At 40.4% G+C, this 57,948-nt stretch overlaps 2 protein-coding genes across 2 annotated transcripts; both read right to left on the reverse strand.

The window, feature by feature from the left end:
• Positions 1 to 581: 581 nt before the first annotated feature.
• NEUROG2 (neurogenin 2) lies at positions 582 to 1,349 on the reverse strand. Its single transcript, XM_063136103.1, has one exon. The coding sequence runs from the start codon at positions 1,347 to 1,349 to the stop codon at positions 582 to 584; it is 768 nt and encodes a 255-aa protein (XP_062992173.1).
• Positions 1,350 to 20,156: 18,807 nt separating this feature from the next.
• On the reverse strand, positions 20,157 to 55,840 carry ZGRF1 (zinc finger GRF-type containing 1). Its single transcript, XM_063135731.1, has 25 exons — positions 55,776 to 55,840; positions 55,546 to 55,626; positions 55,379 to 55,435; positions 54,317 to 54,502; positions 51,392 to 53,522; positions 47,846 to 47,925; positions 46,160 to 46,258; positions 43,638 to 43,794; positions 42,604 to 43,271; positions 40,265 to 40,397; positions 38,990 to 39,168; positions 38,407 to 38,594; positions 37,793 to 37,932; positions 36,972 to 37,118; positions 35,848 to 35,959; positions 34,632 to 34,888; positions 31,732 to 31,891; positions 30,274 to 30,351; positions 29,138 to 29,285; positions 27,962 to 28,089; positions 24,910 to 25,033; positions 23,614 to 23,790; positions 23,210 to 23,344; positions 22,211 to 22,472; positions 20,157 to 20,584 (listed from the first exon to the last, which is right to left on the reverse strand). Exons 1-25 carry the CDS (start codon positions 55,794 to 55,796, stop codon positions 20,433 to 20,435), a joined length of 6,000 nt encoding a protein of 1,999 aa, XP_062991801.1. The 5' UTR covers positions 55,797 to 55,840; the 3' UTR covers positions 20,157 to 20,432.
• Positions 55,841 to 57,948: the final 2,108 nt, after the last annotated feature.

Consider the following 57,948-nt stretch of genomic DNA (forward strand, 5'->3'; position numbering starts at 1 on the left):
CACCCCTAATAAATCATAGGGGGACAGATGGCAAAACCGGGAAGGGGGTTAACTAAAAGGTAGGTGTGTGAGAGAAAGAGAGAGAGAGAGAGAGAGAGAGAGAGAGAGAGAGAGAGAGAGGAGACGAAACAAAAGACATCGTGCCTGGCCAATGTGGGAAAGTGCACATCAGAAAGAGGGGAGAGTTTGGTTTGACAGGTGAAATTCCCACAGCCTCCAGGCTGGCAATGGGAAGCAAGCAGATGCCGCCACGCATGGCAAATGTGGAACTGATACTGTTTTGGGGGGCGAGGGGGCAGGCTGTCGGCCCAAAGCATTCCTAGCTCTAGGAGAAGCCGGCGGAGGCGACGACGCAGGGCGCATGTGCCAGTCCGTAAGCCGCCCGCGGCGCGCGCCAGCCGCGTCACACGGACTGGCCGATCTGAGCCGGATTCCTGCCAGCCTGAGCCCGGCGCTGGGAGAGGGCGCATGCGCTCGCTCGCTCCCATCCGCACAGCGGCCCTCCAGCCGGGCGTGTGAGAGCGCTACCGGCTTGCGTTGGTTGGTGTTTGGAAAGGGACGGGATGGGAACCCCTCGAGCGTCAGATCAACTCCCTGGGCAGCACAAAGCGCGGCTTGTCCGGCTGCCAGTAGTCCAGCTCCGAGGCGGAGCTGCCGGGGCTGGAGGGCGACAGAGTACAGCTGTAAGTGGACGAGGTGGCCGAGGGCGCCGGGCTGGTGGTGCAGCTCCAGGAGGAGGCGGGAGACGGGCTGCAGTCGGCGCTTCCCAGCACGGCTTCGGAGAAGGCCGCCGCGGCCCCTCCCACCGCCCCGCCGCCGCCGCCGCCGCAGTGGTCGGCTAAGCGGAGCGTCTCGCTGAGCGCCCAGATGTAGTTGTGGGCGAAGCGCAGCGTCTCGATCTTGGTGAGCTTCGCGTCCTCGGGGAACGTGGGCAGCACCTCGCGCAGGGCGTCCAGCGCCGCGTTCAGGTTGTGCATCCGATTCCGCTCGCGGTTGTTGGCTTTCAGGCGGCGGCTCTTCTTCAGCCGCTGCACCGTCTCCGCCGTCTTGGTGGACCGAGCGCCGTTCCGCGCCCGGCCCGAGCGCCTCTTGCAGTCGTGCCGTCTCAAGCCGAGATGGCGCAGGCGCGCTTGCTCGGCGGCCTCCCCGGAGGCCACATCGCCCGCTTGCCCCGAGGGGGAGACCGGCTGGGACGGCTCGTCGTCCTCGTCGTCCTCCCCCTCGGAGCCGGAGGAGAACTGTGTGAGAGAGGAGGAGGAGGAGGAGGACGAAGAAGCGAGCGAGGAGCGGGCGCCCAGCAACAGCGCTTCCTCCTCCTTCAGTTCCAGACTCTCCGGCTTCACGAACATCCTGTTAATAAGAGGGAGACAAAAGGAAAAAGAGGGGAGCGGTCAGTCACCTCGAGGAAAAGAAACCGGAGATCCCGCGCTCTTGGCCAGGCCAGGTACCCCCTCCGCGCTCGGGAAGCGGGGATGGCAATAAGGGCTGCGTTGCGCCTCCGGCTCGCGTAGGAACCAGCGGATAAAACCAGCGCTGTCAATATCACTATTCGGACTCCACGTGCTCAAAGCCTGACAAACGAGAACAAGTTGGAGCCGCGCCTCACCATTAACCCTTTGTCCTCCGGTCTTTCCTATGGATGTGCCAGTTCAGATCGATAGGATGGATTTGTACATCATCGTAGGCGCAATTCGGACCACATTAGAGGCAGTTAACACCCACCCACCCCCAAAGCACAGACACACACAGAAAGAGGAGTCGTAGTTAGGGCTCCATCTCTTTAAAGTCGATGGCCCAAATCCCATGGCTTTTCACGGGTGCGGCTGGCACGCTCGGGCCAAGTTCCACTGACGTTTAAGTGGGTCGAGGTTCCAACAGCGGACTCGCAAGAGAGCAATCTCTACCCAGCCACCCCTCTTTGAAGAACAGGACCGAAGCGAGTCCTGCTGCTGCTGCCTTTCTGTCTCGAGTTCACTGACAAACCTGCCTTTCCTACACATTCTGCTGCCACCAGTGGAGACAGAGGGAGCCACTGCGGTTGCGCTTAGCTCCTAGCGGGACTTTCGTCTGCAGCTCGAAAAGAAAAGGAGGGAGGGGAGAGAGAGGGGAAGCAGAAGCTCCCCAGCTTCCATCCAGCCAAGCGCGTAGAAGAGAGCGAGAGAGACTCGGGGACTTACTTGGCTCTCCTTTAGAGGCGGTCGGATTTTGGCTTGGCCTTTTTCCCTTTTCCTTTGCCAGGGGATGCGTCCGGCTGGCTGCTGCTTCTCCCTCTTTCCGCACCGCCCCTTGGTGCGAGCAAGCTTTGGTTTGGCCCCGCGCCGTTTCCCCTCCCTGCTGCTGGAGAGGGTCCCACAGTGGCTGAGCGCTGGTGTGGGTCCAGAACCCGTTGCCGACGGGGGTGGGCGGAGGAGTCTGACGAAGGGCTGGGCGGATGGCAGCCGTGCTGGCGACCTGTGCCTATGTGTGTGCGCAAGAGGCAGCGCGGCGGGGCGAGCTGCTGGCACGCGCCCGCCGGACCTTCCAGTTAAAGCGAAGCTGCTTGTGTTTCCGTGGCTGTGCGTCTGGCACACGACTCTCCTTAAAACCCCTTATATACCCCCCGGAAAACAATCAAATCTACCCCCGGGGCCTCCTCGCCTCTTCCCCTCCCCAGGTTTAGTCTTTCTTTTCATTTCATGATCATCACTCATCTCTTTCTTTTTCTCTCTTTTTTGGGGGGCGGGGGCGGAGGGTGCTTGCTTCTCCCCCCCCCCAAAAAGCCACCCACCCACCCCCTCCTCCCTCCTCTCCTTTATCTGATCCCTCGAAAGTGTGTGGCGCAGCCCGGACAGCTCTGGGGTGTGATTGGTGCCTTGCGCTCGGCTGGAGCGTGCCGCTAATTTATTAATGAATGGGGGGTCGCGAGGCGCAGCTGGCCAATCGGAGAGTCCCGCTAGCCACGCGCGCTGGAACCTGCTCCCTTTCAGCAGCTCATTAGGCCTGAGGGCGGCGGTGGCGGCAGCAGAAGCAGCAGCCGCGCTGGAGGGAAAGAAGGCAGGCAGGCAGGCAGAAGAGGGTCCGCCCAGCCTTTCCTGACCCTGCAGGCCCCGAAGGAGCTGGGGCCAGTGGGACGCGCTCTGCGTTGCTCACCTGTAAAGAGACAGGAAGGGACGGGTGGGGCGGAAGAGGGCTCTGGAGGGAGAAAGGGAAAGCCCGGAGGAGACAGAGAAGGAAAGTCCTGGTCGGTGACGCGATATTTTAAACCAAGAGCAGAGTAGAAGATCGGATTTAGGCGGAGTTGTATTTCTGAAATAAGGCAGGCGCTTCTCTTCCGCCCGCCCACCCGCCGCCTTTTAGGGTTGCATTCAAAGTTAGTCCTACATAGAGTAGACTCACTGAAATGAATGGGACTTCGTTGAGCCAAACATCGTATCCTTCATAGTTACATGAGAGAGAAATATAACACATGGGTGGGTCAAGGGGAGTGCCCCCTCATGGGTGGACCTTAGGGCTACTTGAAGGATAGACACTTCCACAAACAAACTACAACTGAATCATAAAGTGGATGTTAAACTAATGCTGCACTCCTACTTGAAATTGAGCTCCCTCAACATCAATAGGACTGACTGCAGAGAATATATGTTTAGGATAGGAGCAATATGAACCGCTTAGAGATAGTTGTTAAATATGTAAGCGGTATATTCCTTATTTTGGGAAAGGATAGCAGAAGAGGGCAGAATCTTTCCCTGAAAACGTCAGGAAAGGCAGTACACAGAAGGACTGCCTTTCCCTGTGGTGTGCACAGATGCAAAACACAACTGAGTATGTGTATCATCATTGAAGCTCTGTGTGAGAAGCAGGAGGCTCTAGACCAAAATCATCTGTTTATTCTACAGGACTTCAATTACCACTACTACCTCTAATGTGCCTTATGCTCACATGTTTTGTTTTAATCTGCTTGAAGTCCCACCATTGCCCCTCTAGCTAGCTCTGGAAAGACAGCTTCCCAAATGCTGCCAATGCAAGATGCAGTATCCCTGGCAGGTAGCTGTCCGGCCTCTGATTAAATACCTCCAGCAAAGAACCCAACACCTCCGGAGGTAGTATATTCTGCTGCTGAATAGCCCATACTGTTAGAAAGTTTTCCCTTAAGTTTAGTCGAAATCTGGTTTCCTGCAACTTCCAACCATTGATCCTAGTACTGCCCTCTGGAACAACATAGAACAACTCTGCTCCATCATTTGCACAAGAGCCTTTCAGAGATGTGAAGACCACTATCTTGTCTTCCCTTCAACAGTTGGAGATGAGCTCATAATCATTTGAAGGGAAGGTGAAATATGTCTGTCTTGGTGTCCTGGAAGCAGTGGCAGCACTAGAAGGGGGGGGGCAAATGCCTCCCCAAACAAGGAGCATGCCTCCCCACTCCCCCCATTGATGGTCTCCTGTCATTACTTGGAGGAAAGACACTTTTCACATATACAAGTGCTTTCATATATTATAATCTCTGTAGCTCTTCTGAAATTCAGATGCAGCTCTTGAGCCAACAAAGGCTGCACATTTTGCAGCCAGTAACATACCCTTCAAGATGCCAACAGACCAGTGGCCATCCACGGAGGGGGAAAAGGAAACATCTGACACACAGGAGAAATAATTAATTTATTATTTATATACAGGGTGCCTAATAGTAAAAAAAAAAAATCATCTAACCACAAATTAATATTTTTCAAAAATTCTGTGGTGTAGGCCTAAAGTAACCTTTTCCCCATTTATTTCAGAAATAATATACTTAGGATGGAAGTTTAATGTGAAATATACCATTACTTTTCTTTCAGAGATATTAACATATGGGATAAATCTCGCCCAGCTAAAAAGATACTTTGCCCCTTTTGTGTCCCCCCCCCCCCATGATTTCTCTTTCTTTCTGGTGCCACCACTGCCTGGTGGGCAGCTAGAGCGGCAAAATAGGCCTGTGCCTGCACATAGGTGCATGTCTACCTATGCTGTGCTTAGGTTCCTATCTACCAGTTCAAACTTAAGTGCAAGGTGGTTCCTTTCACCTGGAAGCTCTTCCCCCATATCTCTGATAAGTGTGGGAAGGGGCTTTTAACGTTGGTTATTCAAAGGGAGAGAAGTGGAGCTCTGTTCCATTACTGAGCACAACAACATAATAAACCCTGGAACTAAGTCCTGACTCCTGCATGTGACTGACTGAGTGAGAGAATGTGTCTGTACAAGGGTAACAGATGCAACTCAGGTCCTCCTTTTGCAAAGGTGCCACAATTTCTCTAGCAAGATTCCTGTGCCTTGAAAGGCTGCATGATCGAGGTTTTATTTTGTGTTATTTATGTGGGTGCGTAAAATTGTATACTTGCATGCATGCCATTATTTTTAAACTAATAAAATCGTTCTTTAATCATTTCCAAGCCCAGTACCTGAGGAGCTCCACCCATTATTTTTATAATAAAATTATGACTTCATGATTGCAATCCACAAATGAAGAGGATTCCACCCCACGCCATTGCTGCATCCAGGTGCTGTGAAAAGTGGCATCAGCCAGCCTTCAATATACGAGAACCCCATGGGGAGTGGAGTGCCCATTCTTGCCACATGCGGAGCATAAGAAAAGTGGCAGTGGCGGCAGTGGTCCTTCAGCAAGATCTGCAGCTATTTGCATGGCTGCGTGGGTTGGGGTGCTTCATTTCCTTAGGCGGAGCTAGCAGCAGCTCTAAATAAGCGGTGGCCACCTCCTCCTCTCTGGGCAGCATCCTGAGTGCAGCCAGGTGGAGCTTAATCGTGGCAAGGCAGTGCCATTCCACAGGCATCTTCTGGGGCAACGAAAAGGGGAGCTGTCCAATTGCCCTCTGCTCCCTTTTTCTGGTCAGGGCTCCTGCAGCTTTAACTGTTGTGATGAAGAGGGAATTTCATTAGGTGCTGCATGCATACAAATGACACCTGCTGAAATTCCCTTTTCTGAACAGCTGTCCTCCTTTTCATATATGAACATCCTAGCTAACATAGAGCAACAAATATGTTCTGTGCAATTCTACTTTTTTTTTAAAAAAAGGCCATAAGAAAAACAAGAAAATCCATAAGAATTTTGGCCAAAACTCCCAAATCCGTATGTTGCAATACTTTTATTAAGCCAGATCAAATATCACAAAGCTTTGCATATTTTGGGGGTGATCTTTATGTTGACCTAATAAAGGAATTACACCATATAGTTTGTGCTCATTTGTATTTGTAAATGTAGGGCCCCCAAGGCGACTTGCAGTTAAAACTTGCAACAATTTTAAAATGTTAAAAATGGTTTTACTTTTAAAATGTAAAGCTGTTGTTTTCTTAGAAATCTCATTGTGTTCAATGGGAATCCCTCCATCAAGGTGTTTAGGATTACAGCATAATCCCATATAAATCTATTCAAAAGTAAGCTCGTGAGACTAATGGGCATTTACTACCAGGTAAGTGGGCATAGGATTGCAAGGTTTGCACTAAATAGTATGCCAGCCTGTGAATGGCTTGTTTATATGTATCTTCTTTCCAAACTACAACCACTATGTCTTGCTAGTGGTACATGTTGATAATAAGAATTCCAGTAACTAAGAAAGGTAGTCCTGGCTTTTGTTTTTGGTTGAAAACCTAAGATTAACCAAAATGGGGAAGTGGTTCTGTTCAGGTACTTCAGCCTTTCCCAGTCTGACACTCTTCAGATGTGTTGGGCTAAAACTCCCAACATCCCCTAGCTGGAGTTGCTGGGATTGTAGTCCAACACATCGAGAGAGCGCCAGGTTAGAGAAGGCTGAAGTATTGATAAGTCAGCATGGTAGGTATGAAAGTGTATTTTATATATCCTCCAACAAAGAACAAAAAGTTCAGCTATTTTTCATAAAGAACATTTATTTATTTATTTATTTATTTTATTACATTTCTATACCGTCCAATAACCGGAGCTCTCTGGGCGGTTCACATAAGAAAAGTCATGCTGAATCAGACCAAGGGTCCAACTAGTCCAGCACTTTGCTCACACAGCGGCCAACCAGCTGCCCACGGCAAACCTACAAGCAGGACATGAGTGGAACAGCATTCTCCCACCCATTTTCTCCAGCAATTGGTGTACATAGACATACTGCCTCTGATACTGGAGGTAACATAGAGCTATCAGAACTTGTAACCATTGATATCCTTATCATCCATGAATATGTCCAACCCTCTTCTAAAGCCATCCAAATTGGTGGCCATCATGACATGCTGTGGAAGTGAGTTCCATAGTGTAACTACGCACTGTGTGTGAAGAAGTACTTTTATCTCCCACCACTCGGCCTCATGGGATGACCCCTTTGGGCTCTAGTATTATAATAGGGTGCATTTTATTATTATGTGCATTAAGAGAGCAAGGATATGAGCAAGAATATCCCACAGACATCCTAATGAAACATTTCTATTTCTTCACATTTGGCAACACTGAAACTCAATGAACTTCTGTTTCGGTAGTCTAAATGTGTGTATTACATTCCCCAGGTGAGCAGATTTCCTATCTGCTAAATCTGCTAGTTTTCTTACCCAAACCCTGAGCTCTGCCAATTGTAGAATGGAGTGGGTGGGTGGGTTTGGTGGTAGTGAAAGAAAAATAAGGGCATACACTTAGAATTAAGTTATAGGGTGCTCCCAGGGTTGCCTAAGCTCAGCCCCAGGAATTTGTTTTAGGACCAGATGTGAGTGTAATCTGTTCACACACAAATCCGCTCCTGGTTCTCCGCTAATCTTTCACAGTTTCAGCAGCCTAATTTAGCGGGAAGCGCTCCCTTTTCTGTTGTTGCTCTGGTTAAAGAACAGGGAGTCAGAAGCTCACCCAGAGACCTAGCAGCAGATCATGAAATCCCTTCTGCTCACCCCCTCCGTTACACCATGTCTTTCCCCAAATGCTAACATCTTTTTAATATTTAAAAATTATTCCAACTTCTAAACACCACATGCTTAAATTAAAACCAAACAAAAGAAAGAGAGAAAAAGAAAGAAACTGTATACTGTACCTAAAAAGCATTGTTATAGGTACTATAAACAAACGAATTTGCAGACGGGGGCAGGGAGACAGCGTATACTTAAAGCTGCAATCCTAAACACATTAACCAGGAAGTCCCACATGACTTACTCTTGAGTAAAAAAAATCAAAAACCTAGCAGTTTTGTATGGGACGTGTGGGTGTGTGTGCGCGGGGGTGGGTGGGATGAAAATAGTTTATTGTACTTAAAGCACATTTGCATTTTCTTTTGCTCTACTAAAGAGAGAGAAATGAAGACAAAACTGTGCTTGCATTCTTTTGCTACCAGCATGTTTAAATTAATACACTTAAGGCTGCAATCCTATACACACATACCTGGACAGTAAGTTAAGGAAATAGATTTAAATCGAAAGAAGCCAGTAGACTTGGGCAGGATCCGGCAAAAGTTAAACGTTTTCGAGTCCCTTTGATTCCTATAGAAGTGCAACCTGATCCTATGGATGTTTACTCGCAAGTCTCACTGGGTTCCACAGGAGTTACTGCTAAGCTTGCTGAGACTGTAGTTTTAAACAAGCGCTTTACTTTCCCCCAATGAACTCAATCGGACTTGAACAGGGTTTTTTTAATTATTATTTATTTAGGCTGCGGTCCATACCCATTTCTTGAGAGTATCCGCCATTTAAGTAGATGGGACTTACTTCTGAATAGACATGTATAGGTTTGCTATGATGACATCCACCGTTTACATTCAAGTCCTTCTACAGTGCAGCCAGATCCACTGACTTCCGAAGACTTTACTCTTAAGGAAGTGCGTCCAGAATTCTGGCTGAAACCCCGTAGTTTTGAGACTGAAGAAGACTAAGTGACACTTACTTGGGAGGAAGTTCCACTGAATTTAGCAGAATTTATTCCTGAGAAAAGAGGATTGGGCTCATTGTTGAACCTCTGTCGTTACCTGAAGGATTGATTGATTAATTTTAGCATTTGTTTACATATTCCTCCTTTTTTTCTCTTGCAAGGAAGCCAATGCGGATTACGTGGCCCCCTTCTCCTCTCCATTTTATCCTCACAACAACCCTGTGAGGAAGGTTAGGCTGTGAGGTAGGTTCAACTCCATGGATGAATGGGGGTTGGAACTCGGATCTCCCAATTCCTAGTTCAAAGCTCTCTCCACTACACCACAGAGGTTTTTCATCTAGAAGTTACCACTGAACCATAAACTGGAGATTAAAATAAGATTGCAATCCTAAAGATGTTAATTTGACAGTTAACTCCATCAAAATCCATAGTACCTATTTCAAAGCAAACATTTCTAGGAAGGCCGATGTTAATATGAAACACAGAGTTGCTTCTTTCAGAAATCTTACCTGTGAGATTAAGCCCCCCCCCCTGCACGTTTCGTCTTGTGCGCCCCGCCCCCCCCCATTTTTATTTTTTTGTCCTTGTGTGCCACTGACAGAGATGCTGATTTAATAGTCCTATGCAGGACACAGAGATCAATCTCAGCATGTCTACTCAGAAATAAGTTCGAAGAAGTAAATTCAAGGAGATTTACTCCCAGGTAAGTGTGTAGGTCCTATCCTTGGTACCCTGGAGCTATCCAAGGTACTAAGGTTAGCTCCTTTAGAGTTTTGACTGGCTCTGATTGAAATCCACAGCGGATTCACCGCCCCTCTGACATCCGAACCACCAACCTCCACTGCGGTTAAGTAAGCTGCTCATTCGGGTATTCTGGTGGCGTCCAAAACAAATAAATAAAAAATAAAATAAGAAATCAGATCGATTTGATTGGGAATAGTAACAGCATGAAAAAGACAGTTGCTGCTGTTAAGTTGTCTTCAAGGACGTTCTTGATGTTGAGTCGCAAACACTTGAAGGATCGCAAGGTAATTCCCGCCCGCCCCCTTTCCTTATTTAAGAGTGTGTTCCCGTAGCCTTTTAGATAGCCGCAAATACAGCCTCGGATGATGCGCTCGGGTTGTATTTCATGCATGGCGCCCACCACGCTCCATCTTGGCACACGTCGTCGCTTATCTTTAAGACGACAAGGTGGGGAACAAGGAAATAAAGAAAGACACCACGAGCTGGCAGCCATCGGGTCAAAATGCCTCGGAGGGGGAAAGAGAAGAGAGAGAGAAACGTGTCTGCGTGCATGTGCGTGCGTGTGTGTGTCTGACTGAGCCAAACAAGAAGCGCCACGCCCACCCCCTTCCTCACCTCCCCCAGACCACCCTCTCCGGCAAAGCGCCCTGAATAGCTGGCCCTGGCGACCTGCCCCAAAGGTCAACAGGCTCGGCCTTTCCGGTCCAGCACCGCGGGAGCCTTGCAAAGCGTGCTGGCCTCGGGATACACGGCTGCAAATGAAGACCGCAGCAGTGGGCAGGGCAAGTGGGAGGGAAGGAGGACCGGCCCCCAGGAGCGCTAATAAGGCCTGCTAATAAGTTTGGAGGGGGGTGGGGCAGTTTCCTCCCTAGTGTTTTTGTTTCAATATGCTCTTTTGTACTTTTGGTGGAGGTCTTATAGCCAGTTAAGGAGGTCCGGGGACGGGGGCTTGGGGAAGGGTGGGGTGTTATTCTAGAGTAAATCATATATTTGTAGGGCTCGGTGTGCCAGGTGAAGAGTTAAAACAGCGCGCAAACTTTCAGGACATGCCAATGTTAAGTGACTATGTGCCACATATAATTGAAATCGCAGGGATTAAAATAGACACAGGCTTCAGCAATCACCCAAAAGAACAGTTTAAAAAAGAAAGCGGCCTTATTTTTGTTCCATTAAACTTTATGGTTAAAAACCATAAGTCTTGCATATGTGTATTGTGCGCACACGCACGTGCCTCTCCGTCCACCATTTTAGCCAATATTTTAACTAATTAATTCTTTGTGTGACTCACATGTGTATGTGTGTGTGTGTGTGTTTGTACGTGCATGTGAGAAAGAGAGAAGGGTATGTATCTGCACATGTCTCCTTTTGACGGCGACCTAAAATTAACAGAACTGTTATCGCCACTTCAGTGGCGTTAGCTGTTAGGTCAACTACGAAATGCCTTTCAAATCCAGAATGCTACAATTATTACAGCATGTTATAGTAAGCGTTTTGATGGATACAATTTAGCAGGCACTGAGGTCAGTCGCAAAAATCCTATGGGCCGCAAAGGATCTGGATTACAAGCCTTCAGTCCAACCCTGAACACGTCTACTCAGAAGTAAACCACACTGAGTCAAACGGGAGTTGCCTTCTTGAGACTATGGCTAGAATCCTAAACAGACTTGGCAATCCTTATAAGCCCCATTGAATTGGATGGGGATTACTTCTGAAAACACATTTCTAGGATTGTGAGAAAGAGCTGTTGAAACCTAGTGGAACTGACTTCAGCGTAGTCTTGGCGAAGATTGCGCTGTACTCCCTGTTTTCTCACTACCTTTCTCTAGCTGTGTGAGCATCACATGGTGCGGGGTGGATGGGTGGGTATATTGTATGATGGAAGGTCTTGGGAGGAGAAACAACCATCACCCAGTGACTGGCTAGTGCCTCCCCACTCTCCAACCCCCCACATGGCCAAAGGCAGGGATTACTAGAAAGATGGTTACTTTTGCCCTCTCATGGACCTGTATATGGGTTTTCTTTTTTGTCCAGCGAGGAGAAGGAGGAGTAAAGAAAAAAAAAAGGGGGGGAATGTCTTATTTTAGTCCCTCCTCCTCCTCCTCAATTTGAAGGCAAATGTGTCCGAAGACAGACGCGGCTGGAGTCTGTGTCTGCCTTTTAACTTTGCCTGAATTCAAGAGGCACTTGTGTGGTCTTCCAAAGGGCGGCCCAGTGAAATGAGGCTGAACTGTTATGCAAAGGGGTGGGCTGGCGGGGAGGCCCGGAAGGCCTGAGAGTCCTGCGCTGCCCAGGAGCCGAGCTGTCCTACAAGGGTCAAACTGTTCAACTGCAGCCCCTTTCGCTTGGCTCAGCCCTCCTTCAGGGGAACAACAAAAGGCCAAAGAAGGCAGGGATCAAGAAATGGGGACGCACAAATGATTTAAAGGAAAGGGCAGGACGCTGGGAGGACGGGGCAGGGAGACCTTTCGAGACGCCTTTGTCATGCTTAAGAAGCCTGAACGCTGGGGTGACCTCAAAGCCCTAAAAGTTTAGGGGAAAGACGAGCAGGCTGTTGCCCGGGCAGGCCGAAACCATGCTCCCACCGCATAAGTTGTGTCAGCTGGACGGGCCTACGAAGTTTCCAGCAGGAGACCGCAGAGGATGCCATGTTTCTTTCTTAGCTCCTCCTGCAGCGGTACTGTCAGGGTAGGGCTTTGGGGCAGAGCTCTAGGGGCCCATTCAACAGAAAGGGCCTTCAACAAAGCAGGGCTGGCTTACCACTTTTTGAAGTGAGTAAAGTAATGAACATTAATATGGAAAGAGGAGGCCCCTGGACACTGCTATGTCCAGTCTAAATTAGCTAACTGCATCAGAGAACCCATGCCTAGATTTTCATAAGGCAGGGGTGGGCAACTTGTGGCCCTCCAGATGTTTTGGCTTACAACTCCATCAGCCCTACCCAACATGACCAAAGGAGCTGTGGCTCTCCAGAAATTTTGGCCAACAAATTGCCCGCCCGGATTTATGCAGATAGCCTGCTCTTATGGACTAGGAAGGAGGATTGACTTTTCCTCCTAGTGGAGCCCTTCTTTAGAGTTCCCCTGAAAAAAGAATCCTGACAAAAAGATGACCCTCCTGGCACACCCTAGTCTGCCCAGCTGCTTCTGGAGTTTCTGAGTCCTATTGCCAATGACCTCTCCCTCCAAAAATAAAGAGGTGCTTCAACTGTGGAATGGCCTGCCGGGAGACATTTGCCAACTTAATAGTCTTTCTGAGTTTAAAAAGGCTATAAAGACTGATCTCTTCTGACAGATCTACCCAAGTTGAATTTCAAGATGCCTGGCTGTTATTTTAATAATGTATGAGTTTTTATATGTTTAAATCAGTTTTATGTATTTTACTGAATTTTATAGTATTTTTGTATTTAATGTTGTTCCCCGCTTCGATCCAAAGGGAGAGGCGGGTAAGAAATAACAATTAATCACACACACCCAAAGCCCAGAAATGCAGGACTCAACACAAACATTGTAAAAATCCTGAAAACACAAGTGGTAATTTTGGAATTGTGGGGCCATTTGTGTGAAGAAGAGTTTTTAATGAGAACAATGCTGCTAATGTTCAATATAAAAAGGGATTTTATTTGAGGGTGTGGGGGACCGGGGAAGGCTACAATCACACACACAGTGAATTCCAAATAAATCCCCCAAAGTCAATCGACCTTACATATTACCTATTTGAGTTGAATCTTGGTTCCAGGGAATACGTAGAATTCATTGCAGAGAGGCTTGTCTGAGAGAGAGCGTCTTGGTATATGAGAGGTTCTCCAGGAGTTAGTAAACTCTTGCTTTTATTGGAATTTGAGTTTAGTAAAATCTTTAGAGAGACTGATTCCTGTTTTGTCCAATTACATAATAGCGTCCATTTCTGATATCAGTGGTCTAGCCAACAAATCAAATTACTTATTGGTTGGACCCACCTTTCTAGCAACTCTAAATTCATATCTCAAAAGACACAGTTGGCTTGAACCAAGCTATTCTTTTTTTAAAAAGCATAAATTTTTGGATGCTTATAGGAGAACAAAAAAGGGTCAGATACGCTTATTCAAATGTCTTCGCATGGCGCCAACTTATCAGATGCTCTAAGGTGCCCATGTTGCCCATCAGAATTTAGGGTTTTTTTTCAGACTTGCACACTATAGGAATTGCAAGGTCTGCCTGGATTTTGGACATTTGTTTATGTTTCAGAGAAAGATGAGCAGTTCTGAAATCATTGATCCTTAGAACATGGGTCAACATTTAAATATGATTTTATTGTGGTTAAAGCAAACATTCTCAGCCTAATATATCCAGGGGAAAGGAAATTGTATATTACTGTTTGTACGAAGTGGTTTTAATTTGTGGTTTGGTCAGACAGAAGATGGCTTGCCACAATTGTACCACAACAATTGTCATAACCAATACTAGTAGTATTGTAGTAGTCATATTTTTTAGATTGAGCTACATTAACACAGAAAATGAGGTTGTGCTTACTCTAGAGAATGGTCACTTACATTCACATGTATAGGTAATAAACTTGACACAACAGGACTACTAACACAAACCAGGGTTGATCTTCCATCTTGGGAACCTGTGGGGGTCCCCTCAAAGATACTGATTACACGGTGGAGACATTATTTTATATTGCGGCATGTAAGTATTAAATGAGGAGGAGGATGTTCCTTGTCTTCCCATAGAAAGGCCGGGAACATCTGTTTCATGTAATGCTTAAATGGTGACATGTGCATATAGCATAGATATTCCTTGGTTAATATTTGCTAGAATATTAACACTATTAAATATCACCAGCAATATCTGATAGCACAAAGGTGAGAACTTCTTTCATTCCAAGGACTGAATTAAATTTGGAAAAACTCTTGGGTGGGGGGAAGCATCCCATCAGTGGGCAATTCCAAAGGCCCAATAAATACAAAAGGAGGCAGGGCCAATATATTATTTATGTATTTATTATTGCATTTATATACCACTTTCTTTCCTCCAAGGAACCCAAGGTGGTGTACATAATCCCCCTCCTCTCCATTTTATCCTCACAACAACCCTGCGAGGTAGGTTGGGAGTCTGTGAATGGACCAAAGTCACCTAGTGGGTTTCCATGGCCAAGTGAGGACTAAACCCAGATCTCCTGAAGCCAAGTCCAACACTTTAGCCACTATACCACACTGGCAGTAAGATGTTTAAGATACAATATGCTGACATATATATGCCAGCATAGTGTAGTTTAAAGGTCTAACTGCCAGTAATTTAGGAAAGACATTTTCCACCACTTAGAATGGAGATAAAACTGCAAAATCCGGGAAACTACCAAATGATTGGTGATTGGAGAATGGGAGATATCACCATCCGGGGAACCCCAGAAGGCCAGATTGGGATTCCAAGAGGGGCAGATTTGGCTCCTGGTACTGAGGTTCCCCACCCTTGCGATAACTCCAGTATGATTTGGTCACTTATATGAAGTTTTTGACAAAGTACCACATGACATTCTGATTAACAAACTAGCTAAAAGTGGGCTAGATGGAACAACTATTAGGTGGATCCACAGTTGGCTACAGAATCGGACTCAAAGAGTACTTATCAATGGAACCTTCTCAAACTGGGGAGAGGCAACGAGTGGGGTGCCGCAGGGCTCAGTCCTGGGTCCAGTGCTCTTCAACATTTTTATTAATGATTTGGACGAGGAGGTGCAGGGAACGCTGATCAAATTTGCAGATGACACCAAATTGGGTGGGATAGCTAATACCCTGGAAGACAGAAACAAACTTCAAAGTGATCTTGATAGGCTGGAGTGCTGGGCTGAAAACAACAGAATGAAATTTAATAGGGATAAATGCCAAGTTCTACATTTAGGGAATAGAAACCAAATGCACAGTTACAAGATGGGGGACACTTGGCTCAGCAATACTACAAACGAGAAAGATCTTGGAATTGTTGTAGATCACAAGCTGAATATGAGCCAACAGTGCGATATGGCTGCAAGAAAGGCAAATGCTATTTTGGGCTGCATTAATAGAAGTATAGCTTCCAAATCACGTGAGGTACTGGTTCCTCTCTATTCGGCCCTGGTTAGGCCTCATCTAGAGTATTGCGTCTAGTTCTGGGCTCCACAATTCAAGAAGGACGCAGACAAGCTGGAGCGTGTTCAGAAGAGGGCAACCAGGATGATCAGAGGTCTAGAAACAAAGCCCTATGAAGAGAGACTGAAAGAACTGGGCATGTTTAGCCTGGAGAAGAGAAGATTGAGGGGAGACATGATAGCAGTCTTCAAATACTTAAAAGGTTGTCACACAGAGGAGGGCCAGGATCTCTTCTCGATCCTCCCAGAGTGCAGGACACGGAATAACGGGCTCAAGTTAAAGGAAGCCAGATTCCGGCTGGACATCAGGAAAAACTTCCTGACTGTTAGAGCAGTGCGACAATGGAATCAGCTACCTAGGGAGGTTGTGGGCTCTCCCACACTAGAGGCATTCAAGAGGCAGCTGGACAACCATCTGTCAGGGATGCTTTAGGGTGGATTCCTGCATTGAGCAGGGGGTTGGACTCGATGGCCTTGTAGGCCCCTTCCAACTCTGCTATTCTATGATTCTATGAAACTTAGGAGGAAGGATTCTGCCAAATATTTTATACTGTCAAGCACTTGCATTATTAACCAGGGTCACTAGTCATTCAATAGGATCTTGAGGTGTGGGTGGGGTGGGGTGGGGAGAGTTATTTCCCAAATAGTGTGAAATAAAGTTAATCCACTGGATACCCCCTACCCACCCACCAAACCCGCAAAGAAAATTAGGACAGACGAGTATCAGGTAGGATAAGGGAAGCCTCCAGCTCAAATGCTTCCTCAGCCATGAAGCTTACCGGGTGGCCTTCACAGATCTCTCGGTACGCTTAATCTATTTTATCAGATTCTTTCTTGAAACAAGGAAAGTTCCTTCCCCTGCAAGTATTCCAAGGAGCCTTTTTCAGAATTGTACACACCACAATTACGTATTTTTTATGCTCATGCCCATTCTGGATGTAGTTCAGTGCTGGTTTCCCCCCATCTGAGAGTGGTTTCCCATTTTAAAATTGGCACAGATATCTCAGTAAAATGTCCACACATACCTTCAGTTATGAAGGGCACACACAGCTATAAAAAAAGAATGCCACTTTCCAAATTGAAATACATGGAACTATGGATTACACGCACAGAAACTGTTCCTGTATTGGTATCTGCATGTCAAACACTTTGGACATTCAAGAAGCACATACAGTGCTTTTATTTATCGTTACCTGTTTTATTGCACCCAAGTGCAAAATAAAGAATGAGAATCTGCCTTAAATTGCACTATATATGGAGCAACAAAGGCTTACTTTCAGTCTGGGCACACTTGTGATCCAGCTCAAAAGCCTTTTATCCCATGACAGGATCAGCTGTGAAATCTGCAAAATAATTTGGCTCATCCTTAGGACAAGCTTCCTCAGTCACTAATAAAAATGAGTGTTTCTGAATATGCCTTTTGCTTCCCATCATGTACTTTTTAAAATAAACCCTAAGCCATCTTTCAAATTCCAAACTGAAGTTAGTAATCATGTACTTTTTTAGCTAGTGTTCTTTTGCTCAGGCCTGGCAGTCAGAAGCTTCAGAAACCATAGGGAAACTAGTGCAAGGACACCACGGCAGAGAAACTTCTTTAAATGGAGCTCCGGAAGGCAGAGCAGTTTTCTTTTACTTTCCTTAGCAGAGAAACAGCTTGACAGATGGGTGCTGATTTTCGGTCTCACCAGGAGATGCCTATACCCATGTAGCCTGAAGGCATCCCTTGCTTGTAACTCTTCCCCCCTCCCCCACCCCAAAGTGGTGGTTCTTTGATTGTTTTGCTTCCCCTATTTGCATGGCAGGTGCAGGCTTCCACATAGTGATTTTTAAACTCCAGCCCCTCCTTCCCTCCTCCTCCCAGGGCAGCAGGCTCTCTCCTCAAACCAAGAGCCTATAATCCCCCCCCCCACTTTCCCAGAAATTTGAGGATTGCATGACCAAGACGCAGTTTTCTTTTTCTTTTTTCTATAGATGTGGCCAAAAGAACAGCTGATTGTGAGAAGAGAAGCAGCAGAAGCCTAAAGAGACAAGCCTGCAAAAAGGGACATTGGGCAGGCAGGCGAAGGTGGGAGTGAGAGAGCACTAATCGCTGAACCAGGAGACAAATACGATTACCAGCTCCGAACCTTGAGTCAGAAAGTCTCATAGACTTTAAGATGTTAATCCCCAAGCTAATCCTTCCTTTGGCGTGTAGGAATAGTGCAGCCACAAGAGTTGTTTTGTTATTTATATTGGCGTTTAATAAAACTCAGGCAGTGGTGAATGGGCTGCCCACTCTCCAATGGTAATTAATTCCCTATTTCAGTGACCCAATTGTGCTGGGATAGAGCAGCGGGACTGTCCCACTGCCCCAACCCGCCTTTGTGCAGCTTACACGGCTCTCGTGCTTCAACAGCTATGGAAACCCATTCTTTTGATGTCATTCAAGGAGTTTTCCTTGGGCATCTTCTAAACTTCAAGGACTCTTTTCTTTTCCCAAATGCATGAAAAGCAGGCCTGGCTTGACCACCTCTGTAGAATTTAATGATTTGTTGAAAGGGCCTTTGGGGGAGGAGGGGGCAGGAGGAGGAGGAGATATAGACAAACACAGATCCAGAGAGAAAAGGGAGGGAGAAGGAAGAAAATCTGACAGGTTCTTATCAAAATAACCTCTGTACTTTAGAGTACATTTACACAGATTTAAAACACCCATGGAAAAATATTAGAAAACCAATAGGCCTTACTTCCAAGGATATTTACGATACAGACGTAAACTGCATTCAGCAGCAGAAAGTGGTTTAAGTAAAATAGCTGTAGAGAGTGTGTGAAATGAACACATGAAGATCATGCAGCACCTTCAGCAAAGCTGTCCCAGCACAAATAGCCATTCTATGTCTTTATATACACTTCCAAAGAGGGAAAAAATCCCTTAGCAAGTCACAGAAACAATTCAGAATTCAACTAAGAAAATACAGAGTGAACCATATGGCCCAGGGTAGCTTGAGTTGGCTGCATTTTCCCTCAGACAAAGAAGGGATTGAGAGTTGAAGGAAAGGAGAAAAAAAAACCAACTTTCCGGCTGATGAAGCTGTTGTCTGGAGGCAATGATCCCAAATCTCAAGGCTTTATTCCAAGCTCCGACTGAGACGTGATATGTCATATGATTAGCATCTTTCATATTTACAAGAGCAGTATAGGCTGCCAGCCTTTAGAGAAAGGCGAGAGAAAGAAGGGGCATATGCTGAAATGGATTTAGCATTTGAAAGAGAGAAAAGAGATCGGATAAATACACTTAAACGAGGATTTAGTTTTACTCCTGTTGAGTTCTAATGGATTGTTGATTGAGATTTTAGGGAGCTGGAACAGGGGTGTCACCAGTAATTTAAAAGATGCTATTCAGCCCCTGACAATTTCTTCTTCTTTTTCTACACTTTGCTTATTAATGGCTTCAGCGACAGCTTGAGCTAAAATAAATCCTTTTAAAAAAAACTTCCAAAATATGATAGTAAAGCTTGCCTTCACTCTAGAAACGCAGACATGCGGCAGAGTTTAGAGTGCAATAAAGTTCTGTTTTCCTGAACACAACTTCAAAGCCTTTGGAAACAGACTTGCATCACAACTGAATAATTATCTTAAACTCATGTGAGATTATGCAAAAATTTCTTTCTTCACTTAAGAAAAAAAATAGATGACCCTTGCTAGTTTTCGTCAAGCTATGCATGGACATCAAAGAGTACACTGGCACCACCTAATGGACATTTTTTATTTTAGCTAAGATTTTAGCATTTAAAAAAAAGAAAACCCTAGAGTTCTAAGAGACTATAACAAGTTAGATCCCTTTATTAATACTTTCTAGAAAATACTTCTGGAGAAGGCAAGGAACATGTTTTTAACAAGTAATTTGAAATAAGATTGTGACACAATTTAAGAAAGAATTGGTTTAAATTATTAAAAACTCTTGAGAGGGAGCAATTTGGATCAGAACTGGTAAAGAGGAATTTAATCCTTTCCCCCTAACATCGTTTTCCCAGTGAAAATTTACTCTCCACAAAGCTGATGTTTTCCCTGTGGAAAGATATGTACAGGTACCATATGGGCTCGTCATGATAATATATGTGAGCCATTTAACTACTAAGTATTACACAGGAATTTTAAATTTACAGGGAATTTAAGACATTCCTTCTCATATTTCCATGGGTTTATGGCACACAGATTTATCTTCAAGAGAAAACCCAATTTTTCTAAATTTTAATAGGGAGTTGCTTCAAAATACATTACAAAAGAAAGAAAAGACTGCTGATCTCAAGCATAGAATAACCCCCTTCCCACCACAACCTCATACCATATGTTGCCAAAATTAAGTATTATATTGTAGAATATTCTCCAATGGTCAGGTGTGTGTGTGTGTGTATGTCTGTGTGTCTGGTCATCTACAATCCATGATAAAAATGTCTAAATGTTTCATATCCCCTATTGAAAAATCCTCAATAAAAAGTAATTTAAAAATCCTGACTTTATTCTACTCTGGAATATGTAGACATCAGTACAACAATTAAAATAACCACATATTGCTGTGGGGGAGGGGGGCAGGGGGAAGCATGTTGAAAAGGAATGACAGCTTCTAAAGACATCTTTGACTGGGAATAACTTGGTTATCAAGCCTTTTATTACATGTTAGCATATTGGAATATTGGTGGGACATAAAAAACCACAACTGTATTTACCTGTGATTTCCAAGATATCTTACACAATTTACCCAGAGAGCACATTTTTATTCATTTGTTTTTTGTGAAAATGTTTTACTTCTAGATTTTTTCTTGTGTGTGTTTTTTTCTTCCTCCTCCTTCTTTTCCAAGCAAGATTTAATAATCTCATTTAGCTGTTGCTCACACTGGCTAACATGCTGTAATCCATTTTTTCTTCCTAGAAGTAATAGAACAGTATAATTATACATTACAGCTTCAATCCTAATTTGTATTATTTATTTTCTGAACACATTGGCCTAGATACAAAGAACCATCTTGCTAACTCTGCACACCCAGGAAGGTTTAGACATGTCTTCCTTTAATAGTGGCCCATTATGCCTGTTAAAATACATTTTGAAACTGTCAGAAATTTCAGAAGTAGTCTGTGACATGGAATAGAGATTTTTAAAATGGAAAAAGAGGGCACGCAACCCCCCCATAAGTAACAAAAAGCCAATATTTTGATTGAAATGTGGATAGTAAGTGAAAACTTGAAAATACTTCAACAGTAGGGCAAAGAAAGGAAAATCTTATCTACTCTTTCCCTTTTCTCCATATACCTGTTGGATCTTTCCGACAATACATTTATGGAAGCAGCTTGCAGAAACCAGGATCCCCTGGGGGACAGCAGGCAGAGGGACCTAAGGAATGCTGTAACCATTCGCTTATTCAGTCTAGGAGTTCTTATACCAGAAGAAATCCTAGTAGGTATTATATGTATCTCTTCCAAGTAGAAGGTAGACAGATACCAAATGGTAAGTGATTGGGTTGTGGAGTGGGAAAAGTGGCTGGCAGATCATCCAATCCTTGTCAGACTAAGGGCACAACTAGATGTGACATCAAGAGATCCGTGATTAGATTTCCCATGGATTTAATTTTATTTATTTATCTATTATTTCTTATATTTTTATACCGCCCATCAGCCGAACCTCTCTGGGCAGTGCACAATTAAAAACCATAAAATATAACAAGAATAGATAAATTTAAAACATTAAAAGTTTAAAAGGCAATATAAAAACCATATTTTATTTATTTATTACATTTTTATACATTTAAAATAATTTAATAGCAACTCTGTGTGTGTGTATGTGTGTTGACCTCGTGCCATTTCCTCCCATTTAAATCCGCCATCTTGGAATTGCTATATGCCTCATGGGGGGAAATGTATAGGTACAGATATGGTGGGTCTCATTTTAATCAGGAAAATGACACAGTGGGGAAAATATCACTCCCCCACCCCCGCCAGCATTGTAGTTCCAGCTACAATACAAATTACGGATCTCCCAATGTTATGTCTAGTTTGATCCTAAGGGATTAATGCTTTTTGATATTCAAACTTCCTGATACTTTTGGCAAAGCTATGGGCCCTCTCTTACCAAAGCCTTGTGCAGGGCTATTAAAAAGACAAACTGGGAATGATTGTCCAGAAACAGGATATGTGACTAAGAGCAAAGTAATTCATAGCTGGCAGTGAATTACTTTCGGAGCACTGCACCTTACCTATAAACCTCCTAAAATCCAATAAAAATCCTTGTTATTAGAAGGATAACGAAGACTGCTAGTCTAAGCATGTTTAATGAAAGTAGATTCCTTTGAAATTAATGGGACTTATTTCTGAGTAAACACATTTAGAATCAATAGAAAAGTTATAATAGACATACACATTCCATTTATACAACAGGAAAATATGCAGGTACAAATATTTCAAAAAGCAATTACAAGTAATTGGCACAAAGTAGGTAAGGGAATAAGTTTCTCTGGGATCTCTATAATAATGTCTATATTTTAAGATATTCCACTTTACCTGCACAGTGCTGAATGATACTTCCCCATAGTTTGTTCTTTCTTAAACACTTAAGATTTCCCACTATCAATAAATGCCTCTTCCCTCTCGTCAGTGCCACATTCACTCTCTTTTCTGAATCTATGAAGCCAACTTGTCTTGTCCTTACACAAGACAAGACAACGATTTCCTTTTCTGCACCTTGAAAAGCATCAACAGTGGACACCTGGACAGCTTTTATTTGGGAAGCCTCTGAGTGTACAGCACCAAGCAAATTACAAATCTGCCAACAAAACAGATAAAGACAATATTTTACAACTTTGCAAATGATAAAACGAAATGAAATTATGGGCATTCATATGTTCCATTAAAACAGGGATCCGCAAACTTTTTGGACCTGTGGGCATGTTTGAGAATTTGAGAAACTACTGCGGACATCACCACAAATGCTTAATCAATGGATCACCACTTTGGTGTCTACCTGTGGCATCTATGGATCTTAGGCTGTGTCTTATTTGGCAAAAATCTTTGTTTTCTGTCTGGAACAGTTTTTGGTACTGGAATATTCCCAGATGTACAGGGCCTTTTAAATTATTTACCGGTTTCACGTACATCAACAAATAGTCAGCATAAATGGATTCTTTGAACTCTTTTGACAACTAAAAGTCTGATATTTCAACATTGGAAAGATAAACACTCACTTCCTATAATGCAATGGATTGAGGACCTTACAACACTTTCAATATTTGAACGGGTGACATATAGATGCCACTTTCAAATGGATACTTCTTTGGATATTTGGTCTGCTTTTGCTGAAGCCTATGTATAATTGCTGGAAAATTGTATTATTACATACAAATCCATATATATATATATATATATATATATATATATATATATATATATATAATATATATGAAAAATAGTGAGGAAAAGCTCATTGTTGGGGAAAAAGCAGAAATTTGCATTTAATACTATACTGGTAAATGTGCTGGAGCATGTTTTGGTATGTAAACTTACCTTGCTCATTTGTGACTTATAGAGGGCTATTACCCCAATCAGAGATCCATCTGCTCCACTGGCAATCAGAGACTGGATTAACTTGACAGTGAAAAAAGATTCTGCCATATTGTGGAAACTGTTGTCTCTCTCCATCTAGAGAACGAGAATAAAAATTCAAAGTAAGCAATGGAAGAAATCCTATAAGAAGTTACCTAGCCTCCTTTGGGTGACGAAGACGAAAACTTAACACAGAGTAATTTAGGTCTAACCATTTCCCTCAGAGCAGCATCAAGTTAATGAAGTATCGAATCCAAAAGGGACATTTTTGTTTATAACCAGCTTATCCCAAAGAATGCAACTCTGCTCTACAAACAGAAAACATGGCAATCTTAATGGTTTTAAAATTAAAACAATACACATACCTGCTCAAAACCATCAACATTATAAAAACATAGTGTCGGTAACCAGTCTATGATAGGACTTCGATCCACTTCAGAAATGCCATTCAACAGATTTCCCTCATAAAATAGGTCATTGGGTATGGCAGAGATAACAGGATGACAACGATACTGCATTCTAAGCAATATTGGCTCATGTCCCTATGAATTGGTAAGGAAAAAAGGAAAGCAAAAATAAGTGGAAGAGTTATTAAACCATATTATACCAACGTTATAAACTCACAGTCCTGTTACGTAAGTTTACATATTTCAGGGGGTATACTGAGTTAACTCCTTGTGTCATACCTACAGTTATGAAATTGTGAGTTTGTCAAGTCTAAGGGAATACTTGGAAGGGGAACAGTATCATAAATCAGTAGAAACAGGAACAATATATATTGAAGTAGGCAATTTTTTTCTAAGCCTTAATGTGCTAAGTACTCTGATTTATATTATTTTTATTTATATATCCCATCTTTCCTCTAAAATGCCCAAGTATTGTTATCTGAGGGAGATTTCAGATAAATAGGTCCCCTCTTAAAAAGAGTTGATACAATCCTCATGTGATGCAGTTGGACATCACTCAGACAAAACATAAAATACTTTGCTCTTATTTTCAACTGGGAAGCTCACAGACCAAAGGAGGAACTGGGGAGGTACACATCAGTGTGTATTGCTACTTCATATTTCAAAGTCCCCAAGGAAAGAACCTTATCTGATAAAAAAAACACCTTTTCTTTTCAAAAAGAAGAGATAATTGTCTCAGGTACACCTCAGCAATGATATTTGAGACAAGGAATTAGGAGCACACACAGTTCCTGTACTGGAATGATATGCTGGTATTCTTGGACTGATCAAAACAACACCTCCTGTTTGACTCGGGGTCTCATTTATCCAAATACTGGAGGGTATTTAGAAACATACCTGTTTCTAAATATGCTCTAAACACAACATTACAATGGAATTCGACATCTATGTTGATTTTTCTGTGAAGATCCTTGAGCAGATGCTGACAGGAATCCCAAATCATGCTTGTGAGATTCCTCCACACGGCTGACTAATTTAGAGATCACATTTATCACATGTATGTTTTCTAAGAAATTCCCAAAACAATCTCGCAAGTAGCAGATGGTAACTAGCTCTTAAGAAACCTCAATTTAAGTACGCATTAACAGGAAATGAAAAAGCTGGGCAAATATTGTTAAGAAAGCAAGGTCTTCCATATTATAAGGTCAACATCACAGAAAGAGTACCCTTTTCAGGAAGAATAGTAGCACATACCATCAAACACAGTCGGTTAAAGAGGGTTTGCTCCAAACCATTACCATGTGCACTTTCAGACCCTTGAATGGTGGGTGACAGCTGTTTAGGATCTCCAACCAGAATAAGCTTTTCACACTCAAATCTATAAATATAAACACAGTTTTGACCATTCTAAATTACTTTTGACTTTAATAGTTGGATACCACCTTTCAGTCAAAGACTCGCCGGGTACAGCCCAAGGTTTTGAACACGAGCCTTGAACTCTCGTCATTTCTGGGAAGGTAATCACCTTGTTGAATTCCTTGTAATTAGATAAATGTGTCTTTAAGGGAGATATAGAAAAGAGACCTTGAGGGTAAAATGATCACAGCTGCTCAAAAAACTCACAACCCCTGAAGCTTTCCAAAAACTTGCCTGGGATTTGAGGTTAGAAGAATTGCCAATCTTTTACAATTTGTATGCATCTCTGTTTAACCTTGTAATTGAAAATTTGTACTTTTCTTTAGTCAATCCACCTTGAGGACAATCAAAGATGTTTTGGGGAAGAGGAACAATTTAAGAATTGCCTCACCTTTTCTCCCAAGGCACAAGCTTAAGAGTGGTGAGTTATGGACGTTGAGCTGGAACCCATATAACCCTTATTTATCTTCAAATTCCTTATGTTTAACCTCAGTGTGGGGATTTATTTTCATTTGTATTGTGTTTTGCAGTAATTATAGCAAGGTTCTGAGGAAGCTGCGGTAAAACAGGTGTAAAATCTGGAGTCCTGTATAGTCTGATCTTGCTCAGCAATTCATTGCCAAATGCATGAACCTGTTTTTGTAACTTTACTCTGTCATGTATATATGTATACTGAACTTATAGTTATATGATGTTATATGTCTCAATCTTGTTATAATTTCTTTAATGCACACATATTGTATCAGTCTTTTTACCCCACTGTCTTGGCTGTTATTCAGATTTTGTGCAGCTGTGTGCTGTTTGGCATTTGTTCTTGCTGGGCTTTTGCTACAAAACTACAAAGATTTAAGCTTTCATTTTAAAAAAAACAAATGGACAAATGCAAGATAAATGTAGACACTTTTAAGTATCATTAACTGAAATGCTTAAATTTGGCTGTATTGTGATCCATTAACTAGCTCTCATGGTTGCAAGTATTTTCACCCAGCCTCTTATTTCAAAAACTTTTTAGATCCCATCATGCACAGGCTCTTTACAGCCTCTGCCACTCTGTTCTAGGCCCTCTTCCTATGTGTGACAGAAATATTCAAAATGGCAACAATTCAATTTCTGCATGGACACATTTAGATCACTGTGATCTAAACATTTTCCTCTCTAACTTCTTTTTCTTTTTCTGCTTGTTATGCTGTGTAAGGCAGCTTGCAATCTGTTGATGCAGTAAAGGATTTAAAAATACAGATCTGCTGTGTGGAAGGCTGACTGATTTTCTCAGCTCTGTAGAACTCTGCTAACAAGTGTTGAGGCTGCAGCTTGGTACCAAGAAGTACTCCAGGTACTGAAGCTAAGAGTTGTCTACAGTAAGTGTATAATAAATACAGGCAGTTAGAGATACAATAAATCTTAGTTTAGTCCCATGGCTCCTTAGAATTCCACAGTACTAACATTACTTAGTATTGTCACACGAATAGGTAATTTGCAAACTGGATCCTCATGGCCTGATGGTCTACAAGCGGAAACCAACAGCACTTTGGGCTGGATGGTCAAAGAGTCACAGTTGAAGCCAGAGCAGAAACTAGGGCAATGAAGCCAAGACACACATCTGAATGTCTGGAAACTTATCCAAGGAAGCTTTATGTGAGGTTCTGGATGCCCTGAGTCTATACACTTGGAGACAAGAGGCAACAGATTTGTGGAGACAGAGGGCACATCTACAAAAAGCAGGATATTGCACTATGAAAGCAGTACATAAAAGGCAGGAGCCACACTACTGCTTTATAGCGGTATTGAAGTGCACTGACAACTGTTGGGGCCCATTGACACATACCATATACCACTTTCATACCGATATATCTTGCTTGGTGTGGGTCAGGCCTTTTATATACCACTTTCATAGTGCAATATCCTGCTTTTTGTAGATGAGCCCAGAGGCTCAAAGCCATTTAATTCCCACACCCACAGAAGCACAGCACCTAAAACTTCATCTGGAAATGCTTGGCTGTAAAGTTTTAAGCAAAGAATGGCACTGAAAGAAGGTAAAAAGAGATGGGAACCGAGGTAAGATATCTCGTTTTCTTTCCTTCGTAATTATGAGAAAGGTAAGGAAAAAACAAGAAAACGCAAACTCCCAATGAATTTTGAGGCAGAATATTTTTCAGGCAATGGTTGAAAAGAAACTAAGGGAGCCTTGGCTGTGCTCCTGAGATATGCAGGGTCACAGGGTTACACAGGGGTTTCTTGCTCAGCAGCAGCGGCTCTAGTAGAGTTTGGGAATGGGTGGCTCTGCAGATATTGCTGGACTGCAATTCCCATCAGCCCTAGCCAGCATAGCCAAAGGTGGGGGATACCAAGAATTGCCATCCAATAACATCTGGAGGGCCAGCAGTCCTCATTCTTGGGCTACAGGCTCTTCTAAGTTCTAGAGGTTTTCCAAAATGCTGCTCTGCACAGGCATAGTTCCCACCTATGTGACTGCAGAGATAACACAAAGAAGAAGAGTTGGTTCCCTCCCCCTTTCAGATAGACGATGAATGACTAACACACACCGCCCTTCATCAAAATTGATTCCAGGGTGGTTTACAAGATTTTTAAAAAATGAAAAAAAAAATATTCCAGATACATACATACATAATCCAAAATAAAAGATGAGACCAGTAAAAAAAAATGATTTTTTGTGAATTTTTTAAAAGACTGATCATTGAATTAAGATGATAATAATAATAACAACAATTTATTCCTGTGCTGCTCTTCTGCTGCTTACAGCATAACAAAACCATTATCATTATCATTTATTTATAAAGCACCATAACTGTACATAATAACCAATAATCAATATGATCAAAGAATAAGCAATTCAGCAATAGCTTAGTAGTGACATAAAAAGCAGTTATACCTTGCAATAGGAAGGAGAGAGGCGGGTTCTGTCATCTGACTGCACTCATCCAGAATCACTATGGGAAATTTAAGATTTTTCATGCAAGAGAATGGGCAGGCTGCACAGGTAGCTCCCACTACTCTCACCTATGAAATTAGGGGGAAATAAAACATATTTAAAACTATCTCTATACCTGTAAAAATCACGTAGGTAACCTCCTTATAAACATAAGCTGTATAGTCAAAATTCACAATTCTAGAGATTAAACAATTTATTGTCACATGTCACAGATTCCTTTAGAGTTGAACCTTCTAGATATGTTCTGAGTTTGGAATGACTCTTGGTTTTTGGAGTGACTCTTGGCTTTTCACAGTGCTGCTAACATATACATTTAAAAACAAATTCTGTTTCTAATACTGCTTTCTTTTATAGAGTCTTCTAAGACCTTATCTGGGACCTTCTGCATGCAAAGCATAGGCTCTACCACTGAGCTATGGTCTCTTCCCTTATTCCTACTTATTAAGGAATAAGTCCTACTAGATACACTGAAATTCACTCCCAAGTAAACATGTGAAATGACTGTACTGTAAGCATGCAATTTCAGGAGGAATTTCATCTTAGTAATGGGAGAAGGAGAAGCGTAAGGGTCCTCTAGTTAAATAGCAATAGTGGTAATTTGGTAACAGAATTCCCTAGAAAACCTACTGTATAACCTATTGCTACTAGCATTGCAGTTCTGGCCCCTTACACTGGTGCAGCATAATTTGTATTAGCACAATGACTTCGTTGGGTACTGACCTAACTCTTCACAGTAGCACATATTCAGTTCTTATAAAAGTTGATTCTGATTTTCACCCCCAAGATAGATCAGTGATTACATGCCTTGCAAAAAAATTCTCCAACTGTTTTATTTTAGTTATTTTTAAACTCTAAGTTCAGTTATAAAAATGGATGAAATGACCTTCAAAACTCCCAGAATGCTTCACCAGAACTTCATACCTATCCATTTTACCCACTTGCGCCACTGAAGACATATCAAAATTATAGCTAAAACATTAATATATGAGACCTATTTCTAAATAGATGTCCCTGGTAATTATTTTTGTACCAAGAGTTATTTTGTGAAGAATATCACCATCAATGCACAATAATCCTACTATACTTATCAACTATTTGTTTTCACTTTATCAGTACCTGCTGCAGGAGAGCTTTGTTCGTACCCAGTTTATGGTGCTCAATGGTCTTCCTTACATAGATTTTTTCTGCTGGGGTTAAATCTTCTTTCATCAGGGAAAGCAATTCTTTCAGTTGCTCATTTTCTGTTCCTGAGCCAGCATGCAAGCTTTAAACATATTGTGCAGTCATAGAGAATAATGTTGAATTAAAACAGTGCAGTTGAGTTCAGATACACCTGTACAAAAGACCCTCCTGCTTCCATTTTAGTCTGTTGTTCAAGTGCTGAAATCTAGGCGATTTCCCAAGAAGAAAGTACAGCATATCATGTGTTTTATGCATCAAAACACATAAAAATGATTGACTGTTTGAATGCATGTCACGTAAAGAGATCACTTTGCATCCAAATCTAGCATATTGATCTACCTAGGTTAGAACCTACTTTCTTACAGGGACTTTCAGCAATATCTGATGTATTTATTTTAAAATGTTTAGCCCTCCCTATCAATAGATTTTTCTAGAGGGGCCATAAAAATTAGAACAATAAAAAAAAAAAAAAACATGAGGATGATAAAACAGCAGAAATATGTAAAATGATAAATAAAAGCTACTTCAGCAGATGTTTTAAAAGGCCTGGGAAAACCCCACACTTTCTGTCCCAAAAAAGACATGCAAGATGGCTTAAATCCTTCAACTAATGCCACTAGCAAAAAAGTCCTGTCTTCAAATTGCCACCTACCTCACATCAGAGGATGGGGAATGGGGGTGGGTGGGAATGTAATACACAGATGGGCATGTATAGAATAAGTGCTATCCTAATCTAAAATATAAAGAATACGCTTGGTTCAGATTCTTGGAAGCTCCACATGGCCACCTGAAAGAATGCACAGGAGCTACTGGTGGAGATTGCATGATTGTATAAACCAGCACCTCCATGTGGAGCCTATATATCTTATTCACTATGATTTGAGCAATCATAATGGCTTGAAAATGCCGCACAAATTGTGACTGCTGCTTGTACAGGTCTTACATGGAGGAACTGGTCTTACAATCTGGGTCACCAAACAATCCAGGTTGAGTCACAATATATCATAGGTAAAATGTTCTATTTAATAACAGTGAACTGCTGGGTTAGCTAAAGATTTTATGCATATTACCTGTAAGGAAGGACTGGCTTAGCAATTTTTCTAACACTTCCCACTCTAATAAATTCTTCAAATCCAAGATCTAGAAGGCTGAGGGTGGGGGTGGGGAAAGCAACAAGACATGAATTGAGATTAAAGAGAATTTTAGCCATTTTATTTTGATCTGATCTTTCCACATTTCTTTCTTTCTTTTTTAATTTATCCATTTTCAAACTGGAATGTTCATATGCATACTCTGAAGATGCTAAACTGGGATGTGAGACTTATCCCAATCCTGGAAGGGATAAAGAGAATAGAAGTGGATCCATCCCTTCCACTCTGAAGTGACTACAGGGAGGAGGGAAATCTCTCTCCCCAGTCACTGCTTCAGAGACAAAGTGAGATTGAATCCTCCTTTACCTCCAAAGCAACTGTGGGCAGAGGGGATTTTGGTAGAAGCTCTCTCTGAATCCCCTCCCCCATTAATTAGTTTCTTTAATCAATCTTTTCCTCAGCTCCCAATGGAACATTCTAATTCCCCAACTTTATAACTTCTATAGTTAGAAATATCTCATTTTCTAGATATATTTAAAGACCCGCAAGTTTACTTTGCAATATAATCTAAAACTAATTCAGCCAATTACAGCTCAGGAAGTAACTCAGGGCATGAAAAAATCAGAAACTAAGAAAGCATCAGGGAGCGGTCTATACATCTTCTAAGCCCAGCAGTGGCTCTGGGTCAGTTATATGATGCAGCTGTTAAGGGGCTTTTCTTTGAAGCTGTGCAGTAAAAACCCCAGGAACTTACCCTGACTTTTTGCTTCAAAGTGAGGTCAGTACGGCCCTTCTGCCATATGACCTTGCTCCAGGGTTGATCTGGGGGTGGATGGTGACCCCTGATTGGTTGCTGGAAGCTGGGCAGGGTTGCATTAATTAACTTCTCTGATGCTGTGTTTATTCACCCCAATTAATTTATTTATTTATTGCATTTTTATACCGCCCAATAGCCAAAGCTCTCTGGGCGGTTCACAAAATTAAGACAATTCAAAACAAATATTTATATACGAAACTGCACATTTGTGGAAGGAGATGTTACCCTTTACTTTGCTGATGCGTAGCTGTGCATCTCCAGTTTATAAAAATAGAGATCTGCTGGTCTCCATGACAGTTTGCTCTAACGGGGCAAAATTGGGGTGGGCAAGCACCCCTCCCCCCGATTTCACCCCATTCCAGCATGGTTTAGCATGTAGTCTGAACAGGGCCATTGTCTTCTTTCCATAGGTCAATTTTAAAAATGAGTTCAGAAAATGCTTTCTAGATTTCCAAGATAGTGTTTTAGGTTGGTAATCAGAAAGGAAGCAGAAGGAAAGCTACATTAGGCTATTTTATAGGAGGAGGGGGAAATCAAGATTTAACAGTGGAAATATGTTAGGGTAATACAGAGAAACATGAAGCACAGAACAGTCTATACATAAATGTTTTAGAACTTACCATAGCAGAACTCTGTCTACAGCAACATTTGTAGAAGAAGAGATTAGTACTTTCCATGGCACTGACCTTTTGTCATTAATTGCTTCCCTGGTTTCAAAGATCTGTACCAGGAATAAGGTAACAATGGCCAACAAATAACTTTTTCCAGATCCAAACACACCTGTATATTGAGGATCAACAAATAAGTATTCTAAATAATTAATCGAATCAGACAAACTTACTGTGCACTGATTTCTTAAAACAGTGGCTTTATTTGAAATTATACCATTAATGGGTATAATGAAATCAGAGATACTGGGCAGTATCCTTTGCTGCTGCTGCACTCTTGCTGTTTCTTTTGTACCTGTGGGAATGAACGCTTACGCAATGGGGATTTTGCTGTTCTAAAACTAACCCTACAAATGATCTTATTTCCTGATCAGGACAGTTTGGTAGCGCTCCCTTTGGCAAACTCTACTGACCTGCCCCATTCCAGAAATAAGTGTTTCCACTCATTTAGAGTTGCTTGTAGAACTGCAAAAAACCCTTATATCAGTGGTTGCTCTCGCTGGCGCATGATAGGATACTGCCCAATGGGCATTTTATTTGGCATTACTGCTAATGTAAATTATATTGCGCTAGCATAAGCAACCTCTAGCGCAACATCAATAGCATTAGTTGGTATAACGAGTTCATGTATGTTTGACAGCACAATCTTAAGAGTAAAACATTCTGGCAAACAATAAAATGACTTTTCATATGCATCACTGGATTTGACCTCGCAGTACATCTTGTAGCTTTTATTTGCTGCTATTTAAATGGAAGATGAAAGAATGTAATACTGAGTTTATAATTAACTTAATGGCACTGTTTAGTATATAATTTAGCAGAATGTGAATGAGCCTAAGCAAATCTTGTATTATGCACTCCTCCCAACCCCTCTTGTTTTCTGTCATAGCCACAATGAGGAGGTTGAGCTTTCACTTCTGCTTTTGCTTAATTATAGCTTGTCATAACTTTATTAGATCCAACCAAAATGCCACAAAAGAGTGTGCAAACTTTCAAGTTCTCCAAAACTCTTCATCAGGCAAAGTGATATAAAAAGTGTGTGTGCATAATGACAAAAAACACGAAGGTCAGGCCAGATGTTGTCATCATGAGGTCTGCAACTTAGACTCAACTCAAGACAGAGCCTGCAGCCTGAATGAATTGATTGCGTTGATATGCGTTGGTATGTGTTGATTGTATCAGATTACATCTAGCATTCTGGGACAAAGAAGCAATGGATTACTCCCATTTCCGAAAACATAAAGGCTGGCTATAACTTGGATCTATCTCTTGCCTTGGGTGAAAAAATGCACTACCTAAGCTGAAGGGATGTCATATTGCTGAAATGACCAAACTAACTGAAATATTTAGGAATAGAGAAGGATTCCAATTAGTACATTTACTGAAAACTAGCAAACAGACCCGTTTCTATTGGGTGGGAATAGCCCTTATATTGATACGCAGCCCTTATATTGCCCTTATACTGAATGAAGCCATGCCGGATTGCACCCATAGGTTTGTGGTTCCTATCAGAAGCACCTCTGTAATTTATTTATTATTTATTTATTTATTTATTACATTTTTAGACCGCCCAATAGCCGAAGCTGTCTGGGCGGTTCACAAAAATTAAAACCACAATAAAACACCCAACAGGTTAAAAACACAATTACGAAATACAGTATAAAAAGTGCAACCAGGATAAAACCACACAGCAAAATTGATATAAGATTAAAATATAGAGTTAAAACAGTAAAATTTAAATTTAAGTTAAAATTAAGTGTTAAAATACTGAGTGAATAAAAAGGTCTTCAGCTGGCGACGAAAGCAGTACAGTGTAGGCGCCAGGCGGACCTCTCTGGGGAGCTCGTTCCACAACCGGGGTGCCATAGCGGAGAAAGCCCTGTAACCCCTTAAGAGAGGGGTCTGTCCACTCCATTCCCCTGAGAGGGGGGTTCACAGTAGAGGGGAGGGAGCAGGTGTATAACCGTGTCCCTCAGCCTACTATTCTTCCCTGGCTTCAAACTTAATTGACTACAAAAGTATGCACTGATTAAAGAAGTCTGCTCTCCTATTGGCTGGAGATGTACATCTCCAGCAGGCTTCAACCGCATGGACACATTTAATTAATTAAAATTAATTAATGTGTTTTAAAAATAAAATAACTCTGACATGCATACCCCTAGGGTCCCCTTAGTATGCATGCTAAGTTTCAAGTGTCTAGGTTTCATGGTCTTGGAACAATGGCAGTGACAGACACACAAACCCACATCCCCTTTTATTATTATAGATTGTACATTACATTTGAAAACCCTGAAGATAATTTGTAGCCCTTTGTAACTGAATTTCCTATCTTTTAAGTAGGTTTATACTATAAATATTTATTTTTTTCATTTTAATTAAAAAAAAGCAAGTAAAGCAGAAAGTATCATGTTGTCCTTTCTATATAAATGACACCCACACCCACACACCCCTTTAGATTATTCTAATAAAGAATTGATTGTACTGATGGAGAACAGACAATTTTAATTAAGGAGGATGTAGCATCTTCCTATCACAAAACTAGTATTGATTCAGGATATGCAAAATGTCAAAGAACTTTAGATATAAATAAAAAGGAATAGGATGCTAGTAAAGAAATCTAAGAAAAGATTCCTGGGGGGCAGAGTAAATGAGCAGGTTTAAAGTGAAGAAAGAAAAGATAAAGACAGAGAAAGAAGTGGGGGGAGGGGTTCCCGCCCAAAAGCGTTTCCCTAAGCTATTGGAGATTCCGGTCTAGTCTCTGCGCAGGCGCAAAGCCCCATATGTGTGATGCATAGAGACCACGATGAAGAACTGCAGAAGCAAAGGATTTAAGTTCATATACAATAATTTACCATGTATTACTGTTATAGGAAAGGCTTTCTGATTTCCTATTTCTGTATTAATTTCTTCTGATGTCATCATGGCACCTATCTGAAGCAGTGCCTTAGCCTGATCCTTATTTAGCTGAAATGTCTGAATCAACTTGTTTGCCAGATTTATCATTGTTTCTTGACTCAGGAGTCCGGAATCCACTATATTTGTGTTTAAAGCTGGTGATTTAAATTTTTGTTTCTTGACTTTGTTACTATAAGATATTCCTTTGACAGTCCTAAAAAGCACAAAAGAAGAGAAGATTAAGTACATTTAGGCTGCAATCCTATGCATATTTACCTAGGAGTAACTTCAATTGAACTCAGTGAGTCAATTGTGTGCAAGCTGCTTCCACTTTGCATAAACAACTTCTGATTGATGGCTGTTGTGTGACATGGAAACACAGATGTTTGGGGTTGTTTGTGAGTTAAAGAATCCAAGTTAACTTAAGAATAAAGTGTAGGTTAGCTTTGGGTTATTTAACCCACAAAGAACCCAAAGTGTTTGGGTTTGCATGTCACGCAACAACCTCCAATCACATTGATTGGAGGATGTTAATCGAAAGTGGAACCGGCTTGCCTATGGCAAGCAAATTGCCTCTGTGAACTGGGTCAATAGGACTTACATCTGAGTATATATGTTTAGGATTGCACTGTTAGCAATACATTGCTATATTAATTAAATTACATCTATATTACAAGATTCTCATCAAAAGGTTCAAGCAAACTTTATTTTCATCAATAAATGCACCAGTCTGCTTCCATTTATAAAATATAGTATATTCTATTCTGTGAATCTATCATCACCATTCCATGTTCACATTAAATAATTAATAAATTAAATAATTAAATAAATTAATAAATTAAATATAGAATCTCATTATTGTAGCTATGTCATCCTTTGTTTTCCATCCATAGGTCGTTAAAAATAAATATATTCCACTTAAATTTTTCCATGTCTTATTAGTTTTCAGACAATTGCTATTGATGAAAGACCAAGAAATCACAGCGAGTACAAATTATATATTTTTAATTGGATGTCACTTCTGTTTGCACAGTATTAATCTTAAATATTTCCACAGGGATAACATTTTATGCAGTAAAAGAAACATTACTGTCTCCAGCTTTTTCAAACTATGGTAGAGTCTGCAGATAAAAAAAAAAACTGTAATGAAAAATAAATAGCAAAATCACATACTTTGTGAGAAGATGCTGCATTATTGGTAAAGTTGGACTGATATTTTCCTCTATATTTCTCAAAGTTGTGAGTTCCGTGCTAGCATTACAAACCAGCAAGGCATGAACAATCACTAAGGGGAAAACATCACAAGGACAAGAGTTAACAAGTTAACTTGACTACACTCCAAATTAGAGCCAAACTAGACCATTCATGCAATTAATAATTGTGTGAATGGCCTTTAAAAAGAAAACAACAGACATGAGGACCCCAATATGGATCAGGCCCCGTGGTGGAGCAATTATGGGGTGAATGGCTTTTATGAAGTAAATTAGCAGAAAGGGGGAAGGGCTGATACAGTTCAGTATTTCTGAATGGGTATGTCCGTGTAGCACAATTTTGCTCCCCTTGTTATCATTTCATTTCTGTTTTGAGTAGTACAAACATAGCTGTTTTTTCCCTTTTAAATTTTTATTTAATGTCACAGTATTTGTGCACTTCTGGAGTTACCGTCTTTTGAAAATGTACATTTGTAAACTTCCACCATTAGTCTTGTGCTAGTCCTCATTTTAAAAAAAAGGTTTGTGCACAGGTGAATTGACTTACCTGTACCTCTGTGCATGCCCACAGAGGGAGACAGAAGTGGGGGGAGGAAAATGGTAGTGGAAGAGTGGGGAAGAGGTGGCATGGGGGAAGGATGAAAAATAGATATACAGACAGAAGCTCATGTTGTATACGCAGGAGGAAAACTTCAGCAGTGTGATAGATAACATTGAATTGCATTTTTAATGAAAAAACAGAACACAATGAGCTGTGCCTGCAAGAAGGCTATAATGGGATCAAACATCTGTTTGCATTAGGTAAAAAGCTCTCATTCACATCGAGGAGCTTTTTCCAATGCACATACCAGACATGGTTACAAATTTAGATTTTGGGCATTCCCTTTGGGCCCCTTAGAACTTTCAACATATCATAATCCCACCTATTGGGCTTTCTGTCAATGCTTAACTAACTGATTTGAGTTTACTATTTTTTTCATTCAAAAGGTGTTTGACAATTCAGATCCATAGCAGATGAGAGTTACCTGTATTTTGAAAAACTTATGCTAAGATGCTCACTGAAAAACTTCCTCAGGACAAACTTACTATTTGAGCACCAATTTGAAGGGCTGTAACCTTTGAGAGGCACCAACTCCACTTCATTGCTAGAGGATGGTCCATAGAAAACACTGCATGCAATGAAAGTGTCCAAAGGTTCAAATATTAGGGTTCTGGAAACAACCCAAAGATCATCTGTCAAAAGAGTAAATAGATTTGTATCAGTTGCACCAAATCATTAGCTTCTGCAGGGAAGAAAATAAATTGCTTCCCCCTGTCTATTTCCTTCCTACTTCTGCTTCTTCTGAAAGACTGTGCCTTTGGAAGTCTTGTGCATGCTCCACCAGTTATCTACACTACCTTTAGCATTTCTACTTTGCATCAGCTTTCATAAACATGTGATGTCTGAACACAGAACTCTGGATTGCTGAGGGACAAAGAACCCAGAGTTTTAATCCTTGATTTGTTGTTGCGTTAAAACTCTGGGTTGTTTGTCCCTCAACAACCCAGAGTTCTGGGTTCGCACACTGCATCAAACAACCCAGGAATGTTTTGTTTATGAAAGTGGATGCAAAGCAACCCATGAATTGGTGTTATGTGTGAACCATGACATGCATAAAGTTATGATGCAAATCCTTTAAACAGAAAACTACAGATAAGCTAAAAATCAGTTCTTCGCCTTACTGGGAGTGGAAATCCTTCCCTCTGTCGAAGTTAATACCCTGCAAATGTAAATATAGAAATGTGAAGAATTTCCCAAGAGAAATCCTGATGTGGGCATATTTAAATAGAAGAACCTCACTAGTCTGAATAGAAATCGCTTTAGTTACATTTTGTCCAATTTCTCAGAGATGGCCAAGTTCACTGACCTTTGCTGTACACAGAGGAGTGCTCCTTTCGGTTCAGCTTAAGATATAATTTGCTTTTAGAATCACAATCAAAGCTAGCCGTTGCAATATTTAATTTCTTCAGCTTACCAAATTGTTTTCTCTGAATATCAAAGGTTTTCCTGGGGGGTAGGGGAATAAAACAAGTAATTTCAGGAATAAGTTTTTAATGTTTCTATAATTACATTCAAAACAAATGCTCAAGGTGGTCAAAATCATGAGTATACTCTTAATATCAAGAAATATTGGTTAAAAGTGTTCAACTAATTCCAGATCCTGAAGATGCATTTTTTAAACAAAAGGACCTTTAAGCCGAGGTAATGGTCATTTGTTCTTAACCTTAATCTTTGTTGAGACTCACACTGCTCGTTTTGAAACCGAAATGTGATAGTTTTTGTTGCTACAGACACTTCTACAATATTACATGAGAAGGGTAAGTCTGAGATTGCGCAGAAGTCTTTTATGATAACGTCTTGTAATATTTTTTCTCTAACTCAACTTTAAGTGATGTAAGACCTCTAACCTTGTTTATCCAGTAGCTCCATTTCCATTCAAATATGTCATACTATTCAAGTTTACTTAAAATTCCAACATACCTCATCAAAAGCTGGGATTCTTCATAGAGAGAAATTTTTTGACTCCTGAGGTAAGTTCCAATGCTCTTTGTATCATGAAGAGCAACACTAGGCCTACTCTCTATCTGTCCAGGGTTTACATCCTCTAGCCACTTAAAAAAATCACACCGATCAGACTTAGGAGCATCACAGGCATAGAAAAGGCGCCCCTGAAATAAAAGGCAAGCCATATAATATCTAAATATCTCTACCTATAAAGCTGAAAGTATGTGTGTGGAATGTATGTTCAGAAATGTTTACCCACTTCCAGATGAGTTAGAAATTTGAAATTTGGCAAGTATTTTCTAGATCTTCACATCTCTAGTCAGGGTTATTAATTTTGATGCTTTATCAGACCAATATGTATGATAAAAAATTATACATAAAACACAAACCAACATGTAGCAAATCTGATATTCTAAAATTCTGTTCAGAATTTCACAAAAATATGTAAATTTATGCACTCACGTATGTAATGACCGTCAACAACCATACTAGTAGAACCATGTTTATACACAATTGTGTAAATTTCAGGCCTCTGTTATTTAAGCCTCCAAAAGCATACCTTATTTCGGCCTTCTTTTTTAACCATAACAAGTTTAGTTGCAATTTTGTGTTTGCAGAGTGGTGCAGAATTCTCATGTTCTTGACCTCCTTTCATGGAGGTATAGAAGGATATATCCACTTTCTCAAGAGCTTTATGTAATTTTTGTGACAGCTCAAACAGCAATACGTTTAAATGTTCTTCATGCAAGAATAACAAACAATAAAGATTACATTTAAAACAGTTAAGAGTGGTTGGGGGGGGGGGAACAAACAACTTTAAATGCAACTTCTTGTATGCCGAATACTATTAATTTGAGCTGTTCCATGAACCTAACCAGTTTTTCACTATGATCCTTTAGAGGTGAATACAGGACTAGAGTTAGTTGAAAGAGAAGAGCTGCTTTATAGTTCAGCCCTTTTTATTCATTTCCCTTTCATCAATGGAAACTTCAAGCTTGTCTCAGATATGCTTAAGTGAACAAAGAAGGTAGGCCCACACAAATATAAAAATATTTGTGAATAGTCAGGGACACCGCCATTTCTGATTAGCGCTGAACTTGGGTTACCATTCATTGCCACTAAAGTAGACGGCCATTGAGATATCCGCCCAAATTTAATGAAACGGGAAATACTAACTAAACTGTGTTGGCCAAAACAATGAAGAGTTGAGGACTGAGTGCAGAGGTGTCAAAACAAATTGGCAAATTATAATCTAAACACTGAAGGATTCTTGGCCTTTCAGACCTCCCAACATTTTATTTGTTCTTGAAAACAGCTGTGAGGGTGAGGAGTGAGCCATAGTGCTGGGGAAGAGGGTGTTTAATCCCATTCTCTGTGTTATTTTCCAAATCGTAATCACTATCCAGAAGCTTCAATTAACATGGGGTGTTTTTTTTTTTACAGGTATCTGTATTCCCCCTCCCCCCATGTAGAGCTAAAAGCAGTTTGCAGGGGGAAATGTATGTTGGGATTAGGGGAAATGGTTAAACACCTACTTCTCCAGCACTGCTGCTCCAATAAAATTCAGAGCCCTGTTTGACTGCTTTTACTAAAATCCAATCCAATCATGGCCCTCCTGCATAACATAAGGCTTGGCCTGATAGGTTTCTCTAACATAGTAGAATTTGGACAACCATAGAACACACATGCTGGCTACAGCACTTTTGGCTTTGTGTGTGCCTGCTGTTGAATTGCTGCACTTGCCCAGAGTCTATCCCAGTTTCTGTTGCCACACCAAAAACAACCATCATGAAATTCACTGCATCAGTATTGAAATTAAAAGTGTTAACCATACCTGTCAATGCAGTAGTAAAAATCTGCTTATAATGTGCAGGAGACTGAAATTCAGCTGGGACATATATCTGCCTTTTAGGAATATTAGCACACATTACCATTTCTGCACTGGGAAAGGACAGTCCAGAAGTGTTCTGAAAAATAAAATATCAAAAACTATGCATGCAAAATCCTCTTTCCTTCAGTCTAATATGCAGACAATAGATAAATTCAGATTTTTTACTTATTTGAGTATTATATTAACATTGGCCCCTCCTGTATCTGTGTCTACAGTCTTTTATTGAGTAATTCACACAAATCCATTTCAATGATGAAACAGCTGTTTGTAAAATATAGCAGTATTAAAAGTTTTAAAACACATTTTACCCAAAGCAAGATTCTTTATCATTCCCTTGCTACAAAGTAAAATCATGTTACTCTATATCTGGCAGTTGTATCTGTTATAACTGGTTGTAATTTGTATTCAAGATGTCAATCACATCAGTGTTCACTCCACCAGAGCTCACCAATCCATATTAATTAATGTAACTAACTGAACAGATCTATATTTTTATTATTATTTATTTATATAGTGCCATATCTGCTAAAAAGCTAACAAGGTAGTGATAAAAAGCTATCAAGATGGTTTTTAAATTTTAAAACAATTTAAAAGCCTTGCAACAATAAAAATAACTACATTAAAAGAGTACAAATATGAACACATGAAAAACTACACGTTTTAAAAGGCTAAATTGAAAAGATGCATCTTTATACTCTTTCTCAAGAGAGTTGGGGCCAATCATAGTTCTTGAAGGAGCACATTCCAAAGTTTGGGGGGAACACAGGAGCAAGCCCCCTTCACACATGCCTGACAAATGGGCCTCTGTGGGCAATGATGCCCTCAAAAGGCTCTTTCCTGCAGTTCTTAGTATTTGAGCAAGTTCATAATGAGACAGGCAGTTCCCTTAGATAGCCCAGTCCTAAACTGATTAGGGCTTTAAAGGTTAAAACCAACACCTTGAATTGAGCCTGTAAAGCAACTGGCAACTAGTCTTTCAGGACAGTTGTAATATGGTTTGCAGCCTAGCTGCCACATTTTACACCAGTTGAAGGTTCTGGATACTCTTTGGGGTTAGCTGCAATATCTAAACATGACAGAACCAAGGCATAGACAACTGTTACCAAGTCAGATTGATTCAGGAAGGGTCGCAGCTGGCACACCAAGCAAAATTGGGCAAATGCCACCACCATTTAAAGATCCAGAAACAGGAATTGCAACCCCTTCCAGAATAAGTTGAATTCCAGTTCCCAAGTCAAGCTTTCTACTGACCAAGACCTTAGCCTTGTCAGGGTTTAACTTCAGCTTGTTCACCGCATCCAGCCCATTATCAAGCCCAAGCAGCGTTCAAGCATTTCAGTTGCTTCCTTGGTGTTTGGTGACAAACAACAATAGAGCTCAGTATCATCAGCATATTGCTGATACCTTATTCCAAAGCTCTGAATGACTTCTCCCATTGGTTTAATGTATATATTAAACAAAATGGGGGATAAGATAGAAGAACCCTGTGGGACATCACAGGCCATTGGCCATGGAGTCAAACAGTAATCCCTCAGCACCACCTTCCAAGCACGGCATGACAGAAACAATAGAAACTACTGCAAAACATCATATCCAAGGCCCAGACCTATCAGATGGTCCAGAAGGATACCATAATGAATATCAAAAGCTATTGAGAGATCCAAGAGAATAGGGTCGTGCACCTAGTATAGGTCATCCACCAAGGTGACCAAAGCAGTCTCAGTCTGATAAAAATGGGTCCAGATAATACATCCTGCCTTTCCATTACTTTGCAGTCTCATTAAGGGAAGGCTTTCACCTTAGGACAAAGAAATATAAATAATCCAGGACTGCATGCTTATTGCCAATATAGGGCCAATCCAGACACCATTTTGGAACAAGCCAGAATTATTAAGAAATGTGAAACTATGGTTCATTAGAGGATGCCTGGCTTCATTGTGATTCATAGCAAGCGGCTATATGCATGAACAAAAAGCTTGCGCTTATTTTAGTTTAATAAGTTAGCTGAGATACATAGTATGAACCAGCTCAATATCTTGAAAGGAGCCACAAATGCTATTTGAAATGTTTTTGAAGCCTGATAACTCAAGCCTTTAAGAAGCTGGAAAAACAACAATTTAAAAGCAATAATGCTTCAATCTCATCCAGTCCTCCAGTGCTTTAAATAATGCTTTATCCAGTCATATGATACTTACTCTAATGCTTTAAAAGCCACAATGAGGAACACATCACTAGGCTAACCAGCAATTAGAAGAAATATTGGACAACTAAATATTCACAACTATTTTAGGAAGATTCTTCTGTGAATAGTTATATACCTTGGTGTAGCAGTTCAGCTGACCTAAAATCTTTGGTGCTTCCTCAGTGGAAAATTTCTGACTGAAGTGCAGAGAAAGTTTCTTTCCTTCTGAAACAGAATCTTGGCTGCTAAAGTTTCGTTGCTGTTTACAAAGCATGCTTTTCATCATCTGTAGATGCACAGAGTCTGGAGGACTTTTATTGATGGCATCACTTTGACTCTCTCTTGTGCCATCCAGTGGCATTCCTAAGACACTCTCAGCTCGGATGTCATCAGTCATGAACATTTCACTACTGTTTTGAGTTCTCAAATCACTACAAGTTCTGTTTTGGTATTTCTGCCACTTGCTTTGTCTCTTTTGTTCAGACATATTAGGGAATGCATACTGTGTAAGCACCCCTTGTTTTTCTCCTATACACTTTTCACCTGCAAAAGTTTCACACATCCTGTCCTCAGGCCTTAACATTTTTGACTTGACCACTGAGAAACCAAAGGACTGCTGGATTTCCTCACAGGCCTTTCCATTAGAATAAACTTCTGAGTTGGGAAGTTCTTCATCTACAGGTACAGTCACAACTGGAATTCGTGTTCTAGCTATTGGTAGGAGCTTAGACATATCATTATTTTCTGGACAGCTGGACTCCTCCATTCCTATAAAACAGAAGAATTTTGAGAGCTGCAACACATATCCTTGGCAATTTCAAAACAAGATCCTAGGAATAACAGAAAAAGTCAGCATCCAAGCCATGGCCTCTAAATAATAACGCAGAGGCAAGGAGAAAAATTTCACTCTTTCTAGATTTAAAAACGTACCATTTATAATAAAATCAGGTAGAGAATACTTGGACTATATATGTTTAACTAACTGTAACACTATAAGAAGTGTTATAGTGTTACAGAAAGCTGTACGTTTTTGACATCCAGTACTGCAACCTGATTTTTGCCCATAGGGAGCATATGTTACTATGTCTGCAGGCACACCATTATTTACAGCAACAACAAAACAAACATTCTTACTGAGCAAGTCTATTTCATTGTCCATAGACAAATCTGGAACAATCCTGGACATCAGGAATTCCTGTTCTTGCATGTCTACCACAGTTTCTTTACTGCTTGGACTTGTGGGGAAATGACAGCCAGAAAACTCGGAAGGAATCCATTGTGTTGATAACATCTGCACATAAGCAATTTGTAAAGCTAAGATATCAAAGAAGCACAGCTGAATGAACATACATCATCCAAATTGTTTTTTGAATAACAAATAAAATAAAATTACAAAATTAATAGAAAATATACAATTCACCATTTAGTTATTTTTTAAAAATATGTTACCTCCTGAATTCTGACCTATGATATTCCAAGGAGAAAGCGTATATCATATAGTAATTGAATGAATACATGCCCAGAGGGAGTGTACGTTCCTCCTATTTATATTATGATAATCTGTAAGCATTTATTCCCATAATCTGTGGTGAAAATTTGAACTGTTCTATTATGCTGATAACATCCCCAAGTAAACCTACCTTTAGCTCAAAACTACTAGTGGATCTGGCCTGATCTGTGCTTTCAAAAGGAATGTATGAGAAGAGCACTGTTTAATATGTAGGCTGTGTATAATATTTAAATGGATTTTTAAAAAGTAATCTAGTCCTATAAAAAGTATCTTCTCTGTACGTCACTCAAGTTATAGAATATAGATTTCCCAATAATTAAAAACCTTACCCACTGTTATAACACTGCTTTTTTTTTTTTTTTTTTTAAAACACATTCTGAGCCTAATTCTAAAGAAGAAAAACATTTCAGATTGATTCTGCTGACAGAAAACAATCCAACCTAACATGCTGTTCTATATTCTTAGGGATAAAAGCAACATTTTATGCCATTCATAGTTTCATCTGAATACTTGTCAGTATGAGTTTAAACATTAAGTTGCAAACATTATTATTAATAATACAGTGGCATTGGTGTAAATACTTTACAGAGTTTCAAGAGCAAAAAATATAGGGTCCTTTCCCCAATCAATTTAGAATCTGAAATTAACAATAGTGAAAGACTAGAAAGGAAGGGAGGGAGAGCCAAGGGTAACAAAGTATAAAACTGAGCAGGTACAGTTGCACATACCTAACTTTGGCTACAAACTGGGAATGCAGATTAGAACAGGCTTAATCCAAAAAGCTTGAAGGAAAGGTGAGATTTGATGAGGGATATGAATAAGAAGTAGAATCACAACATGTTCAGGGATAGAGTTCCATGCACAGAGGACAGCAAGGGAGGATGGATGGAATCATGTTTAGAATCAAGCTTTAACACAATATTCTAGGGAATTTGTCTAGGATTTTTTTTCTTGAAAACCTCACATTAACTTATAGATATATAAGGAGTGGGCAAGCAGAGGCCTTTATTTGTTACTTTCATGTCATATTTTAAACCATGTATTTAGTCTAGCTTTTCATAATATGTTCATGAACTAAAGAAAGCAATCTAAAAATTAAAACAAAAACAAAAAACAGAACTCCTCAATTTACCTTAATGAAGCTAGGCAGCACAGGGCTGCCTAATTCTTGAGCTGAGAAAAAACAAACATCCTTTGCATCCAATCTAAGATGTGAACAGGGTTCTCTCATCATAATCTCACTAGCTGCTGATCCCTTCACCTGGTACCCATGAAATTCAACTTGCTAGATATATTTAATTAAACATGCAAAGCAATAAGAGATGTATTAATAAGAAGATGTCAGGAGAAAACAACCACAATTTGCTGTGTTATGTTTTTTTTTTTAAGTTGCATGGGAAATCACTGGGATGATGCAGATGCAACACTTGCTCACTTTTTAAAAAAATGTTTTTATTGATTTTCTATAACTACATAATAACCATACTTCTAAACTTTTAAATGTAGAGAACAAACTTGGAGCAAGCCTCGGGAATGTGCATAACTACCCTGCAGACCCTTCCCAGAGCAAATTCCTGTTAAAATTAAACAGGAAGTCTCTTTGATGCCAAAGATTAAACAGGAACCCAGATGAACTTGAAATGAAATTAATATCGTTGTCAATAAACTGCTTATGCGTAGCTGGGGGGATAGAATTTGCTTCAGGTAGGACAGAGGTACACCATACGAAAGATTCATCAAGTTATAACTGCATAATTCTGGAATTCAGGCCCTAAAGAAAAGTGTAATGGGACAATACAATTTCATGTCATAAAAAACTTTAGGGTAAATCATTTTTCAATTTGTGATTGTACTAGTTTATTTCAGAATACTTATTCAATATGCCATTAAAAATTACACTTCAAGGGATGGTGGTGAAGGGAGAGAGATGAGAAGTATTGGCGTGAGTAAACAGTTATTAGCTAGGATTCGAAGAGCTCCTTTAGATGTGTTCTACGGCTTTGGCATTTCATGGGATTTTTGAACAGGAGTCCCACATGCCATATCACAAACTGCTGTTAGAAAATTCCATACTTTCAAAAGCCTAGTTGCAGTTTGGGGGATCTTGTCTGTTAGTTTTGCTAAATCATCTCTTTGCAGGGTATACCTTTTGTTGACTATCAGCTACTTCAAAAGGAATGTGGCCCTGTAGCATATCTATTGTTGCTGTTGTGGGCTTCTTTTCATCAGTGTTTATGGAAGAATTCTATAAATAAATTATCATAAACAGGTTAAGAAAACGATGAACCATTCTATACTTAGCACATGCTCATTATTGCATGCAGCAAGAGATTATAATTAGTCCATTACCTTCAGTATGACTGTATGGCAATCTCATTTGTAATTTTTAACAACTATATTTCAGTTTAAAAATGCAGAAAACACCTGATTTTACATTTGAGTAGGACGCATTCATTTTTGTACTACACTGCAAATGCTGTATTGAGTTCTGTGTTCTAGCTATTGCAAACACACACACAACCATGTTCTCAAAATGATTATGTAATGAAATTTTCATATGAAAAACTCTTTTCCAACACTTATTATATAACAGGTGTTCTGTCTTTAATATAAATTAACAATTTTGCTTTTGTTTCATTTTAGCTAGTATTGCTATTTCTAAATCCAAAAATCAATGTGGTAAGCCTCTTCTCTTTATTAATATCTAGTAAACAAGATCTGCCCAAAATAAACACACGTATTGTCTAGCTTAGTAGAAGCCTAATAGCACTACTAACCAAATGCTTAGGTATCAACTACACCAGTAGCATGAAAGGCACAAACCATACACTGCATGACTTAAGGGTTTTTAAGAAGTTAAAACATTTAAAGCTGTACATGTATCCACAATGCTCACCCTTCCCAAACTGAACTTAAAACAAATTCTTAATCATTACAGACAGAACTCAAAGAAGCCCAGTCCCAAACATGTCTGCATATGCATATGGAGTTTGTCACCGTTTATCATTGTGATTCAGTTCTTTGCACTACATCAGAAGCTGCACTGCAGGTTCTTCTGACTTTTGGAAGACCTGGGAGGAGCTTGGTAAAAGTCATTCAGAAGCCTCAGAATGTGCATGTTTCACATATCTTATTAAGGATATCAGACAGCACTTATAAATTATGATTTTGCTGCTGTAGCTAAGAGTATTAATAGGAACATAGGATGCTGCCTTATACTGACTTAGGCAATTGGTCAATCTAACCCCGTTTTATCCTTACTGACTGGCAGGGCTCTGCAGAGTTTCATGAAGGAGTTTTTCCCAGCCCTACCTAGAGAGGCCAGGGATTGAAGCTGAGACCTTCTGCGTGCATAGCATGTGCCCTATCACTAAACTACGACCCCTGGTATTAATGATTATGAACTGGAAGTTCCCAGTTCAAATTGCAGCTTAGTCATAAACTCATTGGTACCACCATCTCTCAGCAACATACACCTCTTCCCCTGCCACATCTGAAATATGGGATGAAACTGGCCTAACTTACAAGGCCATTCTAAATACTTCTAAAATAACGTATGTGAAGCAGTTTGAAAACCTTATTGGTTTGGATCCAAAGATCTTATCATACAAGTGGAAGGCAGTTCTGCTCAAGTGGAAGAATGGCAGATTTCACCTCCACACCCCAAAACCTGCCCTACAGAGTCCCCTGACTCTCTGGAGCCAGTTTTCAAGGGGGCAGAGGGAGTCAATGGTCGGGGGACCATGCAAGTGGGTGCCTTCAGCTTGTGAAGTGGGGGTATTTAGATGTAAGCCACTATTAATAATAATAATCAAAATTTTTAAAAAGTTACCAATTTAGGAGAACCAGAATACACATAAGATGATATTTGCACATCTTCAGAAGAAGAAACCTCAGCGAACTTTTGTTTAGCTACAGAAGAAAGAAAAGTACAGTAAGCCTCAGGCACCAGGCTAATTGAAATGAGAGAAATACTTAAAAAATACACCTTGCATTCATGTAATTAGTTGAGCCTTTCAAAGTCAATTCTACCGCTCATAGGAATCTACCGGGCATCAAAAGCACAGGATTTTAGCATAATTAATAATATTAGCAATAAACACAAAACAAACTCATTTCTGTAGTTATTCCAACAGGAAATAAAATAATAGTGGGCAGATTTGAAATTTCTTGAAAAAAGAATCCTATATTTTTAATTGAAATAACACAAGAAATACCAGAGCTTGTTTGCATGAGTGAGGCACATGTAGGCAGGCATTGTGAATATTCAAGCTTAAAGCATCATGACATCTGATCCCAGCAAGAGTGGGTTGTTTCTGTGGTTAACAAATCACCCAGAACCAATTGGGTTTGGGGTTTTTTATGTTTGGAGGTGGTTTGTTAACTATGGCAACACCCACACTTGGCCAGGTTCAAACACGGTAAGCCATGTCGACTGCCTACCAGAGTTTGAATATTCACAATGATTGTTGGCATGTGCCACCAGAGGGCTGCAGCAATTGTGCAAACCAAGCCATTGACTCACAACCACCAAGCAATCTCCTCAGGCCACACAGCAAGCTGCTTTTGAAACTTGAGTGAGTTTTTAAAAGTAGTGGACTGGATCCAGATTTAGGCACATGCAACAAGCTGGTGGAAGCAGAACTCTCTCCCCAAACTCCCTTGACAGCCCCACCAACCATTCCAAAATACTACATAGAAGTTCTGGGGACACTGCTAAATGGGTGATTCCCACAAATCAAGTCAAGGCAATCTCTGTGGGCTGGGGCTGCTGTGGGGAGGGGCAGGGAAGTCCATTTCCACCAGCCTAGTGGCGCACACCTAAATCTCAATGCAGGAAGAGCAGTGAGCACCCTCCCCTGCTCAATGCTCTTCCTTCATTGAGTAGGGGGTTGGACTCGATAGCCTTACGGGCCCTTTCCAACTCTACTATTCTATGATTCCATTCTATGATCTAGATCAAGTCCAGTGTTTCCACATTGCAAGTGGAGATGGGACTGACTTCAAAATTCCTATTTGTCATGTACAAGCTCTTGCAGTCACCTAAAAAAGCTGTCTGAATTAAGGCATAGACATTTTTTCACTTTAGGAGGTACTTGGATCCATAAAGAATATACATGTTTTTCATTGATCACTGGTGTTAAAGCAAAAGTGGGCAGATCCGTCCCCAGACAAGCAGGAATATATTTCCACTAGATGGATAAGTAGTGTAGAGCTGGACTCCAATGTGTGTTTGGGAATGCTCAGTGTATTATGAATCTTTATACACCTTTTGATTAAATTTGTTTCAATTTTAGACCTTTTTGAAATGAGATAGGCAGAAATGATTTTACAACAGAAATAGAAAATGAGTATCTTTTGGATGCTTCATTTCTGGCCTTTTTATAAAGCACGGGATTATTATAACACTTAGCATTTATATTGTATTGTAGAGGATTCAAAGCACTTCACATACATTTTGTTAGTAATCCTTACAGCCACCCTGTAAAGTAGTCAGCATTGTTATTCTCATATAACAGATATTTGAACCAGGGACTTCATGTATCACAAATATTGGACTGGTTTGTATGACCACAGTGAGGCTTATTTCCCCTAGCAGGTGCCAGCTGGATTTCCCTAATTACTCACTGATGGCAGTATAAATTGATCCCAGGCAGCATGGCTTGTTTGAAGGGGGCAGCAATCCTCGAACAACTCAACATGGTTATTTGAGGGTTGTTTCTCCCTCCAATAACCCCTGCTGTCCGGGATTGAATGACATGAAAAAAAATGACAACCTTTGCCGGGTACGGAATATTCAAAATGGCCACCGACATATACCACAACCCACCATGGCTTAAAGAAGCCACAGTGGGGCTGCAGGTATTGTGCGAATCCAGTCTGTATTCTTTTTCAAAGGAAAAAACATATGGGCTAGTGAATCCTATCCAATAGTTAACACAGGTTTATAGGAAGATGTTTATGAGAAGCAAACACACTTCAATGTGCAAGCAATTAGGAAATTGTTCCATCTCCAAGTCATTATTTTCAGCCCATGGATTCACTACCATGGCTCTTATGGTTAAATCCTTAGGCAAAAACCTACACTATTGATTTATTCCAGTATTGCAAGTTTACTGCCCCCTCCCCCTTTTCTCTGTGGCAACAGGTCTGTTGTTCTTGTCTAAACTATTTCTGGCTAAAGCATTTCAAAAGGTACATCTGGATTTGTAAAGTGATTAAGTGTTTTCACTTACCATAGGCTTCCACGATTATTATTTCTACAGATATGGTTTATGCTAAAATGCAAGAAATGCTTGCTGACTTTAAATCATTGCCATATAATGAACCATTAAGGCTGCAATCCTAGACACATTTAATGTCCTGGTTCAGACAACACGCTAAACCATGCTGCTTAACCACAAAATGGTTAAGGGAATGCATTAAGGTCAATGCATTTCCTTAACCATTTTGTGGTTAAGCAGCATAGTTTAGCGTGTTGTCTGAACCAAGCCACTAGGAAATACGGCACATTGAACATAATGGGACATTTCCATAAACATGTACAGGATTGCACTATTAGTGTAATGGTTACAATCACACATGTGTAAGCTGAATGAAAAGACCATGACTTTCTAGATACTGAATGCATACATAAATAGGTCAATTATCTAGATAAAACTAGTTGCAGATGTAATGTTTCTGATTTTCTGAACCCTTTGGGAGTGTAAAGTATGCATTACCTTCCTCTCCTCTATGCAAATTCCCTTATTCCTTCTATGGCTTGCTTTATGTATTATATATTACAACTGCACTATTCCTAATCATGGTCAATATCAACCAGGATTTCCCTTCTTAACTAGAGGTTGAAATGAGCTTGTCAAACCCTAGTTACAAGGGAATCTGGTTATTTAAACCTTTGTTAGAGTCAAAGCAATACATAACATTATTTCATGGAAGGAAGGGGGAATTAAAACAGAAAAGGAAGGACCCATCATACCTCTCTCTCTCTCTCTCTCTCTCTCTCTCAATAGTAAGGAGACTATATCTACATCAGACTAACTTTTATTGCCTTGCTATGACAATACAAAACAAAACAAAACATTTTGACAGATTCGTTCTAAAGTGGTATATGCTTTGTTTCACTATTATCAGGTTTCAGCTGTAGTTGATCCAAGCTTTATATATGTCAATCAAAACTCTTGAACTTATAGCAAACAGATACACATCTGTACCTAATCATGGCTGGAAATTCCTATGGAGGAGAATGTTTCATGTATATAACACAGTTAACTAAACTGTGCTTCGTTAAGGCTCAAATTTCTACATGGGGAAAAAGGAACCAGTGGGGAAAACCAGACACTATTTCAGAGATATTCTAAAAATAGAAACTAATAACCTTCAGGTCCACTTGATTCTTGTTTTTCTCTTAGTCTTTCTCTCTGGTACGGTATGCTTTCCTCGATCATTTGCAGGCTTTCTAAGGCTGTGCTATGTTCTGTAAGTGATCTTAACAGTCTGAAACCATCTTCCAATGGAGGGGACTTTGAAGAATCATCTGAAGATTTAACATATATCGAATCCTTTTCTGTATCTTCATTAAATTTGTGAAAAAAATCCAAGACACATGCTGCATTTTCCAATTCATTTTTACTCATTTCTGTTTTATCCGAAATCTCACAATTTAAGGGATGAGTACTTGGCCTGAAATCTAGATCATAATTTTTTTCCGGTGCAGAATACTGCTTGCTTGAAGCATGTTGGAGAAAATTATCAGAACAGTTATATTTTTCAGGGAATGCCAATGGTTTCACATTATCACAAATACCTGTGGAACTAGGTTGGGAATTATCTGCTCCAACTTCCATAACTGCTCCATCATTTTCATCCATGAAGTACCCATTTGAAATAATAGGAACATATGGAATCATATTGTTTTTTCTAAGTTGAGTTGTTTGATTGTGATACTCGCTGTCACTCACGTCACAGTCCACATCATTTTCCATTAATAAGTCTCTACTAGTACCTCTGTAATCATCTACATTTTGAATATCTATTGCATTTGCCTTTATCTTTTCATCAACAATTGTAGCCTCTGAATGTTGTAGGGTTTTTACAGAATTAGTAATTACATCATTTTCCTTCATTTTGTTAGGCTCTACTGAAATTTCATCACAAAACTGCAATGGCTGAGACTCTGAGATATGTATTATATCTCTATCTTGTTGAAATGCTGACTGCACATTATCTTTACCCTCACTACTACTTGCCTTTACATCACAGTTCTTTTGAACGTTGACCTCAAGTTGTTTTTCAGTTTCCTCTTTAAAAAGTCTTGAGCGTTGTGAAAGCATGCTATTTACATGAAGCTCTCCCTCTTCCGTGTCACTAAAATCTAATGTTTCCAACAGATTGAAGTTAACCTCTGTAAATTGTTTATCTGAATCACCAAGAACTTCATACACAGAGTCATTTGAGAAAGGTTCAGAACATACCATTTTATCAGATTCATTTTGCAAGTTACCAATCGTTGTATGTTTATTGGATTTGGGAAGTTTATCTTCAAATGTTTTTGATGCATTTGTACAATTTGAATAATGAATACTATTAAAAGATGACACAACTTCAGTGTCCTCTTTACTCATGATGGATTCAGTTGGTACAAAGGTATGTGGTTGTTTCTTGACAGAACGTTTATTAACAAGAGAAATGTTGCTTTCCAAGGAAACAGGTACTTGTACAATCCATTTATTGTCCTCACTGTAATGGATCCTAGTAACAGGAGCATCCTCCTTTAAATCCTTTTTAACTGGTTTCAGACTGCTAGCATTGTTGCCATGGTGTTCTGAATCATCTATATCAGGAGACTCTTTTGCTAAACATGATGGCATGTATGCCTCCCATCGGCTTTTGGTCTGCACATTTTTTTCTGTGTTTAGTGGCTCTATGAGTTCAGTGGTTTCTTTGTTAGTATTCATTGTGCATCCTTGCAGAGGTGATATCTTCTCTTTGAACAAACTGACTGGGCTTCTTGATGGCACAGATAAAGGCAAACCTTCCTGATTATATTTCGACTTAATAAATGTCAATGATAGATTTTTCAATGAGGCAGTAGTTTCCTCCCCTACAGCTTTCAAAGGTTTTTGCTCCCTGTTCAGAAGTGCTAAAATTTGTGCTTTACTCCTGAGGTTCGGAGAAACTGCCCCGGCATTGTTTGCACAGTAGTTTGATTTGAACATTTTATTATCCAATTGAAATTCTGGCTTTATATATTCAGCATCTGCACCATCAGTACTATGGTTTCTACTTTGTACTACTTTATGCTCATCAGCACAGGGGGTGAAAGCATCCCGATTAAAGTTTTGTAGTAAGTTAATCTCTTCCTTCTTGTAAGGCATAGAAAATAATGGCGAAGAGATATAGAACTGAGATGGAAAGGATGAATGAGGACCCTTAGATGTAGACGATACTATTGCTTCTGGTTCTTCCATAGCCACTTTCTTTTCCATCCCACGTGGTCCTTGAAAACCCTAGAGGAAGAACAGTTTAAATTTGTGGCAACTTTTGAAACTGAAGTTTTAGTATTAAGCAGAAGGATTAAATACTGCACCACTTGTTCTATATGTATTGTGCAATATCTCATTGAATCAGTAAATAAGGTTTAAAATTGTGGGTTTCTTTTATAACAAAATCTGAAAATATATAACAAAATAGGACAAATAACTTTTGCAGTCTTAACACCAAAGAAGCCCCTACCCAAAAATGTGAATTTAAAACTGATATACCACTGTAACATTCAGCTATGTGTACTGTAGCTCACAGACATTAAGAAGCATTGAGATCCAGTGACATGCTGCCAATTGCAATTGTCTGGAAATTACTCTATAATTCTCTAATAATAACTGCAGTGATGTAGCGTTCTTCACCATTAAATATGTGCATATTTCACCTGTAACTAACCCTCAGAGCAGTATGGCCAACTATATCTCCACAAATCAACCTCCCACACCACAGCTTGTGTATCATATTGCACAATTTGCTTCCATTCACTGTGTTCTGCTGGCCTGATAGCACATGTTATACCTACTTAACTTGGGCCACCCCAAATTGTAGCACATACTCAACTAAAGAGGGCTGGAGACAGAAGTTACCAACTGTGGAACTGTCATGTACATTTCAAGTTATATATGTTCAGGGTATATGCTTTCTAATCTGCCAGAAATCTAACTAAGATCCTTCTGATTTATTCAAAAGACTTCATTTTACTCAGTGTTGGTGTGTTAGCAAGTGCATACAATAATGAGGGGAAAGGAGAACAACATACAGTGTATTTTCGCTTTAAGCCAACTGGCAGGTGTAGGAATGAAGAGGCAAAAGACTTCAAATGATTTCTTGTTAACATTGGCTCTTCCTTCTTCTTTGGCTGATCTTTACATCCAGTTTCAGAAGCTTTTTCAGCTTCAACTGTGATTAAATATCGCTCAGATTCCAAGTCATCTCCAGGTTTTACCTAGAGAGGGGGAGAGAGAGAGAGAGAAGGAGATTATGTGGTGGCATGTTTATATGAATGAAACAATATGCAGTGTATTAGTACATAGTCCCACATTTCATTATTTATGCAATACCTGTCCCAAAAATGATTCTCTAAAAATTCCCCAAAGTTAGTTATATCAAGTAAGTATTAATTTCTGGCATTCAAATCAAACATTTTATGGATTACTTTAAGCCAGGGGTCAGCAATGTGTTGTTTGCTAGGACCCCTATATAGGACTGTCAGACCCCACTCTGCTTTCCTCCCCCACTGCCACCTATCTCTGCATTCTCTCAAGCAGCCCTACTAGGAAGGAGAAAGCAGAAGGAGGTGAGTGCGATGGTGGTGCAGGAAATCTTGGGTGGAGGAGAGGAAGAAGAGGTGAGTGCAGAGGGAAGAAAATCATGGACAGGCGAGAAGTGATGAGCGCATTGGCAAAGATCTTTCATGGTAAATTCACACAAGCATGCCATGAGGTGAATTTTGTCATGATCCTGTGTAGATTGTATGCATTTCTGAGAGCCTGGTGACCACAAACATGCCATACTGTATTCTCACAGAGAGAATATTGTATAAATTTGTCCTTAGTCGATTTTTCTGCGCTGAGGAGTCAAACTATTTTTAGTGTATCCTCATATGGAACACAACATGTACTCCTGAGTATTTAGGTTGTCTGGCTCTATATGAGATGGCATCTAGAACTACACATAATTCAAGATGACCTGCTGAGCACAAAACCACCACTGTAATGTGACCAAAATAAATCAAGAATAGATTCTAGGTCAACTGAACAAGCCATCTTCTAAAATTACCAAGTAAATAAAATAATCACATTAAGGAGAACAAAACATATACCTGAAATTTCACAAAAATACTATCCAAAATCTGTCCTTTGTCATCAAATAAGGTTGCCTGTATAAGAACAGAAAAAAGTTAAGATAATTGGTATTTCATCAAAGAATAAAATAGTAACACCCACAGATGCTGTCAGTATAATACCCTACTGAACACATATATTTTACCTTATTTCCCCCAACAGTAGACTTCAAAATTCCATCTTGCCACACTTTGGATTTTTTAGTCTTCTGATGTGTATATAAAACCTATTTTATATATAAACACATACACATTTAAATTAACATTTCGTAATCTTTATTACTTTTATTGCCCTAATTTTTAAATTTATGATTAATCTAAATACACTGATGATTCTGAAATATTGTTAAGTTAAATACAAAAATATCAGACTCACAATAAACTCCTGACAAGCCATCACTTAGGTGAAACAAGATCACACCATTGGTTTGCACTTCCAAATTTTATACTACCTGAAACAAAAATTCTGTTTAAGTCAATGTGTGGGATCCAAAGAGACATACACATCCTATTTTTAAAATAACTATATTTATACAATGTGCCTTCCTGAATTCCTAAACAGCAATCTGAACTCACTGAAGTTCAAAAACCAATATACAGTACAATCCTATGCATTTGGGTCTCACTGAGCTCAATTTAATGGGACCCAATGTTTTGAAATCAATGGGTCCTATCCCAAGGCAAAGATATTTAAGATCGCAGCCAAGCAGTGCAATTCTACATGTCTCCTTAGAAGTCAATCTTATTATTTTCAATTAACCTTACGCCTCCGTTAAGTGTGCATAGGAATGCAGCCTTGGTGATTAATCACAAGAGCACTTCATTAGCAGTTCTGGCAACAAACCCTCAATTGTTTTTTAAAAGGACTTTTGAGTTTTGCTGATTTGAACAATTTTAAAACAAGTCAAGTTTTTCTTTCTTTCAGGATCTTCTATTTCATGCAACTACCACAAGGTGTCTCACTTACATTTCAAAATGTCTTTCTTTTAAAAACATTAATCTGCAAACTAATTGATTAGCTCATTAACTGCAATTCTAAAATTTAAATAATCACTTTTAATCTGAAATTTAACTTGGGGGGGGGGAGAAATGTTCAGTGCTGACGTTGCTGAGGTACACAATCCATACATATGCTTTTATCAGGCAATGCTTTGTAAAGCTTTACCTTTCTCTCTGCCTAACAAGGATTATCAGCAGGAGGCAGGAAGAAGGTTCTGAACCAGTATCCCTCGTCAAGAAAAAGGGAAGTGGGATAGTGCAACAAAGCCATGACCCCTGCTGAAATCAAAGTCACACACCTGAGATCCTCTATTACTTATTTGTCTACATAATTCTGTTATAGACCACTTTAAAAGTATTTAACTAAACTACAGGGGGGAATTGTTGAAGAAAGCCATAGCCACAATAGTACAAGCTGGATGTCAGAGCTAAGCATTTCCCCCCTCCCTCCTAAAGCTGTCAGGCAAATAAGTAAATATAATAAGACAGATTTAAGTTTTAGGTTGTAGTAAATTATGCTGTAACTTTTCTCTTCTTTCACTGCAACTTGCCAGACTGCCATTTATTGTAGGACTTTTTTCTGTTGTAGATGCATAAGATTGCACCCGAGACAAAAGTTGCTGAGACAGAAAAAAGTGCTACCTGCATAGGATTGCGCCCTAAGTGAAGCTTCACCCATCATGCTGCTTCCATCGGGTAAAATGTTTGCATATTAGTTAAAAGTATAGCATGATATGTTTAAAAGTTAGCAATCCTAGAAGATGTTGCCAAAATTACTACATTTTAAACTTGGCCTTCCTCTAAGGATATCATGACTGAATATGATGTTACCCACCTTTTTATTTATTACAAGCACACCCCACCTTATCCTCACAATTCTTTGAAGTAACTTAAGCTGCAATATAAGAGACTATTTCTTGTTTACTGTTACATTTATATCTCGCCTTTCCTCGAAGGAACTCAGATTGGCATACATGGTTGGTTCTCCACCCCACCTCACTTTCCCCCTTGTAGGTTAAGTAAGTAGGCTAAGAGACAGGGAATGGCCCAAGGTCACCAGGTGGAAGGACTTGAACGGGTCCGAATCCAACTCTCTTGCCACCGAATGAGGGCAAAGGGAGACGGGGAAGCGATTGGCATCCAGAACCAAGTCTATCCCCCACCTCCAGACCAGTAAGAGTAGCCGAAGGTGTTTATATGTCGCAGCCGAGTGAGCCGCTTTCCCCATCTAGATTGACAAAAGGCGAATTCTCCCACCGCGCGAACCCGAAACCCCATTAAGGGAAAGCGTCTCCTTGACTCCTTCCTTCCTTCCTTCCCTCCCTCACAAGCGCTGACAGAAATCCCACACGGCTGCCGCGCACGCTTCAGCCATTGGCTCACACATCTCCTACCTTCCAAACCTTCCCGCTCAACCCAGCTGGTGGTGACGTCCTCACTACACGACACGAGAAACACCATAGAGAACGAAAGCGACGCACCGTCGCAATCCCTCGCTTTCGGATTAGCGTCGAACGGCGCTTCCGCTCTAGCTTCCAGCGCAAAGTACG

This window comes from Elgaria multicarinata, chromosome 10, assembly GCF_023053635.1.
Source record: "Elgaria multicarinata webbii isolate HBS135686 ecotype San Diego chromosome 10, rElgMul1.1.pri, whole genome shotgun sequence".
NCBI lineage: Eukaryota > Metazoa > Chordata > Lepidosauria > Squamata > Anguidae > Elgaria > Elgaria multicarinata.

What these genes read in the sequence shown, in the direction of transcription:
- NEUROG2 (XM_063136103.1), bottom strand. Translation starts at nt 1,349, where the DNA reads ATGTTCGTGAAGCCGGAGAGTCTGGAACTGAAGGAGGAGGAAGCGCTG.
- ZGRF1 (XM_063135731.1), bottom strand. Translation starts at nt 55,796, where the DNA reads ATGGCTTGTCAGGAGTTTATT. An exon ending in GTATTTTTGTGAAATTTCAG is followed by an intron (nt 54,503 to 55,378) that starts GTATATGTTTTG and finishes CCCCCTCTCTAG; the next exon opens with GTAAAACCTGGAGATGACTT. An exon ending in TCCTATAACAGTAATACATG is followed by an intron (nt 31,892 to 34,631) that starts GTAAATTATTGT and finishes CTCAATATACAG; the next exon opens with GTGTGTTTGGATCTGGAAAA.